We start from the raw sequence: 65,894 nt of genomic DNA, 5'->3' as shown, positions 1-65,894 counted from the left end.
TTATTCAACACTAAAAAGAAATGAGCTATCAAAGCATGAAAAGACATAGAGGAAACTTAAATGCATATTACTAAGTGAAGAAGCCAACCTGAAAAGGCTACGTACTGTATGAGTACAACTACATGACACTGTGGAAAAGGCAAAACTATGGAGATGGTAAAAAGATCAGTGGTTGCTAGGGGTTGGAGAAAGGAAGAATGAATAGATGGCGCACAGGATTTTTGGGGCAGTGAAACTATTATATAGGACACAGTAATGGCAGATACATGTCATTATACATTTGTCCAAGCCCATAGAATGTACAACACCAAGAATAAACCTTAACGTTAACTATCAATTTGGGGATAATAATGATGTGTCAACCAATGTAGGTTCATAGATTGTAACAAATGTACCATTCTGGAGCCAGATGGTGGAGGGAGGATGGGGGGGGCGGGTCAGAGGTTACAGTGGAACTTTCTGCTCCATTTTGCTATGAACCTAAAACTGTTTTAAAATAAAAGTCTATTAAAAAAGAAAAAGGAGGGGCGCCTGGGTGGCTCAGTTGGTTAAGCGACTGCCTTCGGCTCAGGTCATGATCCCGGAGTCCCGGGATCGAGTCCCGCATCGGGCTCCCTGCTCGGCAGGGAGTCTGCTTCTCCCTCTGACCCTCCCCCTCTCATGTGCGCGCTCTCTCTCTCTCTCTCAAATAAATAAATAAATAAAATCTTTAAAAAGAAAAGAAAAAGAAAAGGAGGGGCGCCTGGGTGGCTCAGTCATTAAGTGTCTGCCTTCGGTTCAGGTCATGGTCCCAGGGTCCTGGGATCGAGCCCCGCATCGGGCTCCCTGCTTGGCGGGAAGCCTGCTTCTTCCTCTCCCACTCCCCCTGCTTGTGTTCCCTCTCTCGCTGTGTCTATCTCTGTCAAATAAATAAAATCTTTTTTAAAGGGGGGGGGGAGGAGTAAAGAAATAAAAGTGAACAAATTCTAATACGTTTTAAACATTTCAATATACATTTTAACATTTTGGTATATAGTCTTCCGAGAATGAGAAAATATTTTTTAAAGCTTGTATTCCATAAACATTTCAAAACCACTGGCTTTCTTTTCCGGGGATGCGAGTGAATTAAATTTCTTTAGGAATAGGACATAAGAAAGGAAATCCATTCACCTACCTTGCCTTGCCAGGTATCTCTAGAGCTGTGGTTCTCAAACTGTAAAGTGTGTACAAATCATTAGGATTTAGTTGAAATGCATGTACTGATTCAGTGGGGTCTGGGTTAGGAACTGAGATTCTGCATTTCTAACTAGCTCCCACTTGGACCTGCAGACTACGCCTTCTGTAACAAGGTTCTAGAGTTAAACTCAATCACTTCTCTATTTTTGCAAGAGTCATTTGACCAGCTTCTTTTGCAGTGTTTTTGTATTCCCCGAACTGCAAACTACCTGTTTCCAACTGTCTTTTTGATCTCTCAATTCCTACAGTCTCCGGTTAAGGCAAACCTTAAACAAGCTGTGGTGTAGCAATAGGGAAACCGCGAAAAACTAGGAGCGGGAGGCGGAACCTAAAGTGAGAGGAAAGCAGGAACTGAAGAAGCGGAGGAGGGATTTCGCAAGTGGACGAAAGCCGGTTGGGGTTTCAGGGCGGACCGGAAAGAATCTAGAGAAGTCTCAGCACCATGGCGGGTCCTGTCAGCTTGCGAGAGCTTCTAATGGGAGCTTCATCCTGGACCGGCTCTGAAAGTCCGGAGGGATCCCCTACAGAGGGCGGAGGGAGCGTGGCTGGTGGACCGGAGCCTCCTTGGCGAGAGGATGAGATCTGCGTGGTGGGAATCTTCGGCAAGACGGCTCTGCGACTGAATTCCGAGAAGTTCTCACTTGTGAACACGGTTTGCGACCGACAGGTCTTTCCCCTCTTTCGCCACCAAGATCTTGGGGATACAGGGCCTGGAATCAGGACCGAGGCTGGAGCCATCGGGGAGGCTGGTGGAGCCGGAGACGCTGGGGCTGGGACGGGGGATTCGGTTCGGGGAGGTGTAGCTGCCGCTGACGGTAACCGAACTGAGCCGGGCTCCCAGGACTACAGCCTTCTGCAGGCCTATTACAATCAGGAGAGCAAAGTTCTTTATCTTCTTCTCACTTCCATCTGTGACAATTCGCAGCTTCTGCGGGCTTGTCATGCCCTTCAGAGCGGGGAAGCTGGAGGTGGCCTCTCTTTACCTCATGCTGAAGCTCACGAGTTCTGGAAGCATCAAGAGAAGCTGCAGTGTCTCAGTCTCCTTTACCTTTTCTCCGTCTGTCACATCCTGCTTCTGGTCCATCCCACTTGTTCCTTTGACATCACTTACGATCGAGTATTCAGAGCCCTGGATGGACTCAGACAGAAAGTACTGCCCCTCCTCAAAACAGCCATTAAGGATTGTCCAGTTGGCAAAGACTGGAAGCTAAACTGCCGACCTTGCCCACCTAGACTCCTTTTCCTCTTTCAACTCAATGGAGCCCTCAAGGTGGAACCCCCTCGGAGCCAAGACCCAGCTCATCCAGACAAGCCCAAGAAGCATTCTCCCAAAAGGAGACTGCAACATGCCCTGGAGGACCAGATCTATAGAATCTTTAGGAAGAGTCGTGTCTTGACTAATCAGAGTATCAATTGCCTCTTTACTGTGCCTGCCAACCAAGCTTTTGTGTACATAGTTCCAGGAAGCCAAGAGGAGGACCCAGTAGGCATGTTGCTGGACCAACTTAGGAGTCATTGTACTGTGAAGGACCCAGAATCTTTGCTGGTGCCTGCACCCCTTTCTGGGCCCAGGCGATACCAGGTGATGAGGCAGCATAGCCGGCAGCAGCTTTCTTTCCACATTGACAGCAGCAGTTCCAGTTCTTCAGGGCAGCTAGTGGATTTCACTCTTCGGGAATTTCTGTGGCAGCATGTGGAGCTAGTCCTCAGCAAGAAAGGTTTTGATGACAGTGTGGGCAGGAACCCACAGCCTTCCCATTTTGAACTTCCCACTTACCAGAAGTGGATCTCAGCAGCTTCAAAACTGTATGAAGTAGCTATTGATGGGAAAGAGGAGGACCTGGGGTCTCCCACGGGGGAGCTAACATCTAAGATTTTAAGCAGTATTAAAGTCTTGGAAGGGTTTTTGGATATTGACACCAAATTCTCAGAAAACCGGTGCCAAAAAGCTTTGCCCATGGCCCATAGTGCCTATCAGTCAAATTTGCCTCATAATTACACAATGACTGTCCATAAGAATCAGCTTGCTCAGGCTCTTCGAGTGTACAGTCAACATGCTAGGGGTCCAGCCTTTCACAAATATGCCATGCAGTTACACGAGGACTGCTACAAGTTTTGGAGCAATGGCCATCAGCTCTGTGAGGAGAGGAGTTTAACTGATCAACACTGTGTACATAAATTTCACTCATTACCTAAATCAGGTAGCTAATATTCTCTCAGCATTTTGAAATCAGAACTGAGCTGTGGTTTTTTTTTGTTTTTGTTTTTTTTAAGTAATCTCTTTGCCCAATATGGGGCTCAAACTCACGACCCTGAGATCAAGAGTTACATACTTTACTGAGCCAGCAAGTCACCCTTTTATTCTTGTTTTAAGAAAGGCTTTCATTATGTATTGATACTTTAAAAAGAGCCCTACAGAAATTTAGTTGCATCAAATTTAAGTTTTCTCTTCTGCTGTAAAAAGAAAATAACAGCTATGACTACTAATTATTTTCTTGTATTTAAAGGATGAGCCGTAGGGAATTAGTAAATGAGAACTGTGAATATAAATTTTCAAAAATTTCATGTTAACATTTTTATCTTGGAGTTTTTGTTGAACTAAAAAGAATACAATGAAATAGAAGGTCACCATGATGATGATAAAATTGTCTTAGAAAACCTAAGACTTTAGACTGAAGATATATGTCATTTTATGTATTTTCAGTTGCGTTTCCTGCTGTGTGCATTTAGTCAAGGTTTTGTGTTTTTGGTAGGTGTTTTTTTTTTTTTTTTTCTTTTTCTTCCTTCTCATTTCCAAAGTACTCTTTGGAGAAATTTGGGGGTTAGATGCTATAGAATGTAAAATAAATTTGATTCTGCATTGTGTGTATGAAATTAATAGTGAGTGTTACATTTTCCAGGAGAAAAACCAGAGGCTGATAGAAATCCTCCTGTGCTGTATCACAATAGCCGAGCTCGATCTACTGGTGCCTGTAACTGTGGAAGGAAACAAGCACCTCGAGATGATCCCTTTGATATCAAGGCAGCTAACTATGACTTTTATCAGGTAGACTCTGAATTTTTTCTTCCTCTTTTTCCTCCCCCCCTTTTTTTTGTTAATTGTCATTTAAGTAAAAATACATATTTTCAGAAGCAAAGTACATAGAAAAGTAAATGTGACTGGAGTGTGATCTAGAGACAAGGGAAAGTTCTTTATATGTATTTATTTGCTTACTCATTAATTGTTTATCTTGGTTTTTAGAACGAAGAGTGTGTTATTTTTATTTTATTTACTTATTTTTTTTTAAAGATTTTATTAGAGAGAGAGAGCGAGAGAGCACGAGTGAGGGGCAGGGAGAGGGAGAAGTAGGCTCCCCACTGATCAGGGATCCTGAAGTGGGGCTCAATCCCAGGACCCCAGGATCATGACCTGAGCCGAAGGCAGGTGCTTAACTAACTGAGCCATCCAGGCGCCCAGAGTGTGTTATTTTAAATGAAAAGTTAACAACGTTGTTAATTTTATTTTGTTTCTTCCTCTATAGCTTCTGGAAGAAAAATGTTGTGGAAAACTGGATCATATCAATTTCCCAGTATTTGAACCAAGTACTCCAGATCCTGCTCCTGCCAAAAATGAATCTTCTCCTGCCCCTCCAGATGCAGATGCTGATAAACTTAAAGAAAAAGAACCTCAGACTCAAGGAGAGAGCACAAGCCTGAGTTTAGCTTTGAGTTTAGGCCAATCCACAGATAGTTTAGGTACCTATCCAGCTGATCCACAAGCAGGAGGAGATAATCCAGAAGTTCATGGTCAAGGAGAAGTAAAAACTGAGAAGAGACCAAACTTGGTTGATAGACAGGCATCTACAGTTGAGTATCTCCCAGGCATGCTACATTCAAATTGCCCTAAAGGTCTCCTACCCAAATTCTCCAGCTGGTCATTAGTTAAACTAGGCCCTGCTAAGTCTTACAATTTTCATACAGGTTTAGACCAACAGGGCTTCATTCCAGGAACAAACTATCTTATGCCTTGGGACATTGTCATCAGGACTAGAGCTGAAGATGAAGGAGACTTAGACACAAATTCTTGGCCTGCTCCAAATAAAGCTATTCCTGGAAAGAGAAGTGCAGTTGTAATGGGAAGAGGAAGACGGAGAGATGACATAGCTCGAGCATTTGTGGGGTTTGAATATGAAGACTCTAGAGGTCGGAGGTTTATGTGCTCAGGACCTGACAAAGTAATGAAAGTAATGGGAAGTGGGCCAAAGGAGTCTGCTTTAAAAGCCTTGAATAGTGATATGCCATTATATATTCTGTCATCATCTCAGGGTAGAGGGCTAAAACCACATTATGCTCAACTTATGAGGCTTTTTGTTGTAGTTCCTGATGCTCCTTTGCAGATAATACTAATGCCCCAGGTAAGAAATAAGACCTTTTCCATCTTCAAACAAAAAATGCTGATGCTTGTTTTGATTGTTTTTTTAAAAGTACAGGATAATATTAATTATTTCATTAAACAGTTCTAAATTTTAAATACCTTTTTTACCTAATATTCTAGTTCTTGAAAAATAAATCATGAGTGTGTTAATCAGTTCACACTATCAATTCACATTGTATAGTTCAAAGGCAGAACTTGAAGTTAAAAATCTGTAGAAAAGTAGGATAATATTTGAGACTAAGTAATATAATATTGAATATGATTAGAGTTACGAGTGTACCCATTACCTCCTTAATCTTATATGGTCTTTGAACCTATTTTTGTTTAGGCATTTATCTCATTGAAAAATGTAAAAATAAGTACATTAAGTACATTACCTTTATTTTTTAGGTTCAACCAGGCCCACCACCGTGTCCAGTATTCTACCCAGAAAAACAAGAAATCACTCTCCCACCAGATGGCCTCTGGGTTTTGAGATTTCCTTATGCATATGTGACTGAGAGAGGACCTTGTTTCCCTCCTAAGGAAAACGTGCAGTTAATGAGTTACAAGGTGCTCCGTGGAGTTCTGAAAGCAGTAACACAATAAGTGTTTTACAACCAATTCGATCTTAAAGCTGGTGTTTGGTTTTGGTGTGTTTGGGGAGGGGGGTGGTTTTGGTTTTGGTGTTGGTACATATATGCTGTGTTTTCTTGAATTCAAAATGTGCTTTGGTTACAGGAGTTCAGTATTGGGACAGTAATTGTTCCACTATTTCATGATACTATTGATATTTATTGTAAATGGGCCTACAGCTTGCTAATAAACATTGGTTCTTCTAGAAAAGGACATCAAATACCTGGTTGATACCTCTATTTTCTTTTGCTCCTGTTTCACTGTCCATAATAAAATATGTTTCTATCATAACTGAATGTTACATAATCATGTTGAGCCAAAACTTTGTTTTGGTTCAAATGATGTTTTAGCTGGGATTTTCCTTAAGATGCCACTTCTGAAATTATCTTCAAAATAAGATGATCCAGTAGGTAATGGTATGAGGATTTAATTGCAAAAAAAGCCCTATTGTTTGGCTCACAATTCTGGTACCGGAGTTAGGCTGTTTTGTTCTTACTATTTTAGTCCTGAACTGATAAGATGTCATATTTTATTTTTTATTTTTTTATTTTTATTTTATTTCATTTTTTAAATGAATGCTATCTGAACTAAAACTTTTTTTTACCCTTTTTCTTAAGTAATCTCTACACCCAACATGGGACTCCAACTCTGGAAATTAACTTACATTCTTCTTGCATCTCATCCTTATTTTTAATCCTATTAATTTTTCATTCCTTGTATATCAGTTTTAACAATCACAATTGCTTTTGTACTAAGCATGGTTTTTGGTTGGTTTTATTAAGTAGTGCACGGCATTTGGAAAATACAGCTAGATTGCTCTGTAGGACATGTATTAATAGTTGGTTTTTTTTAAAGATTTATTTATTTTAGGCAGCGAGAGACTGGGAGGAGGGGCAGAGGGAGCCAGAGAGGGAGAGAAGCAGACTCCCCACTGAGAATGACACCAGACATGGGGCTTGATCTCATGACCCTGAGATCCTGGACTGAGCTGAAACCAAGAGTCCGATGCTTACTCGACTGAGCCACCCAGGCACCCTTGTTTTGTTTTTTTAATAGCCTTGAATAACAGGGTGTGTAAACTTGTAGGTTAAAGGAACTGTAACAAAATAGTTTGTAAGAACAAATAAGGTATCAAAAGAGCAAACTTGTCTTTTTTTTTGTTTCTTTTTTGATGTCATTACGTGAAAAAATTTTACATTCCTGCTTAAATTAGTGAGTGATTTTCCTTAATTATTTTTTTTTTAAGATTTTATTTATTTATTTGACAGAGAGAGACATAGCGAGAGAGGGAACACAAGCAGGGGGACCGGGAGAAGGAGAGGCAGGCTTCCCGCAGAGCAGGGAGACCGATGCGGGGCTCCATCCTAGGACCCTGGGATCATGACCTGAGCTGAAGGCAGATGCCCAACAACTGAGCCACCCAGGCGCCCCTCCTTAATTATTTTTGATTACAGAAGACACCCTAATTTGAATTTCTGTAGTTTTTAAATACAAAATTTTTATGCTATTTGTATTTACAGCCTGCTTAAAAGACAATTGCAGAACTTCTTCATGTTTTTATCCACAAATTGGTTTAGAGAATGTTGCATTAGAGAAATGTGGACTATACAATTTGTATTGCTTACTGCCTTTCACATTAGTGATATAAACCTTATTCAGCAAATTTCCAAAGTGATGATTTTATTAAAGAAATTATATTTCGGGGTGCCTGGGTGCCTCAGTCGTTAAGTGTCTGCCTTCGGCTCAGGTCATGATCCCCGGGGTCCTGGGATCGAGCCCCACATCGAGCTCCCTGCTCAGCAGGGAGCCTGCTTCTCCCTCTCCCCTTGCTTGTGTTCCCTCTCTCGCTGTGTCTCTCTGTCAAATAAATAAATAAAATCTTAAAAAAAAATTATATTTCTTCTGTAGCAGCATTTGAATTGTCCTTTGCTTAGCAGATGTTTCTTTTTTTATTGAGATATAAGCAGATGAATCAAAATGATTTTTTAAGATGCACATTTTACCAATATTTTAATATTTCTGAATCGGGATGCATTTTTACAATCAGTGTAACTTTTTAATGTACTACTGCTTATTTCCCCTGAAGAACTGTTAAGTTCATTTATATTAAATAGATAAGAACCCCCCCAGGAAACTTTTTAAAAATCTAGACACCTGGGCCCCGTAAGAGCAGGTGCCAATTCAGGAGGCCTGGAATATGATAAGGAATTTGCATCAAAATGATTTTTTTTAAAGAATCACTAGGTCAGAAGGGACTTCACAGGATATCCTTTGGCCTATTGGTTAGTCCGTTGTGTCTATGAAAAGTTGTATAGAATTTTAAGAAGTAAATTATATCTTATTCAAGGAGTGCTTATTATTTAAAGGACTAATATGATAAATCTTTCCTTCATGTAAATTATGTTATTTTGATTTTTTAAAATGGCTTCACATGTTGGTTTAAAGTTAGGTTCCCCGGGTGCCTGGGTGGCTCAGTCATTAAGCATCTGCTTTCGGCTCGGGTCGTGATCCCAGGGTCCTGGGATCGAGTCCCGCATTGGGCTCCCTGCTCTGTGGGAAGCCTGCTTCTTCCTCTCCCACTCCCCCTACTTGTGTTCCTGCTCTCGCTTTCTCTCACTCTGTCAAATAAATAAATAAAATCTTTAAAAAATAAAGTTAGGTTCCCTGTAGTACTTAAACAGGGAATCTGTATTTTAGTTGAAAAACAAACAAAAAACTTCCAAGGAACAGTAAAGCAAAGAAAATTAGAAAAATGGGACTAGGAAAGCCTGATTCACAAAAATAATAGCAACTCTTTACTGAATGCCACAGAATAATAATAGCTATTTCATGAATGTCAACTTGTTAGGTACTTTACTAAGCATTTGCATACATTGCCTCTAATCCTCAAAACGTTGCAAGATAAATGTATTTTACAGATCAAGAAATTAAAGTTTGAAGTGGTTAAATAATTTGTCCAGGGTCACATAGTAGGGAGTAGCAAAGTCAATTTAAATCAAGGACTCTGATTTCAAAGCTGTACTCTTCCTGTGTCCTGCTTTCTTAAAAATAAGATTGAAAACTGCATGTCATTTCCTCCAACTGAATATCTGACTACGGTCTTAAGACTTGTGAATGGGTGAGTTTTTGGGTGCCTAGGTGGCTCAGTCGGTTAAGTGTCTGCCTTCAGCTCAGGTCATGATCTTGGGGTCCTGGGATCGAGCAGGAAGCCTGCTTCTCCCTCTGCCTGCCACTCCCCCAGCTTGTGTGCTCTCTCTCTCTCTGACAAATCAATAAAATCTTTAAAAAAAAAGAAAAATTGGGCATGATACCCCCAAAATATCTTAGTTTCTTTTAAGACTATGAATCTTGATTCTCTCTAAACTGTATTGAATCTTTATATTAAACCATCTCTCATTCCAGATTTTCTCCTGTATGAAGTAGTACTAAAGTAGATTGGAGCCAAAAAAAAAAAAAAAAAAAAAGATTCTACTGCTTAAGAAACCTGGACAAGAGTACCTGGATGGCTCAGTCAGGTGAGCAACCAACTGACTCTTGGTTTCAGTTCAGGTCATGATCTCCTGGGTCAGATGGATTGAGCCCCATGTTGGGCTCTGCACTCGTCAGGGAGTCTGCTTAAGGATTCTCTCCCACTGCCCTCACCCACCCACCCCTCTCTCTCAAATAAATAAATAAATCTAAAAAAAAAGAAAAGAAAAAGAAACCTAAACAATTTACTCAATTCTTGAGTATTATTTTCTCTAAAATTGTAATGATTAAATAATAAATAATAAAATGGTAATGATAATTACTATTTATCACAAAGGATGTCTGTGAGGAGTAAAGGAGTATATATAAAGCTCCTAACAGAGGGGCATATAAATAAATTCTTGATAATGATATTTTATCTTGAATTCATTTTTTAAAGGTATCCCATAATTCCAAGTTTTGGAGATGGTGAATACATTTTGGTTAGTTCTAGTCCTACCTTTTATAATCAGGTAAAGAGTGTCTAGTACATGCAAAACCCTATGTAAGCACCATGACGTGTAGCAGTTTTGTAGACTTGATTTGTACCTTTCCTCTTGTATCTTTCTGTGGTCTTTTAACCCTGATCTAATTTTTGTTTGTTTATGCTTCAGATATGACACCTCTCAAATCCTTTGGCCATTTCTCACTCCTTTCTGTCTCCTACAATTTTGTGCCTTTCCTAAGATGTGGCAAATAGAACTGCACTCAGTTTTTGGAATGCTGCACAATTGTCAACAAAGGCCAGCTACTAGTTTATGTTTAATTTTCAGTATTCTGAATTATGTTTATTGGCCTAAATTGGCACAGCAGCTCACTGGGTTGGTGTTTTAAGGAAGTAGTTTACTGCATCTCCAAACACTGGATACCATCTAAAGCTTTAGTTTGTTGGTCTTGTAAAATGAGGATAATAACTCCCTTACCTACCTCAAAAGATAACCTTGGTTCAAACTCTTAAAGTTGTGTTAATTGAAGTCCTTTACAAACTGTTATAAATAGAAAGGATAGTTATTATTCTTTGTAACTGAGCTCAGATCCTATCATATTATAAATACAATATAACTATTTTTCCCAAATCTTTCCGTGCTAAAAATAATCCTGCCCATAAGTATAGCAAAAAAAATCATTTTCTTTTTTTTTCTTTTTTTTTAAGATTTATTTATTTATTTGAGAGAGAGTGCATACGTGGTGGGAGGGGCAGAGGGAAAGAATCTTCAAGCAGATTCCCCACTGAGTGCGGAGCCCGTTTTGGGGATCCATGTAGAGCTTGATCCCACAACCAAGACTTGGAAGCTCAACTAACTGAGCCACCCAGGTGCCCCTAAAAATCATTTTCTTTTCTTTCTTCCTTTCTTTTTTTCAAGTATTTATTTATTTATTTGAGAGAGAGCATGAGTAGGGGGGAGAGGCAGAGAGAGAGGGAGAAGCAGACTCCCCAGTGAGCAGGGAGCCCGATGTTGGGCTCCATCCCAGGACCCTGAGATCATGACCTGAGCCAAAGGTGATGCTTAACTGACTGAGCCACCCAGATGCCCCTAAAAATAATTTTCTATATGAATAGATATAAAACCAACTTCTAAAGAGTAAATTATATACTGTGGTTCCCTTTTATTCCACCCTTAGAGGACTGTCTTACAACAGTTGATTATTACTTCCTTTCTCCTACTAAGTTATATGTACTTGAATTTCCAGTAATTTTTATCTTTGATTTTATACTAGCTGTTTTCTCAATATAAATGCAAGAGTACCTAGCTTAGGGTCGCCTGGGTGGCTCAGTTGGTTAAGCGACTGCCTTTGGCTCAGGTCATGATCCTGGAGTCCCGGGATCGAGTCCCACGTCGGGCTCCCTGCTCAGCAAGGAACCTGCTTCTCCCTCTGACCCTCCCCCCTCTCATGTGCTCTCTAATAAATAAATAAATAAAAATCTTTAAAAAAGAAAAAAAAAAGAGTACCTAGCTTATAATCCCATTTAAAACGTTTTTGTTTTTGAACATACCTTTGTTGTTTTTGTAAAACTAATATGTAGTCACTATATCTGTTATTAAGAATTTGGGGGGGAGGCACCTGAGTGGTACAGTTTGTCAAGTGGCTCTTGGTTTCAGCTTAGGTCATGATTTCAGGGTCCTGCGATCAAGCCCCAAGTAGGGCTCTGCACTCAGTGTGGAGTCTGCTTGGGATTCACTTTCTGCCTCTCCCTCTGCCCTTCCCTCCACCTCATTCGCGTGCACTCTCATATAAATAAACCTTAAGAAAAAAAATTTTTTTTAAAGATAAGAGTAAGTTACCTGAGATTCCACTGCTTGGCCAGTATTTTGCCAACACTTTCAACATTTTAGTGAATATCCTCCTAGGCATCTCTATGCATATATGTACATGAAGATATGTATTCAATCTTACATAATTGCAATCATAAAATACAAGAATACAGTTGTTTTGTAATGTACTTTTTTTCACTCGACAACATGTGGTAGACATGTTTCCTGTCAATAAATTGAAGTCTTATTAATGGCTGTATCATTTTCCCATATGATTTACACAGTCTGTTTTTTATTATTTGATATTTGGGTTCTTTCCAATTTAGGGCTCCTACAAACAATGATGGAACACGATGATGCATACATATGTCTTTTTTTTTTTTTTTTTTAGATTTTTTAAAAGATTTTATTTATTTGGGAGAAAGAGCATGAGTGGGGGGAGGGGCCAAGGGAGAGGGACTGGCAGACTCTCCACTGAGCACAAAGCCTGACATGGGGCTTGATCCCATCACCCAGGTGCCCCACATGCATATGTCTTTTATTAATACTTGTGAACTTTTCTTTGCAGAATAAACTGTTAGATTTTGGATTTATGGGGCAAGAGCTATATACATTTTGCACTTTTTTTTTTTTTTATTCGCGAGAGAGAGAATGAGAGACAGAGAGCACGAGAGGGAGGAGGGTCAGAGGGAGAAGCAGACTCCCCGCTGAGCAGGGAGCCCGATGTGGGACTTGATCCCGGGACTCAGGATCATGACCTGAGCCAAAGGCAGTCGCTTAACCGACTGAGCCACCCAGGCGCCCATATATTTTGCACTTTGACACATATTGCTAAATTGCCCTACTGAAAGTTGAACCATGCTCTAGCCTAGTTTCAGATTCCCAATGTCATAGTTAGGAATCCTGATGGCAGTCCATCAATCCAATCAGCACAAATTTTCTTACTCTGAAAAATATCTCAATTTAATTTATGAATTTCTTCAGAACTCTTGGGTAAATATCTCTGATCCCAGTGATGTATATTCCTAGGCAATTGCATCTGCTATCTAGAGCACTGATGATTTGGGCAATGCAATTGTAGATGGGATTTAAATGACAACCTCAGGAATAATTTTGTTTGTTTTTTAAAGATTTTATTTATTTATTTGAGAGAGAAAGCAGGAGCAGGGGTAGGGGCAGAGGGAGAAGGAGAAGCAGGCTCCCCACTGAGCAGGGAGCCTGATGTGGGACTCGATCCCAGGACCCTGGGATCATGACATGAGCCAATCGCAGACACTTAACCGACTGAGCCACCCAGATGCCCCAACCTAAGGAATCATTAATTAACCTTTTATTTTTCAGAAGATCAATACTATCTTCTCTAACCAACCTCTTGAACTGAATTGAGATTGGTGACCTTTTTATAACATCAGCTACTAGCTATGTAGTCTTGGGCAAAGTACTTAACCTCTGCATCTTGGGCAAAGTACTTAACCTCTGCAGACATCAGTTTTTTCTTTACAGGGAAACAGGCCAGGCACCTGGGTGACTCAGTCAGTTAAGCGTCTGTCTTCAGCTCAGGTCATGATCCCAGGATCCTGGGATGGAGCCCCAGGTCAGGCTCTCTGCTCAGCAGGGAGCCTGCTTCTCCCTCTGCCACTCCCCCTTCTTGTGCTTGCTCTATGTTAAATAAATAAAATCTTTTTTTTTTTAAAGATTTTATTTATTTATTTGAGAGAGAGAATGAGATAGAACATGAGAGTGGGGAAGGTCAGGGGGAGAAGCAGACTCCCCGCTGAGCAGGGAGCCCGATGTGGGACTCGATCCTGGGACTCCAGGATCATGACCTGAGCCGAAGGCAGTCGCTCAACCAACTGAGCCACCCAGGCGCCCAATAAATAAAAGCTTTAAAAAAAAAAAAAAAAAAAAGCCTGGGTGGCTCAGTCATTGGGCGTCTGCCTTCAGCTCGGGTCATGATCCCAGGGTCCTGGGATCAAGCCCCACATCGGGCTCCCTGCCCAGGCAGGAAGCCTGCTTCTCTCTCTCCCACTCCCGGTGCTTGTGTTCCTGCTCTCACTGTCTCTCTCTGTGTCAAATAAATAAATAATATCTTAAAAATAAATAAATAAGTAAACAGGCCAGTGATTTCTGTTACACTTTCTTTTTTAACATTTTCCTCCCTATGATAATTGACTGTACTAAATTCCATTCTTGGTTTAAATAATGCCTTATTGGGGCGCCTGGGTGGCTCAGTTGGTTAAGCGACTGCCTTCGGCTCAGGTCATGATCCTGGAGTCCCGGGATCAAGTCCCGCATCAGGCTCCCTGCTCAGCAGGGAGTCTGCTTCTCCCTCTGACCCTCCTCCCTCTCCTGCTCTCTGTCTCTCATTCTCTCTCTCTCAAATAAATAAATAAAATCTTTAAAAAAAAATAATGCCTTATTAACTTTGGTGGCTCTTGAAAATTTGACTCCTTCATCCTGGACGACTTCTCTGGTCATATTGGTGTAATTAAAAAAAAAAAATTGGGGCGCCTGGGTGGCTCAGTTGGTTAAGCGACTGCCTTCGGCTCAGGTCATGATCCTGGAGTCCCTGGATCGAGTCCCACATCGGGCTCCCTGCTCGGCAGGGAGTCTGCTTCTCCCTCTCCCACTCCCCGTTTGTGTTCCCTCTCTCGCTGTGTCTTTCTCTGTCAAATAAATAAATAAAATCTTTAAAAAAATTAAAAAAATAAAATAAAATAAAAAAGTTACTATATTATCATTGCTTGCCTGTTCTTGCATTAGTTTTAATTTTCTTGGGCCTCCAATAACCTGCTTGGTTACTTATTTTGACAATTATGTATACTTTTCTCAAATTTGTTGGTGATATTTTAGAGAAAAATATTTTAACTTTTGACAATGCTTTACTTATATAGGATACTTTTAATGCTTTCATTTTACTTCATTAGATCCTCAGAATGCCCCTGTGAGGTTAGATACTATTATCCTCATTTTACAGATGTAGAAACAGAGGCTTAAAATAAGTAATACGCTCAAAGTCACTCAGCTTGTAAATCGTATAGCTGTATCTATGGGTTCTAAGTTCAGAGCTCTATCTTCTAAGCCACAGTTACCTCTATATTTGAAGGTTAAATATTCTTAGTTACATAGATTTTTTCCAGGTAATATTTATCATATACATGTGTTTATTCCCATCATAAATAGTAGTCACTGAATTTAGATAAAAGTTGCTATCAGGTGAGATTTTGGTAAAGGGAAGCAGAACCATGCCATCAGCTGATCTATAGGATATAATTTGACAGCCCTAACCAGATACTTTCCTTAATTCCTAACAAGGCAATATTTTTCAACTCATGAGTTTCCTTAAAATGTTTTCGTTTAAAAAGTGTGGTTATATTTGGGAATTTTTATACTTAGTTCTTTTTCTTCTATAAAGGCTTTAACATTTCTCTGGATATTTTGATATTAGATCAAGAAATAGACTTACTGTAGTGGTAAACTGATGCAAAAGTCTTTTTCAGCTACTTAAAAAAAATTTTTTTTTATTCATTTTTATTTTAGAGAGCACACAAGCAGGGGAAGGAGCAGAGTGGGGGAGAGAGAGAGGGGGGGAAGAATCCCAAGCCAACTTGTGCTGAGCTCCTAACCCAATTCGGGCCTCTAGCCCACAACCCTGAGATCACAACCTGAGCTGAAACCAACAGTCCAACGCTCAACCCACTGAGCTACCCCGGAGCCCCCTTTTCAGCTACTTTTTTTTTAAATTTAATGTAGGCCACCGTTTTCTAGAATCTTCATTGGAAAGAGGACTTCAACTATCTATTTTGACCTCAGACTTTCTACTTGATTAAGTTCTTCTTTCCAGCTTATCTCTTAACTCAGGAAAAGATCTGGCAGGCAAAGCATAACCTGATGGGAACGAAACTACCCACTTAAGCAATAGGGCCTGCCCTGAACCTGCAAGACCCCACCCATGATTGACTTTAAGACAGGGATCAACTTGACCTTCACTGCCCTCCTCCTGCATGTAGCCACCCACCTTTGTCCCACATTTTCCTTATGTAAACCTGGAAGTATGGATGAAAGGAAAATTAGTTGGGCCTTCTGGGATTGAGTTTCCTATCTAAGACTTTTAAGTAATAACCTATAACCTTGTCAACGTTTTCTTATTGTAAGTAGACTTGCAAGTCAACAAATATTTCTTGCCTGCCTTTCCTGTACAGGCGTGGGATCTCATTTCTCAGTGAAATGAGAAAGGAGTCTGCCCCTCAAATATTCGACTGATGAACTAACTAGTACCTCTTATGGTTATGTGTAACAATAGGGAAGACTGTATCTTGGCTAGACAAATGGATGGGTTTATAATTTGTTTTAGCAAGCTTTAACTCCTCCATTGCTAACAGTTCTTTGCACTTCCTAGAGCACCAGCTAAGATGTGCCCTGGAATCTCTCTCTCCTTTCTTGATGCGGATTTTCTAATTATGTCAGGTCTTCCTGAATTCAGGCTATCTTTGAAGAGCCTTTTCTGCCTGAGTGATGGCGAAGGCACTGGCAGGTTTCCAAGCTCTCGCCTCAGTGTGGAGCTTTCCTGAAGCGCAGCGGGTTCTACCACAAAGCTAGGTGACAAATGCTCACTACCGGACCTCTGCAGGGTCCTACCCAGCAGCCAGAGCGCGCCTGCGTACCGCAGCCCCTTTGTTGCTCAGACGCGTGGGATCTGGCTGCGCCTGCGTGGAGGGCTGGCGCCGACAAGTGCGCTGCACCGCTGGCACCGGCTGGGGGCGAGCAGACCTCGAGCAGCTGCCGCAGCCGCCGCAGCCGTTGCGACCGCAGCAGCGGAGTTCACAGGGCCCGGAGGTGGGAGACTTCCCATACGGTGGCTGAGATGTCGTCCACCGCGGCTTTTTACCTTCTCTCCACCTTGGGAGGGTACTTGGTGACCTCGTTCTTGTTGCTCAAATACCCGACCTTGCTGCACCCGAGAAAGAAGCAGCGATTCCTCAGTAAACACATCTCCCACCGCGGAGGTGAGAGGGGTCCCCAGATCCCGATGGCGGAGGTGGGGGAGGCTTTTTCCCCCACGAGAGCTGAGGGTCCTTTAGAGCTCTGCAAAAGGCTGGCGGGTGGAAATGGCGTGAGAGTTTGAGGAAGAATGGGGTGTGCGAAAGAGGGCTCCCTGGAGGTGAAGGCGATGCGAAGGGGACGTCTCCTGAGGGAAGATAATGGGTCTTGAGACAGAGCCATGGTGGGGATCTGTCGAGTGCAGCGGTGTCAGGTGTTCTCTGAAGGAGGAAGGACTAGGGTGAGAATTAAGGGTAGATGGAGCGTTTCTCGGCAAATGGAAGGATGATCGCAAGGTCCCTTCCTCGCAGCGAGACACAAGGCGGGGGGGGGGGGGGGGCGCGGAGCAGAGCCAGGGTACCCCCGGGGGAACGGGAACGGACTGCTCTGAGCGGAGCCAGTGGCTGAGCTTGTAGGGAGATCCAGGGCGACGAGGTTTGAGGAACTGCGTGAACCTGGAGCGTGCTGTAGCCTGGTTGTCTGCAGTCCCTGGGGGCTGGTTCCTACCCTCCCCCCCACCCCACCCCTGTCCCCCTCTCTGAGCACTGAGAATTAAGAAGAGAGGGAAACCTAGTCACTGACCTGGGGACACTTCCCAAGGTCACAGTTAGACTTGGGGTGGACTGGGACAGAAATTGGAGCGTCCTGGTTACCAAGGCAGCAAACCTTCCACCTGTTTTTTTTCCAGCCCCACCTTGCACCTCAGCAATGACACCTGGATTTCCTAAAGACAAAAAGATGATGTAGTTTATGACAGGACTGTATTGTTTAAAGAAAACAAAGAAGTTGTTTCTTGGAAAAGCATCTTACTAAAAGGAGCCTAGGTGGTCCACCCTGTAATTTCCCAAACAGCAGGCCAAATCTTTGCCTCTTCATTATCTCAGAATAATGAGTCTTTATTTCATTTCAAGCATGATGTATAAAATGCTGTGAAATTGGATTAAGTCAATCAATTTTAACTGTTCTTTACAGATGAATGTTAAACTAGGTTAAAACTGCTTGAATTTACAAACTAATACTTGAAATGGTAAATTCTAGTAGTTTACAGTTTAAAACTTGATTTAGTACCGTAACACCCTTTCTAACAAGAATTGGCCAGGGATACAGTTTTAAATATGACAGAAATACATTAGTATTCTTCTGTATAATCTGTACAATTTTATGTTAAACATAGTTCTAAAGAGTGACTTAAATAGATGCTAGGCTCCTTACTCATGCAAAGCATCAAAGGTTTAAGGGGTCACCAGCAAAATGCCATGTAAATGCTTATTTGGTTTAATTATACAGTTGGGTTTTTTGTTAAGTTTATTTACTTATTTAAGTAATCTCTGCACCCAACATGGGGCCCGAACTCACCACCCTGAGATCAATAGTTGCACACTCTTCTGACTGAGCCAGCCAGGCACCCTGTGTTTACTGATTTTAAAAAAAGAAAAATGTGCGTACTAAAAACCCAAAACAAAACAAAACTAGATCCTCTAAAAAGCTATCTAAACTGTCATTGTGGGTGATCTAAATTTTATTTTAGAAGAAATACATGTTAATTTTTGAATTTTTGTGACACTCTACAGGTGAAAAAACCAGTACTCCATAGAGGTTAAAAAATGTGTGCTAAATCAATGTAGCAGGTATCAAAACCAGGATAAGCTGGATCTCCAGTTCTCACTTACTGTCAGAAATACTTTAAAAATATTTTCCCCTAGATATAAAGTCATTTTCGGTTGTTTCAATTTCACTCCTTATATAAAAATTTCCATTCGCTATTTGCAAATATGGGATCAGTATTTGTATATTCAAACTGCAGCTGTCATGAAAATCTTGTTAAATATCTGCAGACTTGAATCTATTTACTTGTATGATGGTCCTAATGCACTGTAGTAAGTTCCTATGTTGTTAGTGCTTAATATGCTTTTGTTGAGTATGTGCACCAAATAATACAATTAAATCCAGAGTGACAGAGGAGATATTTACTAAAAAATACTTTGTAACTCAAGATACTAAGTTTCTGGAAAATAATAGTCAAGGAAGAAGTCACCTCCTTGATTATTTTTTATTTATTTTTCTTAAGATTTTATTTATTTATTTGACAGAGAGACAGTGAGAGAGGGAACACGAGCAGGGGGAGTGGGAGAGGGAGAAGCAGGCTTCCTGCAGAGCAGGGAGCCCAATGTGGGGCTCGATCCCAGGACCCTGGGATCACGACCTGAGCCGAAGGCAGATGCTTAACCACTAAGCCACTCAGGCGCCCCTATTTTTTACTTTTGTCTTGGACACTGCCAACAGCAATCACTAGTCTCTCTGTGCATATTACCAACATTTAGGCTAATTCTCTATTTCCCTAACTTCAAATACCTGATTATTTCATGTAAACCAGATGTATGACCATTCCAAGACTGAAACATTGATCAATATATCTTATAAAGTACATACACCAGCATTGCTATGACTATATTATGTCTGCATTATCACCTGGGTCAGATTCTGGACCACTAGTTAGCCTTGAGGAGAAGACCTAGTTTCCTTATTTATAAATGGGGACTGTTTGCTTCTCTTTGGGTTGTTAGAAGGATAAGGTATATAAATGCACTTTGAAAACTGAAAATTGTTTAGAAATATCTGCATGGATACAGGGATCTACATATGGATTTTGTAGTAGAACTTTGAATTAATTGAGAAGGAATAAGATCACCCTATACTTAATGTTTTCAAAATTTGAATGAACATATTGCCTTTTACTAAGATTGATTGTCCTTGAAAGAGGAACTTAATGTTTCAAAATTAAATGCTGGAGGTTTATTTTGTTCTTGCCTCTTTAGCGCATACGTTGTATTACATTATATTGTAATAGGATATGTAATACATCTGTCTCCCTTACTAGACTGAGTTTCTTAAGGGGAGGTTTCAGATTTTATTAATGCTTCTGTCTCTAGCTTCTAGTGCAGATCCTAACATAATTACAATAATAAATTATTGTCTGCTAATTACTGCGTGCTAGATCCCTCCCATGTGTTTCCTAAGTTTATTTGACCAAAGAACACCTTTTATAACTACAATGTATTGATGAAACACCAATAAGATCAAAGATACATCCTTTGGATCAAATGGAGAGCAAGCAATACTCTCAAAGGCCATTTTCTTAATTTCTCTATGAAAGCATGAATTTTATTAATATTCTTTTCAATTGCATAAGTAACTCATGTTCATTGTAGAAATTTGGAAAATATAGAAATGAAAAAAGAAAAAATAGTTCCTAAGACTTTACTATCCAGACATAATGTGTTAACATTTTGAAGTATATCCTTTAAAAATCTATATTCTGGTATTTGGAATCATAGCATATATAAAGATTTTATCTATCTATCTGTCTGTCTATCTATCGATTTATGACAGAGAGAGCATGAGCAGGGGGGAGAGTCAGAAGTAGGCGCCTTGGTGAGCAGAGAGCCCGATGCGGGGCTCCATCACAGGGCCCTGGGATCATGACCTGAGCCAAAGGCAGATGCTTAACTGAGCCACCCAGGCGTCTCCTGGAATCATAGTGTATATATACATTTATTTCAGATGCCAACTGAGTTGGCTAGAGGTACAGTTGCAGGGAAATATGGAAATAACATACTCTAATACTCCTTAATCTATCTGCATGAGCCAATTGAATTAAGCAACAGGCTTTAAAAAAAAAAAAAGTCTATGTATTAGGGTTCAGTGGCCAACTAATAAAAAAAATCACCAACCCATGAAATCCCCCCTTCCCTCTTAATCTTTCACCCTTGATCTTGAGACAGAGTATTGTCACAATCTGGGTATCCTGCCACAGAATGATTTGGAAAGTAATAAGTTTGAGGGTAAGTTTGCTGTCGGACACTGGCTGCTTCTGGGTCCTAAACTTTAATTGGATGTTCAAGGAAGAAACTGAAGCATCAGTTTGTCTCAAAAGTGTCAATGGAAGTGGCATTCTGCAGTTGCATCCTGAAACATGTTCCATGTCAGGGTATCAATTCTTTCTCTTGTTCCCTCAGTCCTATTTTCAAGGAACTCTTCTCACTTTTCAATGAGGACTTTTTTCTTTTCTTTGCCTTTCTTTCTTTCTTTCTTTTTCTTCCTTTCTTCTTCTTCTTCTTCTTCTTCTTTTTTTTTTTTTTAGTAATCCCTACACCCAACATGGGGCTCAAACTCACAACCATGAAATCAAGAGTCACATGCTCGGCGTGGCTCAGATGGTTAAGCATGTGCCTTTGGCTCAGGTCATGATCCTGGGGTCCTGGGATTGAGTCCCGCATGGGGAGACTGCTTCTCCCTCTCTTTCTGCCTGCCGCTCCCCCCCGCTTGTGCTCTGTCAAGTAAATAAATAAAATCTTTACTTAAAAAAAAAAGAGTCACATGCTCTTCTGACTGAGGCAGCCAGGTGCCCTTTCAACAAGGACTTTTTCCTTATTCATTTCCTCAACTGGTTCACTCATTCCTACCAATACCTTATTAGCAATGAAGTCATTTATCATTTATTTAATAGTACTTTCCTGCTTAAGAAAGCAAACTAAAATGTACTTAATTTCAGCAATGGTTAAAAGATATAATATGTCTTAAATTGTATACAAATTTAGAAAAATTAAATATAAAAAATATCATTATAGAAAAATTACTGAAATTATGACCAGATACATAACAAAAACCACTTATCATTGAAGAGAGTATACATGTGGTAGTTAGTAAATGCTGCCTGGGTATCAGTATACAGTTTGAACATCCTTCTGTGCTATTGATGTGTTTCATTTTTTCTCATACCTGTGAATACAGATTTCACCATTTTTTCCTTTTGAGATACAGAAATAAAGTGTGCAGTGTTCCAGGGAACTCATATTGAGAAATGCTCTTGGTATATACCATCTCTACTCCTTACAAGCTCTTTATGCTCTTATGCAAGTCATATATACTATTTCCAAGGCACACTATAAATGTTGAATGAACAAATGAATTTAGAAATAAAGAAGAGGGCACCTGGGTGGCTCAGTTGGTTAAGGTCCCAACTCTTGATTTCAGATCATGAGGTCATGATCTCAGGGTCGTGAGATTGAGCCTGGGCTCTGTGCTGGGCTTGGAGCCTGCTTAAGATTCTCTCTCCCTCTCCCATTGCCCTCCTCCCTGCTTGTGTGCTCTCTCAGAAAGGAAGGAAGGAAGGAAGGAAGGAAGGGAGGGAGGGAGGGAGGGAGGAAGGAAGGAGGGAAGGAAAAGAGGAAAGAAATGAAGAAGGAACTTACTTTATTGCTTGATTTATTGAAAAATTTCATTTTGAGTTGAGATAGGATCATATCTCAAACATTAGGATATGTTTTATTTGCACTAAGCTGTCTTTTCCAATCTTAGAAAATATTTAATTTTGAAGGTTTCTTCGTGTGCATGTGGCTGATGCACATGGTCATATTTGTCATTGGTTTTATAAACATCACACATTTATCATGTATACAAAGATGTTAATAATAGTGGTGGCTAGAGCACATCTATAAAACAACTCTACAATGTTTATTGGTATATAAAACATTTGGGAGACAAAAAGAAAACCAAGCAGATATTTCTTTCCTTCACAGCATCTAAATCTGATTAAAGGGGCGCCTGGGTGGCTCAGTTGGTTAAGCGACTGCCTTCGGCTCAGGTCATGATCCTGGGGTCCTGGGATCGAGCCCTGCATCAGGCTCCCTGCTCAGCCAGAAGCCTGCTTCTCCCTCTCCCATTCCCCCTACTTGTGTTCCCCCTCACGCTGTCTCTCTCTTTCTCTGTCAGTTAAATAAATAAATAAAATCTTAAAAAAAATAAATTAAAGATACAAAAGAGAATGTTTCCTTTACTTTTCCTGTCCTATCAGAAATTAACTGGGGTGCCTGGGTGGCTCAGTCGTTAAGCGTCTGCCTTCGGCTCAGGTCATGATCTCAGGGTCCTGGGATTGAGCCCCGCATCGGGCTCCCTACTTGGTGGGAAGCCTGCTTCTCCCTCTCCCACTCCCCCGCTTGTGTTCTGCTCTCACTAACTCTCTCTCTTTGTCAAATAAATAAATAAAATCTTAAAAAAAAAAATTAACTGATCACGGGGCACATGGTGGCAGAGTTGGTTAGGTGTCTGACTCTTGGTTTTGGCTCAGGTCGTGATCTCAGGATCATGAGACTGAGCCCCCTGTCAGGCTCTATGCTCAGCGTGGAGTCTGCTTGAAATTCTCTCTCCCTCTCCCTCTGCCCCTCCCCCTGCTCTCTCTCTGAAAGGAAGGAAGGGAGAAAAAGAAAGAGAGAGAGAGAGAGAGAGAAAGAAAGAAAGAAAGAAAGAAAGAAAGAAAGAAAGAAAGAAAGAAAGAAAGAAAGAAAGAAAGAAAGAAAAGAGAAAGAAAAGAGAAAGAAAGGAAGAAGAAGGAAGGAAGAAAAGGAAAGAAAGAAGAAAGAGAAAGATTAACTGGTTACAAAGTAATTATGAAGCACTAAATAAGAAAGAAAAAGTTAATGCAGAATGAAAACTTGGGAAGTACATAGTGAAACTATAAATAAAGAAATTGGGACTTTTCAGAGAAGGTTTTCTCAAGTGAAAAGTGTGAACTGGAAGAGGGAGGCAGTATGATGTAAGCAGAGGAATTATAAACATTAGGACAGCATGTAAAATCTGTGACACTCATTCTCTTTCCCATTTCATAATTTAATAACTAATTAAAAATTAAACATTTGTTTATATGTTGGATGGTGATTTGCAAAGCCAGGCATTGTTTAAACTGATTATTGAAAGAGAAGGAAAATTAGTGGCAAGCATGCTTCTATAAATGATATAACTGGAAAGAAAAGGAATTCAAATAATTTCATGAGACGAGCTACCACCAAATAATTCCTTGGAGAGGAATGGCATACTTTTTAATTAGTTCCCTTAGTTACTCTGCAGGCTTTCACCATATGAATCTAACAGGTAATTTGTGGGTGTAGAATTCTACATTGTAGAAATTCTACATTGTAGAATTTATCTTCAAGCTTTATAAACAAGAAGAATATGGGAATAAGGGCCAATATGAATAACTTATCTGTAAAACTGAAATAAAGGCATTCTACGAATGGCAGCATAGAAGCTGCCACATAGTGGTAAAAAAGATGGGATCTCAAATCATATAGCTTATGCTTGAATCGTATTTCCCCTCATTGGCTATGTGACTGTACCCAACTTCTTTCTGGTTGTGGGGGTTTTAATGAAATGATAGATAAAGTGCTAAGTACAATGTGTAGCTTCTATTAATTATTAATATCTTGATTGTCTTTTCATTGTTTAATACTGTCTACTAACTTCATAATTTTATAAAATCAAAGATCTTAAGTAACAGTGTTTTCATGCTTAAGCTGTTAGGTTTAAATGAATAACATAGTAGCACTCTTTATCCTTTTTAGTCATATTCTAGAGTGTTAAGCAGACTCCAAGCTAGTACAGAGCCCGACATGGGGCTCGATCTCACCACCCTGAGATCACGACCTGAGCCGAAATTTAAGAGTCAGAGGCTTAACTGACTGAGTCACCAAGGTGCCCCAACACCAACTAGATTTTTAAAAGTCATTTAACCGGGCTCCTGGGTGGCTTAGTTGGTTAAGTGTCGCCTTTGGCTTGGGTCATGATCCCGAAGTCCTGGGACTGAGCCCCAATTTGGGCTCCCTGCTCCACTGGGAGCCTGCTTCTCCCTCTGCCTGCTGCCCCCTCTGCTTGTGCTCTCTCTCTTGCTCTCTGTCAAGTAAATAAATAAACAGAAAAAGTCATTTAACCTAAACAGCACTTACTTTTTTTTTTTTAAAGAGCACTTATTTGACAAAAGCTATAATCTTAGATTTACTTCATATGTTTTCTATTGTGCATCAACTGTAAAACCTAAAATCAAAGTAGCTTTTTTCACATGGGTATTCCATTCTCTCTACTAAACTATGGGACTCTAGAACATTCAGTTAATATATTCATTTCTTCATACTTTGTGTTTCTATTGATTATTAATTAGGTTGCCATAAAAGTAAAATCTAACAATATAAAAGAAGAAAATTTTAATACTCTCACAAATATGTCCAGATGGTATTGTATGTGAAACATTTTAATGCTAATACTTGAACAGTACCATAAACTTGAAGTGTTTCTTTTTGCTAAAAAGAAATTGGCTGTTTTTCTTAAGTATTTGGAAAAGTATTTCATAAGTGTTTTTCCTGTACATCCCATTAATTATTTAGTAATACTGAAATCTTTTAGTTTTAAAATATTTTAAAACTTATGGCTAGCATGCTATGTTAATTGATTTTACCTAGTATACATAATATTAGAGGATGAGATACTTTTTATCTGTGTCCTTTTTGTCATTGCAATGTTATTCATTCATCAGTCAGTGGACATTCACCAAGCACCAGTTACTATAATAGTGGCAATAGTAATAATAATAGCAATAATCCTTTACTTTTACTGAATAGTCACTATTTCATTAAATCTAATGCCATTAGTTATAAAATGCACATTTCCTTTTCTTTTCGAGGTGGGGGAGGGGCCGAGGGAGAGAGAGAGAGAGAATCTTTTTTTTTTTTTTTTTAAATATTTATTTATTTTTAATGAGAGAGAGAGAGCACATGAGAGGGGGGAGGGTCAGAGGGAGAAGCAGACTCCCTGCCGAGCAGGAAGCCCGATGCGGGACTCGATCCCGGGACTCCAGGATCATGACCTGAGCCGAAGGCAGTCGCTTAACCAACTGAGCCACCCAGGCGTCCCGAGAGAGAGAATCTTAAGCAGACCCCAACCCCAGTGCAGAGCCCAACGCATGGCTCAATCTTGGGCTTCTGAGATCATGACCTGGGCCAAAAGCAAGAGTCAGACACCACTGACTAAGCCACCGAGGCGCACCTAAAATGCACATATTTAATATGCTGCTGAGAGAGAAAATGTTGCTAAACAAACTATTACACACCATCCATCCATTGTAAAATGCACCCTAACTTTAAAAAGGGGAAAACTAATTTTTTGAATTGATGACATAGGGCACCTGACGTGTGAATTCATTTAACTACACCAATCCTATGAGATAGGTGCCATCTTTATCCTCATTCTTTTTTTTTTCTTTTTTAAGATTTTATTTTTGGGGGGAGCACCTGGCTGACTCAGTCAGTAGGGCATGTGACTCTTAATCTTAGGGTCATGAATTTGAGCCCTACTTTGGGGGTAGACTTTACTTAATAAAAAAAAAATTTTTAATTCTAATTTTAATTTTAATTTTAAATGTAATCTCTAACCCCAATGTGGGGCACAAACTCACAACCCTGAGATCAAGAGTCTCATGCTCCACTGACTGAGATAGCCAGGCATCCCTCATTTCTTACAGATAAGGAAGCTCGGCCCCAGAGAGGTTTTGTAACTTTCCCAAGGTCATGCAAATATCAAATAGATTTGAGAGCAAAGATCCTAACTCCACCTTCAACTACTACACTATATATATATTTTAAAGATTTTATTTACACTATATTGCCTTCAGCCAAAGTGATTAAAACAATCACTTATTTTCAGTAATTCATAGGAAAAGGAGTCAGTTTAATAATTTATGATATGATAAATTCTTATTAGAGAGATGCATAAGAGAGTATGGGGATGTAGAGGAGATGGTTTAACTGTTTCTGAGGAGGTGTGATATGTACCAAGTCCTCTTCTGTCTTTCCTATGACAAGCAGATATTGTAGGTTAAAAAAACATGTTCAGGTTCTAACCTTTCTGTGTTGCTGTGGCTTTGTTTTAATCTTTGATTCTTCCTGGTGCAGCCAAAAAGCAATTCAAAATACCATTACACTCTTTAAAAAACTTGTAATGTCTACACAGTATATAAACATCAAGATTCACTAGATGTTTCTTATTAAAGTGAATTTCTGAAAAAATTTAAAAGTTCAAATTAGGGGCACCTGGGAGGCTCAGTCAGTTAAGCATCAGCCTTCAGCTCAGGTCATAATCCCAGGGTCCTGGGATCAAGCCCAGAGCCCTGCTAAGCGGGGAGCCTGCTTCTCCCTCTCCCTCTGCCCCTCCCCACTGCTCATGGGTGTGTGTGTGTGGGGGGGGGGTGTGAATAAATTAATACAATAAATTAATAAAATCTTTTTAAAAATTTAAAAAAATTTTTAAAAAGTTGAAATTAGCTAAGTAAATGAAATTTAAATTTAATGTTTTCACAGGGGCTGGAGAAAATTTGGAGAATACAATGGCAGCCTTTCAGCAGTAAGTATATAAAAAGGTATTCTTTTATAGTTTATCTTTGAAGTGATGATTCACAAAGTGAAGATAGTATACATGTTGCATCCACTTGTTACAGTTGTTTCTAATTTATTAAAATAGCTTTTTTTTTTTTTTTTTTTTAAGCTAGTCTGAAGTGTTACAGAGTGTCTGGCTTCTGGATAACTGAAAAACTAGATCAGAGTTGTGGGTAATCAAAAGATACTATAGTTCTAAAGCTGAAAGAAGGCTTTTGTAACAAGGAACACACTGTGTAATGCTAATTAGTCTTGGAGAGAAAGAGAAAAGGAGAAAATGAAACAACTGTTAACATTGGTTGCTGTTTATGAATAAGATTATGTGTCTGCTCTGTAATTCCTCTACAGACCTGAACCTGTGATCTGGTCTTTCTTGTTTGAAGCCTTATGAGTGTTGGTCTTATTTTTTCGAATAAGGTAAATTAGATTATCCCCAATGTTTCAGTTATTCATATCTCCTACTGATCTCTTTTAGAGCACCTCACAGAGAAGCAGCAGGAGAGACAGGAATGAAAGCTGATTGATACCTTGTTCTCTGTCTTAGAATAAATGATCATTAGTCTGTGGTAATGGTGAAAACACTGTTTTCTTTTCCCTGAAAAATAAAGCAGAGGATATGAAAAGTTAAACTCCATGGAAGACATTACCTTTCCATATTTAGTAAGAAAAATGTTTTCTGACACATTTGTTGAACCATTTTTATGCATACAGTTGGGACTGAGATATCAGAATTTGGCTTAAGTTTTTGTTCTGTTTCTTATCATTTAAAATGACTTAGAATTTAGGGGAGACTGGCTGGCTCAGTTGGTAGAGCATGTGACCCTTGATCTTGGGGTTGTCAGATTGAGCCCCACATTGGGCATAGAGATTACTTAAAAATAAATAAAATAAAAATAACAAAGACACCTGAGAGTTTATTTTTCCTGTTATCAGGTCCAAATGTACTGCTTCTCCATATTCTAGTTTCATCTAAATCCTGTCCTCCTGTGTTTGTCATTGCTTATTCTTTGTGTTCTCTATTACAATGCCTTTGACTATAATCCCCAAATTCTCTAAAACCCTAAAAATGCAAAAACTTTCCTCCTGTCTATGGAAAAAACTTTCCAGATTCTGAAACAAAATAATTTAAATTACTTTAAGTCAAAATAAAATAAAATAAATAAATTACTTTAAGTTATCTTCTCTACTGAGATCATATATGTAGGTATCTTTAGATATCTATATAATATATAAATCTAGATATATATAATTATATATAACATATATAATGCATATATATATATATATAATTTTGTTTGTGCAGTTTACACTGAGACACATACACACATACACATACCTCCCCCCCATATACTCTGTTTTATCAAATATTTGTTCCCTGGGATGTAGTGATATATATTACCTGGGGAGAAAATGCTTATAACTTTGAGTGATTTTAGCATTCTTTATATATATATATATTTTAAAGATTTTATTTATTTATTTGACAGAGAGAGACACAGTGAGAGAGGGAACACAAGCAGGGGGAGTGGGAGAGGGAGATGTAGGCTCCCTGCGATGCGGGGCTCTATCCCAGGACCCCCGGGATCATAACCTGAGCGGAAGGCAGACCCTTAACAACTGAGCCACCCAGGCGCCCCTGCATTCTTTATATTTAAGGTATATTATTTAGTAAGTTTTTCCCCATATTTTTTGTTAAATTTTTACCAACCACCCTTATTTATGAAATTAAAATACTCAATTATATAATAAACTTTCTAAGAATGGTACATTTGTATAATAAATTATTTCTAAGGATGGGGTATAAATATTTTTATCTTTGAAGATTTTGATCATCTGAAAAGTTTTTTGGTATTTAGAGAATGTCTTACTTAGATGGTTTTTACTTGCTAGATAGAACATTACATTTCCCATCTTCAGCAGGTTTTTTTTTTTTTTTTAAGATTTATTTATTTGAGAGACAGGTCACAAGTGTGTGTGAATGGGGGGAGGGGCAGAGGGAGTGACACTCAGGCAGATTCCTCACTGAGCATGAAGGCCCAGTTGGGGCTCCATCTTGTGACCCTGAGACCTGAGCCAAAATCAAGAGTCTGACACTTAACAAGCTGAGCCACCCAGGCACCCCCTGATTTTAACCAAAAATTCGTTGTTGGTGGTTTTTGTGTTTTATCTTATGCATCAATGCTCTTGCTATCGACAAATACTTTTGTTTTCATTTACAAATATTCTATTAGTAGAATATTTTAACTGCTGGGATACTTAGGAGGTTTTTTGTTTTTGTTTTTGTTTTTTTAATACCTGCTTCATGAGCAAAAAGAAAAAAATCATGTAAACATACTATTTTCAAGGTGCAGTATATTAAGAATGTGGAGTTATAATACATAATTGACAAAAGACAGATACTGTGCTTAAGTATGGTATATCTTTGATAGGGAGAAATAGTAAAAATAAAATGAGCAGCTAAAACTTAGATCTTATTTATGTGCATGTGTAGATAAACACTTCACAAAGCATACATATTATAACATGGAAGGGAAAACAAGAAGATATTACAGAAAGTATAAATAATTGGTGGGGAAGCCTGGTTAAGATTAATCAGAAAATTGAAAAGATACCAGGACTAGAAGACCATTTGGTACAGAGGAAGAAGCAATTTTTATTTTTTTATTATTTTTAAAGATTTTATTTATTTGAGAGAGAGAGCAAACACGTGCTGGGGGGAGAAGCAGAGGGAAAGGGATAAGCAGACTCACCTGCTGAGCAGGGAGCCTGACTCAGGGCTCGATCCTGGGATCATGACCTGAGCCAAAGGCAGACGCTTAACTGAATAAGCCACCCAGGCACCCCAAGAAACTATTTTTAAAATGTGAAATGTTTGGGGCACCTGGCTGTCTCAGTCCAGAGAACATGCAACTCTTGATCTTGGGGTTGTGAGTTCAAGTCCCACGTTGGGTATAGAGATTACTTTAAAAAAAAAAGGGAGAAAAAAAACATGAAATGTTTGAGATTAAGATGTGAGGGTAGGGATGCCTGGGTGGCTCAGTCAGTTAAGCGTCTGCCTTCGGCTCAGGTCATGATCCCAGGGTCCTGGGATCAAGTCCCACATCAGGCTCCCTGCTCAGCGGGGAGCGTGCTTCTCCCTCTCCCTCTGCCTGCCTTGTGTTCTCTCTCTGTGTGTCAAATAAATAAATAAAATCTTAAAAAAAAAAAAAAAAGATGTGAGGGTATGTAGACAAGATACATCTGGGAAATTGAAAGGACTTTAAGAGTGTATGGAAAATTAATTCATTACAGTGGGTCTAAAGAAGTAATTAGGACTGGGGCACCTGGGTGGCTCGGTCAGTTATGCCTCTGCCTTTAGCTCAGGTCATGATCTTGGTGTCCTGGGATTGAGCCCCACATTGGGCTTCCTGCTCAGCGGGCAGTCGGCTTCTGCCTCTCCCTCTGCCCCTTCCCCTGCTAATACTGTCTCTCTCTCAAATTAATAAATAAGATCTTTAAAAAAATTTAGAAGGGCGCCTGGGTGGCTCAGTTGGTTAGGCGACTGCCTTCAGCTCGGGTCATGATCCCAGGGTCCTGGGATCGAGTCCCGCATCGGGCTCCCTGCTCTGTGGGGAGCCTGCTTCTCCCTCTCCCACTCCCCCTGCTTCTGTTCCCTCTCTTGCTGTGTCTCTCTCTGTCAAATAAATAAATAAAATCTTTAAAAAAAAAAAAAATTTAGAAAAAAAAAGAAGTAATTAGGACTGAAGAGAAATAATCATATCTCACAATTAATTTATTCCTTCCTGGGGCGCCCGGGTGGCTCAGTCAGTTAAGGTTCTGCCTTTGGCTTAGGTCATGATCCCGGGGTCCTGAGATCGAGCCCCACATTGGGCTCCCTGCTCCACGGGAAGCCTGCTTCTACCTCTCCCACTGCCCCCCTGCTTGTGTTCCCTCTCTTGCCTTGTCTCTCTCTGTCAAATAAATAAATAAATAAAATCTTAAAAAAAAAATTCCTTCCTGCCTTCCCTCCCTCCATCCTTCCTTCCTTCCCTCCCTCCCTCCTTCCTTCTTCCTTTTCTTTCTCCCTCTCTTCCTTTCTCCCTCCCTCTCTCTCCTTTTCTTTCTTTCTTTATCTTTTTCTTTTTCTTTCTTTCTTTCTCTCTTTCCCTCTTTCTTTTTCTTTTTGTATGTCACAATTTATAAAAAGTCCTGTAATGTGGTTTATAAAATGCTTTCACAAACACCTTAGGTTATGAATATGGCTCTTTTGTGATTCCTTTGAGAACAAGAATCTTTCCTTATTGATCTCTCAACCCTTAACACCTAGTTCTGATGCTAATAGACTCTCACTAGTTACTTACTAAAGGAGATAATGGAATGGGGCACTCAGGAACAAAGCAGAACATTAACAGAAGACAAATGAAGGAGAGAGAACCCCATCCATAATAAGCACAAAACCAGAAACTAAGGAATTGTAACACACACACACACACACACAGTCACTAAGACCTTGAGTATGTAAAATCTAGCTCTTAAGAGCTCATAAAACTAGGTTTTTAAACCAGGCTGCCTTTGTAAATACCCACAGGACAATTTGATCCCTGTGGTATTAACATGAATGGTGAAAGAAAGAAACAAATTGTTTTAGCAGTAGCTGGAAGTACAAGTTGGCAGACAGTCAAAGTAATTAATCAGTGACCTGGTTCTCATGATACATTTTTCAGACTATCTAATTAATACAATAGTAATTTCTCATATGTAAAATGGGAATAGTAACAAACCTCAGTGGTGTGAGGAATAAATGAGATTCAAATAAATTCCTTAATTTGGGTCTGTTACTGTTTTTGGATTTACGATTTTTATTTTTTCCAAATTTTTATTTAAATTCTGGTTACTTAACATATAGTGTATAGGGACTGTTTAAAATCGTTATGTATTGTTTCTGTGGAATTTCAAGTAATTTCACATCTTTTAGAGCTAGAGTTTTCTTTTTCTGGTAATGTTGAAGCCTTGGCTTCCCTTTTTCTATGTAATCAGCTTGTCAGAAAGTCACCTATATTGGAGCACATAGGTGGCTCAGTTGGTTAAACATGGGACTCTTGATTTCTGCTCAGGTCATGATCTCATCAGGGTCATGAGATGGAGCCCCACTTGGGAGCTCAGCAGGAAGTCTGCTTGAGATTCTCTCCCTCTCTCTCTCCCTCTGATTGCTCACACTCTCTCTCTCTCCAAGATAAATAAATCCTAAAAAAAAAAAAAAAAAAGAAATTCAGCTATAAAATATCTGGTGCTTCAGTTGAAGTAGATACTTATTATTTACGGGAGATTTTGAAGGCCAAAGTGATAAATTTTTTTTTTCCTTTTTCTGGCTATGTTCTAGCTATTTGTGTATCAAATTTGGGATCATTTACAAATTGTCCTGGATGCACTCACTCACTATTGCTCTAAGTTTTTATTAGCTTATTGATAAGAGATAAGCCTACAATAAATAGAAACTATTTTGTATATAATTCCTAAACGTGTCTAAAAACAGCCCACATTTCAGCTGAAGGCAAACTTCAAACTTAGATTTCTTAGGTAAAATGTTTAAATTTTTTATTTTTATTTTTAATTTTTTTAATTGACTTTTAAAATTTTATTGTGCTTGCCTCGGCAGCACATATACTAAAATATTATTTATTTGTTTATTTATTTACTTATTTATTATTTTAAGTAGTCTCCATGCTTGGCATGGAGCCCAATGCAGAATTTTTTTATTTTATATATTTTTTGTTGTTTTAAAAATTTTATTTATTTATTTGAGATAGAGCAAGAGAGAGGGAGCATAAGCAGGGCAGAGGGGCAGAGGGAGAAGGGGAAGCAGGCTCCTTGCTCATGACCTGAGCTGAAGGCAGACACTTAACCAACTGAGCCACCCAGGCACCCTGCAAAATTGTTTTTAAATACAGGAAAATATAGATAACCCCTGCCCTTACTCCCCTTCACATACTCATACAAAAAAAATAACAAAAGTAAGATATGCACATGACCAAAAATCAGTAGTACCAATTTTTTTTTTTTTTTTAGCTATATGAAGGATTTTAGGATTTTATTTCAAAACTTTGCTGGCTGCATGTATTGCTTACAGTTTCTACATTTTTTTTTAATTGAACACAGTATAACAATAATTATTTAAGGAAATTAAAAAATACAGAAAAGTAATTCTACCAAAAACTGTTTTATTTGCTTATTTCTTTTTTTTTCCTTTTTTTTTAAATTCATGAGAGACAGAGCGAGAGAGAAAGGCAGAGGGAGAAGCAGGCTCCCAAGGAGCAGGGAGCCCGATGCGGGACTCGATCCCAGGACCCTGAGATCATGACCTGAGCCGAAGGCAGACGCTTAACCATCTGAGCCACCAAGGCGCCCTGCTTATTTCTTTTTTTAAAGATTTTATTTATTTATTTGACAGAGAGAGACACAGCGAGAGAGGGAACACAAGCAGGGGGAGTGGGAGAGGGAGAAGCAGGCTTCCCGCAGAGCAGGGAGCCCAATGTGGGGCTCGATCCCAGGACCCTGGGATCATGACCTGAGCCGAAGGCAGACGCTTAACGACTGAGCCACCCAGGCGCCCCTATTTGCTTATTTCTTTTTGCATTTTATTTTTACACACACAACTGACCAATAAATATTCTCTTTTATCCTTTAGAAGAGGACACAAAGTTAGTTATTACATCTTAGTAAGAATTACATTAAGGAGCCAAGTTAGTTTGTTTTAAAAACATTAAGAAACTTTTACTCAATTGCTAAAACTTTATTCCTTAATTGATATATTTATATACAAATTTATATTTGTATTTTTATATTACGTGTTTCAAGTTTAAGTATAAAAGAGAAGATACATTCACCCCACATAGGAGATCACAGGCAAAATAAGAATCACGAGTGCTTATATATTTAAAAGGATGTTCAGTTTTTCTTAGATTAAATTCCTGCTGTAATTCTTTCTGTTGGTGATGAACAAATTGGTGTTCAAAATGTTGTCTTTTAGATATATTAATAATGGAAGTATCCTTATTTTGCACTTTAGAAGTTTATATTCTAAATATTTTTTTAATTTTATTTATTTTTGAGAGAGAGAGAATGACAGAGAGAGAGAGAATGAAAGGGGTGAGGGTCAGAGGGAGAAGCAGACTCCCTGCTAAGCAGGGAGCCCGATGCGGGGCTCCATCCCAGGACCCTGGGATCATGACCTGAGCCAAAGGCAGACAGACACTTAACGACTGAGCCACCCAGGCGCCCTGAAATGTTAATAGATTTCTAATAGATAAGTAAAACATGGTTTCATTCCACTCATTTAGAAACGTGTTAGATACCTACAATATACCCAACATCATGAACATTAGAAAGTATGGAGCAGACATAGGCCTTTCCTCTTTAGGAATTTAATCTAGTTGTAGAGACCTAACCTCATATAAAACGACTAGTAAACAATTTAAGTGCATGGGAATATATTGCACAAAAGTAATTTATCTACTTTTGTATCTTCTCACCCTACTCTGCTCACCACAGCTTACTCTTTCCATTCTTGAATTTTAAAAAGAAAAAAAATGTTTCTTTCTAAAACTTTCTCCCTGCTCCACCCATGTTTACTTTTTCTTCATCTTGAAATGTCACCCGTGGTGATTAGTGCATAAAGTGCTACGTGGGCATTTTACATAGAGTTTTTTAAACAAATACTATGGAGTACCAGCTGTGCAAGGTCCTGTGCCTAGGCACTAGGAATACAACAGTAAACTAGACATAGTCCACAAATCCTTTACTTAAAGATCTCCTGTCTCATTGGGCAGGGGGGAGATAAATGGATATATTCAAAACAGCATGGTAAATACTATGACAGAGTAAACACAGGTGCTACAGGAAGTCCTGGCAATTTAGCAGTATGTAACCTGGTGACCCAGTCTAATCTGGGAAGATTGGGGAAGATATCCTGAAGTGGTGGTTTCTAAACTTAGACCTGAAGGATGAGTAAGAGCAGATAAGGGGAGGAAGAAAAACTTAAAAACAAACAAACAAACAAACAAACAAACCTGTTACTGTGTGTATATAATATACATTCCATAAAATGCATAATCTAAGTGTATGGCCCAGTAAATTTTAACATAATGTATATACCTTTGTAACCATCACTCAGATAAAGATACAGAACATTTCTAGCACTCTTGAAGGTATCCTTGTGACCTTTCCCAGTCCACATTACTTGCCCCTAGATAGCCATTATTCTAATTTCTATTATGATAAATTGATTTTGCTTGTTCCCGATAACATAAATGTAATCATACAGTATTTACACTTTTGTCTCTGGCTTTTCTTTCTTCAGTTTATACCTGTACAATTCATCCATGATGTGTGAAATAATGTTACCTGTTTTTTAAAGATTTATTTATTTGAGAGAGAGAAAATGAGAGAAAGAGAGAGAGGGAGGGAGGGAGAGAGGCAGAGCGAGAGGGAGAAGCAGACTCCCTGCTGAGCAGGGAGCCTGAAGCAAGGCTTGATCCCAGGACGCTGGGATCATGACCTGAGCCTGAGGCAGATGCTTAACCGACTGAGCCACCCAGGTGCCCCTGTTATCTGCTCTTTAATAGCCAAATACATTCATCCCTCTCAGATATATACTTAAGCAGAAGTGAAATTGCAGGATCATAGGGTAGGTCTACATTTATACCTTCCAGAGTGATTGTACCAACTGACCCTCACACCAGCAATATAGAGTTCCAATCCTCCACTATCTTGCTAATTTGTTGTCAGTCCTTTTAATTGTAGCCATTGTGGTGGATATATAGTGCTATTTTATTGTGGTTTTGATTTACATTTCCCTGTTGAACTTTGTCATACACTTACTGGCCATTTGGAAATCCTCATCTGTGAAGTCCTGTTCAAATTTACATCTATTATTTTATTGTATATTCGTTGTTTTTTGTTTTTGCAAAAGACATTTCAGGCAAGAGTATTGAAAGTGTGGGGGTGTTTGGAGTGTAAGGTGTAAGGGGAGGAGTTGATATTATCATCACTATTTTGCAAGTAAGGAAACTGAAGCATAGAGAAGCTAAATAACTTGCTCAAGTAAGTGGCAGAGCCAGTGTCTATGCTCTTTATCCCCCAACTTTATTGAGGTATAATTGACACATTATATTTCAAGTATACAATGTGATGATTTGATATGTGTATACGTTGTGAAAGGATTCTCACCGTCAAGTTAAGTAACACATCCATTGCCTCACATATTTACCCTTTTTTGGGGGCAGTGTTTGTACTCCTAACCACTGTGATATTCCCTTTTGTAAAAGTCATAGGATCTTGAATGTGAAAGGAACCTTAGCGATTGTCTGGTCTAATCCTTTCAATTTTTGTTCTTTTTTTTTTAATTTAAAAATTTTTATTTTATCATGGTAAAATATATATGACATAAAACTTACCATTTTAACTGTTTTTAAGTGTACAGTTCAGTGTCATTAAATACATTCACGTTGTTATGCAACCATCACCACTATTCATCTCCAGAACTTTTTCATCTTTCTATACCAAAACTCTGGACCCATTCAATAATAATTCACTAACCCCCTTCCCCCCAGGCCCTGGTGACCACTATTCTTCTTTCTATTAACTTGACTATTTTAGGTAGCTTTATATAAGTGGAATCATTAAGTATTTGTATTTTTGTTTTTGGCTTCCTTAACCTAGCATAATGTCTTAAAGATTCACTCATGTTGTGGCATATATCAAAATTCCCTTCTTTTTTTTAAGATTTAAAAAATATATATATATATTTATTTATTTATTATTTATTTATTAAGATTTTATTTATTTGAGAGAGAGAGCACAAGCAGGGGAAGTGGCAGGCAGAGGGAGAGGGAGAAGCAGACTCCCCATGAGCAAAGAGCCTCATGCAGGGCTCAACCCAGGACCCTGGGATCATGACCCAAGCCGAAGGCAGATGCTTAACCAACTAAGCCACCCAGGCATTCCAAGATTTTATTTTTAAGTAATCTTTCCACCCAACATGGGCCTTGAACTTACAACCCCGAGATCAAGAGTCACATATTCTACCAACTAAGCCAGCCAGGCTTCTCCAGAATTCCCTTCCTTTTTAAGGCTGAATAATACTTCTTTGTAACCACATTTTGTTTTCATTGGTTGATAGATAGACAAGTTGCTTCTACTTTTGGCCATTATGAATAATTTTTCTATGAACATGGTTGTGTAAATATTTAAGTCCCTTCTTTCAAATCTTTTCTGTGTGTACCTAGAAGTGGAATTGCTGGATCATATGGTAAATCTATGTTTAATTTTCTTGAGGAACTGCCATTTTATATTCCCGCCAACAATATGCAAGGGTTCCAGTATCTCCACATCCTGGCCAATACTTTTTTCTTTTTCTCTTTTCTTCCTTCCTTTTTTTTTTATAATAGCCACCCAAATGGGTGTGAAATAGTCTTATTGTGGGTTTTTTTTAAGTTTATTTATTTATTTATTTTAAGTAATCCCTACACCACCAAATGTGGGGCTCAAACTTACATCCCCAAGATCAAGAGTTGCACACTTCCAGCTGAGCCAGCCAGCCACCCCTCTGATTGTGGTTTTGACTGGATTGCCCTAATGATTAGTGATCTCTCCATGTACTTATTGGCATTTCTTCTTTGGAGAAACATCTGTTCAAGTCCTTTCCTCATTTTTGAATCAGGTTATTGTGTTGTTGAGTTTTAGGAGTTCTTTTTTTTTTTTTTTTTTTTAATTTTTTTTAATTTTTTTTTTTAAAGATTTTATTTATTTATTTGACAGAGAGACACAGCGAGAGAGGGAACACAAGCAAGGGGAGTGGGAGAGGGAGAAGCAGGCTCCCCGCAGAGCAGGGAGCCCGATGCGGGACTCGATCCCAGGACCCTGGGATCATGACCTGAGCCAAAGGCAGTCGCTTAACCAACTGAGCCACCCAGGCGCCCTAGGAGTTCTTTATATACTGTGGATATTAATCCTTTATCACATAGATGATTTGCATGTATTTTCTCCCATTCTGTAGGCTACATTTGTTTTCACTTTTTAAAAAATTTTAAATTTAATTAACATATAATGTACTATTAGCTTCAAAGATAGAGTTCAGTGATTCCTCACATAATACCCAGTGTCCATTACATCACGTGCTATCCTTAATGTCCATCACCCAGTTACCCTATCCCCCCATTCCACTCCCCTCCAGCAACCCTCAGTTTGTTTCCTATGATTAAGAGTCTCTTACGGTTTGTGTGGGCTACCTTTTTACTTTGTTGATAGCACAAAGTTTTTAATTTCGATGAAGCACAATTTGTCTTTTTTTCTTTTGTTGCCTGTGCTTTGTTGTTATAGCCAAGAAATCATTGCCAAATCCAGTGTGGTGACGCTTTTCCCATATGTTGTCTTCTAAGAGTTTTTTCATTTTAGGTGTTATGGTTAGGTCTTTGATCAAATTTTGAGTTTATTTTTTGATATGGTGTTAGGTAAGGATCCAACTTCATTCTTCTACATGTGGATATCCAGTTTTTGCAGCACCATTTGTTGAAAAAACTGCCCTTTCCCCATTGAATGGTTGAAAATCATTTGACAATATATGAGGGTTTATTTCTGGACTCTATATTCTATTTCATGGATTTATATGTCTGTCTTTATGCCAGCACCATATTGCTTTGATTACTGTAGCTTTGTAGTAAGTATTGAAATCAGGAAGTATGAGTCTTCCAACTTTGTTCGTTCTTTTTTTTAAGATTTTATTTATTTATTTATTTATTTATTTATTTATTTATTTATTTATTTATTTATTTGGGGCGCCTCGGTGGCTCAGTCGTTAAGCATCTGCCTTCGGCTCAGGTCATGATCCCAGGGTCCTGGATCGAGCCCCACATCGGGCTCCCTGCTCCGCGGGGAGTCTGCTTCTCTTTCTCCCACTCCCCCTGCTTGTGTTCCCTCTCTCACTGTGTCTCTCTTTGTCAAATAAATAAATAAAAATCTAAAAAAAAAAAGATTTTATTTATTTATTTATTTGACAGAGAGAGAGAGAGAGAGCACAAGCAGGGGGAGCAGCAGGCAGAGAGAGAAGCAGTCTCCCTACTGGAGCAAGATGCAGGCTCAATCCCAGGACCCTGGGATCATGACCTGAGCTGAAGGCAGACGCTCAACCAACTGACCCACCCAGTCACCACTGTTCTTCTTTTTCAGGATTGTTTTTACTCTTTGGGTTTTCTTGAGATTTCATATGCAATTTAAAGTTTTTTCTTTTAGTTACATGGGGCTCAAACTTACAAATTGCCAAATTCAAGAGTCACATGCTCTTCCGACTGAGCCAGCCAAGTGCCCCTCAGGCATTTTAGGATGGAATTTTCTATTTTTGCACAATCATTGGGATTTTGATAAGAATTGCATTGAATGTGTAGATCCATAGATCTTAATAATATTAAGTGTTCTAATCCATGAACATGGGATGTCTTTCCATTTATGTATATCTCCTTTAATTTCTTTCAGCAATGTTTTACAGTTTTCATTGTACAAGTCTCTTACTTCCTTAGTTAAGTTAATTTCTAAGTTTTTGTTTGTTTGTTTGTTTGTTTAGGGGGGGAGGGGGAGAGGGAGAGGAAAAGAGAGAATCTTTTTTTTTTTTTTTAAAGATTTTATTTATTTGAGAGAGAGAGACTGAGAGAGAGAGCACATGAGAGGGGGGAGGGTCGGGAGGGTCAGAAGGAGAAGCAGACTCCCTGCCAAGCAGGGAGCCCGATGCGGGACTCAATCCAGGGACTCCAGGATCATGACCTGAGCCGAAGGCAGTCGCTTAACCAACTGAGCCACCCAGGCGCCCCGAAAAGAGAGAATCTTAAGCAGGCTCCATGCCCAGCACAGAGCCTGATGTGGGGCTCGATCTCATGACCCTAAGATCATGTCCTGAGCCAAAATCAAGAGTTGGACACTTAACTGACTGAGCTATGCAAGCACCCATTTTTTTTTTCTTTTTGATGCTATTATAAATGGATTGTTTTATGATTTCCTTTTCACATCATTCACTTTAATGTATAGAAATGTAACTGATTTTTGTGTGTTGATTTTTTAAAAATATTTTATTTGAGAGAGAGAGCACAAGGGGGGGATGGGGTGAGGGGCAGAGAGAGAGGGAGAAGCAGACACCCCATGAGCAGGGAGCCCGACACAGGGCTCGATCCCAGGACCTCAAGATCATGACATGAGCCAAAGGCAGACACCCAACTAACTGAGCCACCCAACTAACTGAGCCACCCAGGTGCCCCTGTGTGTTGATTTTTATATTCTGCAACTTTAGTGAGTTATTAGTTCTGGCAGTTTTATTTGTGTGTAGAATCTCTAAGATTTCTACATATAAGATCATGTCATCTGTGAACAGAGATAATTTTACTTCTTCCTTTCCAATTTGGATGCCCAACCCCCTTTTTTCCTTACTTTATTTCTCTGGCTGGAATTTCTTTTTATTTTTTTTATTTTTTTCTGGCTGGAATTTTCTAATCCTATGTTGAATTAAACTGACAAGGGCTGGCACCATTTTCTTGTTCTTTAATCCTATCAATTTATAGATGTGAAAATGTAGGCCTAGAGAAAGGCATTTACTTGCCCATAGTTATACAGCAAGTTCATAGCAAAGTAGGAACTGGCATCCAGACCTTTTTAACTTCTGATCTGGTATTCTTTCCATTATGTTAGGTTGACAGCAATATGGATAGCTGGTTATGGAAAGGGGCAACATGATTCTCTTATTCTGTGTTTACTTTAGAATATGACACCAATAAATCATAATAGATGACAGTGTAGAGAAATTTTAGTGTTATGAGATGTTTTGCTATTTGTTTTGTAACTCCTAATTTTTACATCTGATGCATATAATGTAAATGAAGTTTACTTAACTTTCAGAATGTCATTATTCTTCTTTGCATTTCTTCAGTGCAGTTACAATTGGAACTGATATGCTGGAATTGGACTGCCATATCACAAAAGATGAGCAAGTTGTAGTGTCCCATGATGAGAATTTAAAGAGATCAACTGGGGTCAATGTAAACATCTCTGATCTCAAGTACTGTGTAAGTAAAAATGCATGATAAACTAATATCTAGTAGACATTAGGGCCTGTAGGATTTTTAAAAACAATGAATGCCAGATAAATAGTAAAAAATAAATGATAGTGATTAGATAATGAATGCCAAAGGAAATTATAAAAACTATTCTAACTTCCAGTGAGGATTTATACTCACTACAGAAATCTGTGGATACATCTTTGGAGACTTATTTTTATTTTATTTATTTATTTATTTATTTATTTATTTATTTATTTATTTATTTATTTATTTTAAAGATTTTATTTATTTTTATTTGAGAGAGAGAGAATGAGAGAGAGAGAGAGCATGAGAGGGGGGAGGGTCAGAGGGAGAAGCAGGCTCCTCGCCAAGCAGGGAGCCCGATGTGGGACTCGATCCCGGGACTCCAGGATCATGACCTGAGCCGAAGGCAGTCGCTTAACCGACTGAGCCACCCAGGCGCCCTGGAGACTTATTTTTATAAGTATTTTAACAAGATTACCAAAGTCCTCAAATGTAAAACTATTGGACATCAAATTGCTTGAAGTATTCTACAATTTATTTGATTCAGATTAAATAGATGAATTAGTTTTAGTCTTCAAGTATGGGAAATCCGATTTTAGTAGTTTACTTGCCATTATAGTAAAAACTGATAAATGGATGGAAAATAATGCTTTATTTTACCACCTAAAGAAAACTTACATTAACAGGATGCTATCTGTATGTGTACCCTGTATGTTTTTTGCCTGGTTGTGATTCTACTGTATATAACATATATTGTGTTGTTGTTTTTTTTTAAAGATTTTATTTATTTTTTGACAGAGAGAGAGACAGCGAGAGAGGGAACACAAGCAGGGGGAGTGGGAGAGGGAGAAGCAGGCTTCCCACTGAGCAGGGAGCCTGATGTGGGGCTCGATCCCAGGACCCTGGGATCATGACCTGAGCCAAAGGCAGACGCTTAACAACTGAGCCACCCAGGCACCCCTATAGATTGTGTTTTTGGACACTTTAACATTATGGCATGATACACATTTTTCCATGCTTTTTTTAAAAAAGATTTATTTATTTTAGAGAGCGAGAGTGAGAGATAGTGAAAGCAGGGGGAGAGGGAGAGAGTGAATCCTCAAGCAGACTCCCTGTAGAGCCTGATGTGCGGCTTGATCCCAGGACCCTGAGATCATGACCTGAGCCGAAACCAGGAATCAGACGCTTAACCAGCTGTGCCACCCAGGCGCCCCTGCTTTTTCTTTTTTTTTTTTAAATAGACTTTAGTTTTTAGAGCAGTTACTGGTTCACAGCAAAATTGAGCAGAAAGTACAGAATAGCTTCTGACTCTACATGTACAGCCCCCCCCCCACCAAAACATCCTGTACCAGAGTGGTACATTTGGTACAGTCTGTGAACCTACAGTGACACATTATCATCGCAAAATCCATAGTTAACATTAGGGTTTATTCTTTTTTTTTTTTTTTTAAGATTTATTTATGTATTTATTTAACAGAGATAGAGAGAGAGCACAAGTAGGCAGAGCGGCAGACAGAGGTAGAGGGAGAAGCAGGCTCTCCGCCGAGCAGGGAGCCCGATGTGGGGCTCGATCCCAGGACCCTGGGATCATGATCTGAGCCAAAGGCAGCCGCTTAACCGACTGAGCCACCCAGGTGCCCCTAGGGTTTATTCTTAATGGTGTACATTCTATAGGTTTTTAACATAGGATGACATGTCAGTTTTAACGTATAATGATGTATCAACTATTACAGTGTCATACATAATAGTTTCATTGCCCTAAAATGCTCAGTGTTCTGCCTGTTCATCCTTCCTGCCCCTCCACACCCTGGCAACCACTGATCTTTTTATTGTCTCCATAGTTTTACCTTTTCCAGAATGTTATATATTTGGAATTGTGTCGTATTTAGCCCTTTCAGATCCCCTTATTTTTCATAAACATTTCAAGTGACTGCAGTTATTCCATTGAGTGGATATAGTTATTTTTAACCATTCCTCCTCTGTTGTTGGGCATTTGAATTAGTTCTAAGTTTTCACCATTAGAGATAACACTGCACTGAACATCTTCATACATAAAGATAAAGCTTTCTCTATATTTATATGCTTATATAGAGTTTTTAAAAGATATATATTTATGAAGGCATCTATATAAATATATTTATATTTATTGAAAATATCAATATAAAAATAAAAGTTATCTCTATTGTTAGTATATGTGCTGCCAAAGCAAGCACAAATTATCTCTGTTTTTAAAATTATTTCCCTAAATAAACTCCCAGCAGGGAAATTATTGGGTAGAGATTAAGAATATTTTAGTGGCTTAATACATATTGAAAGTCATTATTGCCAACTTACTTTCTAAAAGTGTTTAAGAGTTTCAAAATCTGGGGCGCCTGACTGGCTCAGTTGGTAGAGCATGCAACTCTTGATCTCAGGGTTGTGAGTTCAAGCCACACATTGGTCTCAGAGATTACTTAAAAATAAAGTAAAAATTTCTTAGAAAGTGCAAAAATGTGGTGTTAGAGGAATTCCCATTTTGCTGTACCCTTACCATTATTGGGTATTATAATAACAAAAATTTCCTAAATTTAAATTTTAATTAGCACTTATTTGATTATTTGTGAGTTTAAAGATTTTACTGTATGTTAGTCATTTTTTAAAATTGTCTATCTTCGGGGCGCCTGGTGGCTCAGTCCTTAAGCGTCTGCCCTCAGCTCAGGTCATGATCCCAGGGTCCTGGGATCGAGCCCCGCATTGGGCTCCCTGCTTGGCCGGAAGCCTGCTTCTCCCTCTCCCACTCTCCCTGCTTGTGTTCCCTCTCTCGCTGTCTCTCTCTCTGTCAAATAAATAAATAAAATCTTTAAAAAAATAAAAAAATAAAATAAAATAGTCTATCTTCACACTTGTCTACTGAGATATTTATATATTTATTATTTGAAAAGGTCCATATTAAATAGTACAGATTTCTTTTCTTCTAAATTGTGAAAGTAAGTAGTTATATGTTTAATTTGCTGTTTGGGATGTTTGGCTAAAGCGTGCCTTATGTAAACATAGGTAATGTTTTTATTTTATTTTTTTGAAGAAGCAAATCTTTGTCTTACTGTAAGACACTAAAATACTTAAAATTTTTGAGAGTTAACTGTTTTTCAATCATATCTTTTAAAGGAACTCCCACCTTACCTTGGCAAACTGGACGTCACATTTCAAAGAGGTAATATTTCCCATTTGCAGCTTACATATTGACATTAAAGTGTATTTATTTACACTGAGAATTAGATATACATGTGTGTTTTCTTCTGATAATAAGTTCTGGCTAAAGGTACTGCCCTCAATACTTATTGTCTCAGACCTACAAATCTGAAATACTGACCCTGAGATGAAGGCTAAAGATTTAATTGGCTCATTCTATTTAAGCTTATGTACAGTTAATTTAAGCCTGAATACTAATTACAAGAAACCCAGATATTATTAGGGCTACTTTGCATTTCTGAAGCTTCAAATTCTAGAAGATTACTATAACTTGTAGTAATAATCCACCATAGGTAAAAAAAAAAAAACAAAGGAAAAGACATTGGAAAGACCTCCTTTTGGATCCTTACTGATTCTATACCATTTGATTTTATGTCATTTCAGTGCTCCCTATCTTAAATTATTAGAGAGAATTCTATTACGCAGATTAACCACCCATTTCCTGGTCACCATCACTTTTTAATCATCAGCATAGCAGTTTTCTCTCTTGTGAGGGAATATTTCTCACAAAGGAGCATGTTCCTTGGCTGTTTGTTGGATTTGTTAGAATGGAACATATTAGAATGGAACATACACAGCTAGAGATACAGGTTGCTGAGCAGGTACAGGGTCCCACACTATCACAATTCAGCCTCATGTTTTGAATGATTCAAATGTAACTCAGTAAAACTACAAGATGCTACATGTTGTGGTCCTTGGTGTGGTATAGTTTGCATATAGTTAAAACCCTGGTTAAATGTCAAGGATCTAAAGAATTGTAACTGCTCTGTGAACTAGATTAAAAATTGGTCAGTATAATTTCTCCTTGATTGGAAAATTTAAGAAAGCCAAATAAGAATCAGAAAATTGTTTAAATTAGCTATTCTAAAGGATGTTTAGATCTGAAAATTGTTTGATTTTACTTTCCAGGTGAGTATCATTAAGCTGTGTTGGTTTGCAGAAACATTTTTTTCATTCTTGTGATTAACAGGATTATACTTGCCAAGCTACTACATTTGTGTCAATTATGGATTTGTGAAGGTTAAAAACATTTCATAAGTGAAGTTTTTTGTTTGTTTGTTTTGGGGGGGTTTTGTTTTGTTTTGTTTAATTTTTTCCCTTGTAGAGCAAAGCCAAAGCTTCACAAAGATTAAAAGGTCCTTTGAGGAAAAGAATGTTTTAATTTTTTTTTCAGGTTTTGTACTTTCTTTTTTTAAGTTTTTATTTATATACCTTTTTTCATAAAGTCATAAAACTTTTTTTTTTTAAAGATTTTATTTATTTGAGAGAGAGAATGAGAGAAAGAGAGCACATGAGAGTGGGGAGGGTCAGAGGGAGAAGCAGACTCCCCGCTGAGAAGGGAGCCTGATGCGGGACTTGATCCTGGGACTCCAGGATCATGACCTGAGCCGAAGGCGATCACTTTAACCAACTGAGCCACCCAGGCACCCAAAGTCATAAAACTTTTGAATATGCAGTGACCTTTGAGACCATATAATTCTGTCTCTTCCTGTTTTAGATAAGGAAATTGAGGCTTAAAGATGTAAATTAACTTAAGGTCATACAACAAATAAATCACAGATCTAGGACTTGAAACTAGGTCTCTTTCTAACCAGCGCAGTGTTCAGCTGCACCATGCTACCTCTCCATCTGAAGAGTCTCTCTCTCTCTCTTTTTTGATTAAGTAGGCTCCTTGCCCAACATGGGGCTTGAACTCATGATCCTGAGATCAAGAGTCACATGCTTTACTGAATGAGCCAACCAGGCGCCCCTAGATTCTCTTCAAATGCCTTATTAATAGCACTGCCATGTCTCACTTTTTAGACACCTATAAAAAGAATTAATTTTTGTTCATATTGCATTCAGTTTATCACAATTAAGACTCTGCATCAAATGTGAAGTTTACTACATTTGAAATAGGCTAATATATAATACTGTAAAAACTTGATTCAGATTAGGCGATAGTTCCTTTTTTTTTTTTTTTGGTTCTATTTCCCTACTCAGAACTGTTGCTTACTTTTCTTTAAATACTGGAGAGAGAGAGACTACTAGCTCTCAGAGGAATACAGATTTTAGGCCTCTGGCTTTCTTTGTGGTTCACAATTTTACTGAAGAAGTAATTTTTTTTTTTTAAAGATTTTATTTATTTATTTGAGACAGAGAGAATGAGAGAGAGAGAGAGCACATGAGGGGGGGGAGGGTCAGAGGGAGAAGCAGGCTCCCTGCTGAGCAGGGAGCCTGATGCGGGACTCGATCCAGGGACTCCAGGATCATGACCTGAGCCGAAGGCAGTCGCTTAACCAACTGAGCCACCCAGGCGCCCTGAAGAAGTAATTTTTTTTTTAAGGTGCTTTAATGTGCCACAGACTGCATTAAAAAATAAAGAATATAAAAATGTGTTACCCAAAGGGTTTGTTATTATCTATCCTGCTTACTTGAAAATAGCCTTTTTTTTTCATGAAAAATACATAATTTGGGTAATCTAGAGTTGGTCAGAACGGTCAATTTTCAAGTTCTAGCACGTTTATAGAGGCCACTTCACTCATTCCATCGCCCAGCACATCTTATGGTATATTCCTTGCCTATCACTCTTGTTTTCCTCTCTCTCTTTTTATAGTATTTCCCAGTGGTTATCTTCTGCCCAGAACAATAGTGGGGACAAATTTCTTTCCCCAACTCATTTTCTACATTCTATGCTGGCTAAGGCATGTAATGTAAATATCTTCACATCACTTTAGCATGTGCTTTTTTTTCCCTTTGTTATTAACGTAACTTTAATTTCTTTGTTTCTCCCACTATTAGATGTAATATTATTCTTATTGTATAACATTCCAAAGTTAGTGTTATCTGTTTGACTTTTTTCTACGTTGATCCTTTTTTTTCTTCAAAGTTTGTTTATTTATTTATTTATTTGAGAGAGAGTGAGAACTAGAGAGATCACAGAGGGAGAGGGAGAAGCAGACTCTCTGCTGAGAAGCCCGATGCTGGAGTCGATCCCAGGACCCCGAGATCATGACCTGAGCCAAAGGTAGCCGCTTAACTGACTGACCCACCCAGGCGCCCCCTAAGTTAATCCTTGCAAACATCTTACCTGGGTGTGAATAGCTATTGCCCATGGCAATTCTTTTGACTGCAAAATTAATTTTTCCATACTTAACAAGCTAACAAAATTTTTACTTAACTAAAAAAATAGCAGCACTGTTTAAATGGAGTGTAGTGATAGAGGTGTTCTGTATTTGCAATGTCAGTTACAATAGCCAATAACCACATGTGACTGTTGAGCACTTAAAATGTGGCTAGTCCATCTCAGGGACTGAATTTTTAGTTTTATTTAATTTTAATTTAAATAACCCTGTGTGGCTAGTGGCTACCATCTTTTTTTTTTTTTTTTTAAGATTTTATTTATTTATTTGACAGAGAGAGAGACAGTGAGAGAGGGAACACAAGCAGGGGGAGTGGGAGAGGGAGAAGCAGGCTTCCTGCCAGCAGGGAGCCCGATGCAGGGCTCGATCCCAGGACCCTGGGATCATGACCTGAGCTGAAGGCAGACGCTAACGACTGAGCCACCCAGGCGCCCCTAGTGGCTACCATCTTAAACAGTGCAGGACTAGAACATCATGTTCAGACTTTTTAGATTGTTAACAGAAACGAGTTTACACTAGCTTAAGGGAAAAAAGAAACAACAGATTTAGTTTATCATTAACTGTCTATAATAATGGTGGATCTGATGTTAAACATTATTGAATCCAAGGGCACAAAGGGGACTCTTTTTGAGTCATTCTGTGGTTCTGCTTCTCTTGGGTGTTACCTTCTTCCAGTGTAAATGGAGTTTGTCCTTGTGGCAGGGAACATGATCACTGACAACTCATTTATATCCTGCCCACACATTGACCCAAGGGTAAAAAAGCAATCTTCCTTTGAGCTTCAAGGGAAAGTTCTAGAGAAAGACACTGATTGGCCCAGCATGGGTCATGTGTCCATCCTTGAGATAGTCACTGTGGACAAAAAAATTGGCTATTATAATAGACCAGACCTAGGTCATATGCATGCCCATGAGAATAAAGGGGGAGTGGGTCCTGTTTTTGAGAGCCCAATCAGAATAGTGTGGCTTAAGGGAGATGCAGTTTTCCAAGGGAAGAAAGGGTGCTGGGGAGGTAAAAACAAGCTAAATTTTTATATGTTAACATAATTTTTACAGTTCAATTAGGTAGTGTACAGTAAGTCTAAACTCAATTATAGTGCTAGAAATCCATGTCAGGATAGTTCAAAAGAAATTTTTTTTAAGAATTTGGTTCTTAAAAAAAAAAAAAATTTGGTCCTCCTAACTTAAAAGCCTGGAGGTTCTATGCCTTCAGACATGACTAATTTCAGTTGCTTAACTAATAATCAGTCTCTATCTCTGTTTCTTGGTCTGGTTTCATTTATGTTAGCTTTGTTTTCAGGCAGACCTTCTACACATAAAGATGGACTCTGCCAACATCAAAAATATATGATGCATTCAGCTGAGGATTTCAGGAGACCTCTCCTCATGTTTACAGTGTTATGCTTAAGGTCCATGTGCTCTCTTTGTGGCCAGGGAGACAAAGCCAAATGATTGAGAGTCTGGTCAAAATGATCCAGAGCCCCATCATTACAAGGAGTAGTAAAAAGGCAATAGGAATGGAATACATAACAGACAAAACAGTAACACATTTTTTCCTTTTTTTTTTCTCATTTATATGCTGCCTTTTCTTTTTCTTTTTCCTTTTTTTTTTTTTTTAAGGTTTTATTTATTTATTTGACAGAGACACAGCGAGAGAGGGGACACAAGCAGCGGGGAGGGGTGCCTGGGTGGCTCAGTCGTTAAGCGTCTGCCTTCGGCTCAGGTCATGATCCCAGGGTTCTGGGATCAAGCCCCGCATCTGGCTCCCTGCCCGGCGGGAAGCCTGCTTCTCCCTCTCCCACTTACCCTGCTTGTGTTCTCTCTCTGGCTGTCTCTCTCTCTCTGTCAAATAAATAAATAAAATCTTTAAAAAAAAACAAAACAAGCACAGGGTAGTGGGAGAGGGAGAAGCAGGCTTCCCGCAGAGCAGGGAGCCCGATGCGGGACTCGATCCCAGGGGATCAGGAACTGAGCCGAAGGCAGACGCTTAACGACTGAGCCGCCCAGGCGCCCCTATATGCTGCCTTTTCATATGAGCCTTAATTATAAATAATTTTTTGACATGGATTTAATTTACTTTGTTGATACACTTTGTACAATGAAGATGAAATAAAGGATCTGTTACCGTTTTGTTATTCATATAGTAGTGGGATTAAAGTTTCAGATGGAAGGGAAAATTTTATACTTATATAGCATACATAGTATATTATGTAAATGATTCAAGGCAAAAGAGATTAGGGAAAGAATAAAGAAAATAATGCTCAGGAAAGGTAAAAAATGACTAAAAATCCTCTTCTAATTTTTTTGTGACTCAGTTTTCTTTGAGTAGCTGCACTAATACAATTCTTTAACACATTCCTGAATTAGCATTTATTTCCCTTGCCTGAACATATATATATTCTCAATATCTGAAAATTTCGGTGGTGATATCATAGTAAAACTTTCCAAACAACCTCCGTATCCACTGGTAGAGTATAGGGGATTTTTTTTTTTCCTTCTACCCTCTAGGTTCTCAGCAAGGATTTATAACAAAAGAGAGATTAACAAGAGAAAAACAAACAAATTTATTAATATATGTATCATGGTAGAAACTCAGGGTTGAGTAACTTAAAGCCTGGCTAGAACTTGAGTTTATATAGCATCTTAACAAAAAAATCCAATACATTTTCAGAGAATTGACAAGACAAATAAAAAGGATTTTGAGTTTCTAGGGTAGATATATTCATGGGAAGGTAAATATATGGGTGAATAATGGAAGATAAAGGCTAGTCAATAGTTTGTTATGCAGAGTTCTGTGGTGCTGAGAAGGGTCTAAAGTTGTTGGTGATTTATGTTTGTACAAATTTAAGTCTTGTTCCTAGGCAAATGGGAAAGGACAGAGTGCTTTTTTTGTATCTGCTTCATTTCAGTTGCCTTCAGTTAAAAATAATCCTTATGCCAAAGTGGCATATTTTGGAATGGTAAACTCTTACCTTTCTGGGAGAATGTTTAAATTAAAATAATTAAATTGTTGCATAGTTACTCAATGGAGCATTTTAAAACCATTTAAAATAATAAATAGAGTAAGATTGGCGGATTATAATAATACCAATGTCATGGTTATGATATTGTACTGTAGTTTTACAAGAGGTTATTGGGGAATCTGGGTAAAAGGTGCATAAATCTCTGTATATTTTTCTTATAACTCCAAATGAATATATAGTTATCTCAAAAGGTTTAATGAAAATATTTTAAATCATAATTCAAAATTCTAAGTGTATTAACATGTAATATTTATTTTTTACTTATGTAAAAAGATCAGGTTAAGATCTGTAGGTACACTATATTATAACTATTAAATTATGCATAGGAAAAAAAGACTAGAGAAAGTATACTAAATGGTTACAACGGTTATATCTAAATTGTTGGATTTTAAATGATTGTCCTTTTCTTTACTTTTCATCATTTTGTAAATGTCCTCTATGAATACATACTATTGTGAAAACAATACTTTATCTTTTTTCTCCCAATCCTCAAAAAAGTGAAAGTTATCTTTTAAAAATACCTTTAAAAATCTTGCTTTCTCAGCATGCCAATGTGAAGGAAAAGATAACCGAATTCCATTACTAAAGGAAGTTTTTGAGGCTTTTCCTAACACTCCCATTAACATCGATATCAAGGTCAACAACAATGTGCTGATAAAGAAGGTACGTGAGCCAATCCCTCTTCTGGGTATGTTGTATCGGATTTCACAAACTGAATAAGGCTACAGTAGGTGACTTCACAGATTGATAATATTCAAGGAAATGTGACACTCTAGGGATCAGTATTGTTTTAAATAATGCCCTGGTAGAAGAGATCACTTTACTATAGAAAGGCCTATTTCCAGAGCAAGCTGTCCTGTCCCAGTCATGGATAAAAGTGAGCTCCTGTGAACCAGTTGTTTGATATAATTAACTTCTTCAAATTTACTTGCTTCCTTTGTAGTTAGTTTATATATCAAATGACTAAATAGTTGCCTTCTATTAGATAAATCATAGAATGGTAAAATGTAAGTAATTGCTTATATTTTATAAAATAATCTGAATTCACATATTGGTTCTTCCCAAAGTTTATATTATTCACTGGCAGAAAGTCAATTGTAATCCATTTTTTTAAAGATTATTTATTTATTTATTGGGGGGGGATGAGTACGGGAGGGGCAGAGGGAGAGGCAGGCTCCCTGCTGAGCAAGGAGCCCAATTCGGGACTCAATTCCAGGACCCTGGGATCATGACCTGAGCTGAAGGCAGACGCTTAACTGACTGAGCCACCCAGGTGCTCCAATTGTAATCCATTTTTTAAGTGAAGTAATGTAAGCGGATTTACCAGTAGGCACATGCATGAACTTTTGCATTTTCACATGTAGGTTTCAGAGCTGGTAAAGCAGTACAGACGAGAACACATAACGGTGTGGGGTAACGCCAGTTATGAAATTGTAGAAAAGTGCTACAGAGAGGTAAGCTTCAAACATGATACGGAATGATCTTTCTTGCTGTTGTTGTGTATCTATAAATGTTATCACACTAATAATTTTTAGAAGTATCTTATTTCAAAGCCTTGATACAAAGACAGATAGTACTGGGTGGAAGCACCTAACCAGAAGTTTACTAATAGAGGTAATGGATTTATTAGAAATAATGTATGTGGGCTGGCTCACAGAATTCTTATTTTCACATGCTAATAATATTAATTGTTTGCCAACATTTTATTATGTACATTATGAAACAAGATATGATTCCTGTCTTACAATGTCGGTTTTTTGTTAGGTTATTGAAACTTTTGTGTAATTTTAAATTGAGGAAAGGATTTTAGTCCTTCAACTCTGTAGCTCAAGCTTCTCTGTTCCCTACCTCCCAAACAGAATTAATCAAATTAAGCCAAGATCATAGTTATCAGGTGGTATATAAAAGTAGGGCCATCTACCCACCAAAATTTTTCTGTTTGAAGAAAATGTATCTATAAAAAGTTAATTGGATATATTTAGACATGGTATGCTAAGCCTCTATAAGCAAGTTTAGCTATATACTATAGCTATTATAAGTATAGTTTATATACTTATATACTATAGCAAGTATAGCTAGGAGAATATGAAATTCAAAATGTTAAAAAAAAAAAAAACCTTAAGCATTAAAGACTCTCTCTCAGAATACAAGTGATAGTGCAGAAGAAATACTGTGACACAAATAGCAATTCAAAATACAAAGATTTCTTTTGGGAAGGCCTTTCTTCCTAGCAAAGAAGGCAAAAACATAGATCCAGAATTGGCACCATTATAATTAAAAGTACCGTTGAAGCCTTCATTAAGGCAAGTAAGTTTTATTTATGTGCCACAGGCTCTCTGAGATTCCAAGGTAGCTTGTGTACACAAGGAGAAAACAGTGATCATTGGGATAAATGGCTTCAGATGCTAAGAATTTAGTGCTAAGACTTTCCCATAACTAATCATTGTCTAAGGGTATTTTCACGTGTCATTAAAAGTGACTGTACGGGAGGCCTCATGGCCTGCTGGTTGTTTTACATTATTCAAATGTTTTTTAAAAAATAAAAAATAGTGATGACAGCAAATGCTGGAGAAGATGAGGAGAAGCTGGATCTCTCCAGATTGCTGGTGGAAAAGTAAAATAGTACAGCCACTTTCTTCATTTGTTGGGTAGATTTCTTACCAAACTAAACATACACTTACCATATTAACCAGTAGTCTCACTCTTGGGCATTTATCTCAGAAAAATGAAAACTTATGCACATAAAAACCTGTATGTGAATGTTTATAGCAGCTTTATTTATTATAGAAAATACTGGAAACCAACCAGAATGCCCTTCAGTGGGTAGATCTCTGAACAAACTGACATAACCACATGATGTAATACTATTCAGCCATGAAAGGAAATGAACTCCTGATACCTGTAACAACCTGACTGGCCTAATCCTCAAAGACATTTTGCTTAGTGAAAAAAATTAACCTCAATAGATTACATACTGGAATCTCTATATTGTACACCTGAAACTAATATAACGATGTTAACTAACTGGAATTAAAAAAAAAATTAAAGAAACAAAAACCAAAAACAAAACAAAAAGATTACATACTGTATGATTCCATTTATGTAACGTTCTCAAAACTATACACATGAAGAACAGATAAGTGGCTTCCAGGAGACAGAGACTGGGGGTCGGGTAGAGAGTGGGGGCAATAACAACAAAAAGCTGGGGGGAGGGAGTTCTTGGCTGTGATGGAACTGTTCTGTATCTTGATTGTGGTGGTGGTTACACGAATTGAAACACTGCTAAAACTGCACTAAACCTGGGCACCTGGGTGACTCAGTTGGTTAGGCATTTGCCATTGGCTCAGGTCATGATCTCAGGGTCCTGGGATTGATCCCCGTATTGGGCTCTCTGCTCAGCAGGGAGTCTGCTTCTCCCTCTCCCTCTGTGCTCCCTCTCTCACTCTCTTTCAAATAAGTAAATAAAATCTTAAAAAACAAAACCGCGCTAAACCAAACACATGCACAAATGAAAGCAGATTTTAAAAGTGGTGAAAACTGAGTAAGATCTATAGTCTAATTAGCAGTGATATGCCAGGCCAATAGGGTGTTAAAAAGAAAGGAAAGGAGAGGAGAGGGGAGAGGAGGGGAGGGGAGGAGAGGGAAGAGGAGGGGAGGGGAGGGGAGGGGAGGGGAGGGGAGGGGAGGAGAGGGGAGAGGAGGGGAGGGGAGGGGAGGGGAGGGGAGGGGAGGGGAGGAGAGGGGAGAGGAGGGGAGGGGAGGAGAGGGGAGAGGAGGGGAGGAGAGGGGAGGGAGAGGGGAGGGGAGGGGAGGAGAGGGGAGGGGAGGAGAGGGGAGGGGAGGGGAGGGGAGGGGAGGGAGGAGGAGAGGGGAGAGGAGGGGAGGGGAGGAGAGGGGAGAGGAGGGGAGGGGAGGAGAGGGGAGAGGGGAGGAGAAAAGAGAGGAGAGGGGAGGAGAGAGGAGAGGGGAAAGGGGAAAGGAAAGGAAAGGAGAAAGGAAAGGAAAGGAAGAAGGAAGGAATAAAGAAAAGAAAAGAAAAGAAGGACAGAAAGAGAAAAGAAAACAACAAAAAACGCCCGTGATCTACCAGTGTCAAGTCCTGGTTTTGATACTGAACTACAGTTACATCAAATGTTACCGTTTGGGAAAGGTTAAGGGTACATGGGACTGTGTTTTTACAACTTTTTGTGAATCTGTTGTTTCAAAATAAGAAGTCCACTTCTGGGGCACCTGGGTGGCTCAGTTGTTAAGTGTCTGCCTTCGGCTCAGGTCATGATCCCGGGATCCTGGGATCGAGCCCCACATCGGGCTCCCTGCTTGGCAGGAAGCCTGCTTCTCCCTCTCCCACTCTCCCTGCTTGTGTTCCCTCCCTGGCTGTGTCTCTTTGTCAAATAAATAAATAAAATCTTAAAAAAAAAAAAAGAAGAAGTCCACTTCTGACTCAGAATCACAGAACTTTTCCCTTGATTCACATATTTTTCTCAAAGCCTCTGGCTTTCTGTCATTTTAGAATTTAAAAACTCCAAAACCTCCAGCAGTAATTTTCAAACATCATAGTAAAAATGTCTCAGTCATATTTTTCATATTATGAACATGCCATATAATTAAGTCATTGATTTATAAGAATTTTACATTAGCCCTTTAGTTCCCAAATGCTAGAAACTAAAAATATAAAAATAACTTGGCTTGGGCGCCTGGGTGGCTCAGTTGGTTAAGCGACTGCCTTCGGCTCAGGTCATGATCCTGGAGTCCCTGGATCGAGTCCCGCATCAGGCTCCCTGCTCGGCGGGAAGCCTGCTTCTGCCTCTGACCCTCCCCCCTCTCATGTGCTCTCTCTCTCTCATTCTGTCTCAAATAAATAAATAAAATCTTTAAAAAAAATAATAATAACTTGGCTAATTGAATTTAAATTAAAAAAACAAAAAATATAAAAAGAAAAATGGGGCACACAGTGGGGAGGGGAAAACATGTGGCGCTTAGTCTCACGCAATGATTTTTAATTCATTCTTAATGCAGTGGTTCTTAAGCCTGGCTGTATGTTGGAATCACCTGGAAAGTCTCAAAACAAAACACAACTAATGCCTGGGTCCCATTCCATAAATTCTATTTATGTCATTCAAGTATAATTGAAACACGATGTGGTATTAGTGACTCCACAAGTCTATACGTTAGGCTGTGCTCACCAAAAGTGTAGTTACCAGCTGTTAACCACACAACACTATTACAATACCATTGACTGTGTTCCCTATGCTATACCTTTTACCCCCATGACCTATTCATTCCCTGACTGGAAGCCTATATCTCTCACTCCCCTTCACCCATTCCTCCACTCCCCTCCCCTCTAGCAACCATCAGTTTGTTCTCTGTATTTATGGGTCTGTTTCTGCTTTTTGTTTGTTTATTCATTTTGTTTTTTAGATTCCACATATAAGGGAAATCATATGGTATTTGTCTTTCTCTGTCTGACTCATTAGCATAATACCCTCTCAGTCCATCCATGTTGTAAATGGCAAGATTTTCAGATGTTCTAATTTAGAAGATACCCAGTGGCACCAGCTGTTACATCAGTGGTGGGCCAGCATACCAAACCCCACCCTCTCCCACCCTGGGCAGCCTGGCATGGCTTTCCAGAAGTACCAGTTATTGTTTTTAGTTCTCTGGGTCCAAAGTTGTGTAAGTTTTGAGGGTCGGCCCGAACCCTGTTTTTCCCATAAGCTCTGTTACTCTTAGGGCATGAATTTGCAGAAATCAAGTTTTTCAGGGACTTGTACATTGTGTTACAGCTGAAACACCTGCATATAAATAAGCCTAAAATGTTACAAAGTGTCATGTGAACATAGGGGCAAAAGAAATCCTCAAAATTATTTACTCTATTTTTTTTTTAAAGAAAGAAGTGGGTAATTTAGAGGGAATATTTAAAATAAATTACTTTTCTACATAACTTCTTCAATATATTACTTTTGTATAGAAAAAAATCAGCTTTAGGGCGCCTGGGTGGCTCAAGCTGTTGAGCGTCTGCCTTCAGCTCAGGTCATGATCCCAGGGTCCTGGGACCGAGTCCTGCATCGGGCTCCCTGCTCAGCAGGGAGTCTGCTTCTCCCTCTATCCCTCCTTCCTGCTCGTGATCTCTCCCTCTCTCTCATGCTCTTTCTCTCAAATAAATAAAATCTTTAAAAGGAAAAAAAGGAAAAAATCAACTGTACCATAATTTCTGTTTGTTTTAAAGACAAATATAGGAGGGGTTAGGGAGATGGGGATATGAGGGGCCATTTGCTGAGCATAGAATTTCGGTTTTACAAGATGAAAAGAGTTCATATATATATATATACGAAGCTTGCATTCTAAGCGTTTTGGGATCTTGAACACATTTTGCAATAGAAATCTAAAATGGTGGCTAGATTCTTCGACTAGCTTACAAAATCCTATTTATATTTGATGCATAACGTAGTTGAAAGATGACATTTGCAACAGTGTTTATATTTTATCTATACATATCAATATCATATCCTGCTTAACTAATACATAACTATATCTATAGATTGGAACACCTATATATCTATATGGATATATGTGAATATATATCGATCTTTACTTATATATTTTTTAAATAGGAGTAAGGTTACTGAATATTTCTTCATTTCTTTGTCTTATTCCATTAGGTTCAGTATTTTTAATCTCTAGTGATAAGCACTATCACCAACAGACAGAAGTGGTGTTGCAAGCAGAGAATAGGGAATAGAGATACTTAAGTTAAGTATCATCAATTAACAGCATAGGGCTTGACAATAAATCCTGACCCATTTGGCAAGGACTAGCCATTTTTAAATGTTGGGTTTGGAGATGGATATTGATAATTCAGGGAGTACTTTTAACGAATGTCCAGATACAGTCTTGGAAATTTTGAGGATGTGAAATAATCCTCTTCATCTGAGCAATTGTAAAGTAACATAATATTGCTTGTGTCTTTTAGAATTCAGATATTCCTATACTCTTCAGTCTACAACGTGTTCTGCTCATTCTTGGCCTTTTCTTCACTGGCCTCTTGCCCTTTGTGCCCATTCGAGAACAGTTTTTTGAAATCCCAATGCCTTCTATCATACTGAAGTAAGTGGTTACTCTGTTTTCATCAGTTATCATTATAGGGGGACTAAGATCAAGGCTCATTAATATCAATATAAATGATAAAGAATAGATTGCTATAGGGACGCCTGGCTGGCTCAGTCGGTAGAGCATGTGATTCTGGATCTCGGGGTTGTAAGTTTGAGCCCCACATTGGGGGTTTAAAAATAAAATTAAAAAAAAATAGATTGCTGTAGTTATTTACATGTTGGATTAACTGACCTGTATTAATAATACTTTTTGATATCATTAAGACACATTTTTCTAAAATGAGTAATATAGGATAAGTATTTCATCTGGACCCATTTCAGGTAACAATGACTTTCTGTGCCTGTGTACTCACAATTCAGGTACAAAGAATTGAGCTTAACTGTTGAAGCTTAATAATTCTTTTATTCTAACATGTAATAGCAATTGCCCTCCAACTTCCCTAATTTATTTATACCTCAGTTGCAATATGCAGCTGAAATTCAATTAAACTCCAAATTCTCGGGGCACCTGGCTGGCTCGGTCAGAAGAGCATGTGACTCGATCTCAGGGTTGTGAGTTCAAGCCCCATGTTGGGCCTAGAAATTACTTAAAAAAAAAATTAAATTAAATGTGATCTCACCTGCATGGAAACTTTTTTCATCCCCAAACAGAACTTTAAAAGATCAAGCTGAACATTAGTGCAGCAGTCATTAGGAAATATTGGTAAGGAAAACAATTTGGTCGGTACCGTTGTATTCAGCATTTGTTTCATGCTTGTTTTCCAATTTGAGTTTCTTCATGATGAGCATGTTTATTTTATCTATTCCCAATTACATTTATGGGCAGTTTTTGTAGTTATTTCTCAGACAGAATGGAAATCACTTCTTGCCTACAAAGAAACCATTTTCATTTGCTGGATTAAAATGATTCCTGACCATTTACTCCTGAAATACTTAAGCTTCCTCTGGCTTGGCATGGACTCTTGTCCTTTCTGGATTATCTCCATGTGTTCTCTTAGAAGCAGGTATTACTGAGATACAGACAGATGAACAAACTTCATAGAATTAATCTTTTCTCTAAAAACTAATTGTGGGGCGCCTGGGTGGCTCAGATGGTTAAGCGTCTGCCTTCGGCTCAGGTCATGATCCCAGGGTCCTGGGATCAAGTCCCGCATCGGGCTCTCTGCTCCTTGGGAGCCTGCTTCTCCTTCTGCCTCTCTCTCTCTCTGTCTCTCATGAATAAATAAATAAAATCTTTAAAAAATAAAAATAAAAAAATAAAAACTAATTGTGGATTAAGACAAGGTAGAATATTGTGTGTGTTTTAATTTTTTTTTTTTTATGGATGACAGTGGGTACTTCCTAAGACAAAGTAATCATTTGTTTAATGAGGTAATTAGTGTTTGAGATACTAAGTCCCTGAGATTCCAGAAGTTGCAAGCAGTACTTCCCACCTGGGCTACAGCGAGGGGAAAGAGGATTTTATTTAGAGAACTTCTAATAAAAACTGAATTCAGAGAGAAAGGAAAAAAAAGGAATTTAAGTGTGGAGACTCAGAATTATTCCAAGAGTATAGACAGGACGAATTAGAAAGGAAACAAGAAGTGAAGCTCCAGGGGCAATGGAAATCACTGCGTGCTGTTAAACTTAGAAGCTGAGAAGTTTTGATAGTAGAGAGAGGCTTACCAGAGATTTGCTATGTGTACAACCCAAAGTTAATGACACAGGTAGTTGTGCTGCTCCAGGCATCTGAGGAAACTGAAGAAACTCAGCATACGTCCAAAGGTCAAGTATAGAAAAGATAATTAAAAAGAACAGGGCCTAGGTTCCATATTTGCAAATCCAACAACGTGCTACATCATCACATTAATAAAAGAAAGGATAAGAACCATATGATCATCTCAATAGATGCAAAAAAGCATAGGGAAAAGACAAAGTACAACATCCATACATAATAAAAACCCTCAACATAATAAAGGCCATCGAGAAAAACCCACAGCTAATATCATCCTCAATGGGGAAAAACTGAGAGCTTTTCCTCTATAGTCAGGAATAAGACAGGGATGTCCACTCTCACCAGTTTTATTCAACACGGTACTGGAAGTCCTAGCCACAGCAATCAGACAACAAAAGGAAATAAAAAGCATCCAGATAGGCAAGGAAGAAGTAAAAGTTTCACTATTTGCAGATGACATGATAATATATATAGAAAACCCAAAAGACTCCACCAAAAAACTGCTAGAACTGATACATGAATTCAGCAGTCACAGGATACAAAATCAACGTACAGAAATCTGTTGCATTTCTATAAACCAGTAAGGAAGCAGAAAGAGAAATTAAGGAATCACTCTCATTTACAATTGTACCAAAAACCATAAGATACCTAGGAATAAATCTAACCAAAGAGGTGAAAGACCTGTACTCTGAAAAGAAATTGAAGATGACACAAAGAAATGGAAAGACATTCCATGCTCAGGGATTGGAAGAACAGATATTGATAAAATGTCTATACTCCTCAAAGCAATCTACACATTTAATGCAATCCCTATCAAAATACCAACAGCATTTTTCACAGAGCTAGAATGAACAATCCTAAAGTTTATATGGAACCACAAAAGACCCCAAATAGCCAAAGCAACCTTGAAAAAGAAAAACACAGCTGGAGGCCTCACAATTCTGGACTTCAAGTTATATTACAAAGCTGTAGTAATCAAAACAGTATGATACCAGCACAAAAATAGACACACAGATGAATGGAACAGAATAGAAAATCCAGAAATGAACCCATAATTATATGGTCAATTAATCTTTGACAAAGCAGGAAAAAAATAGCCAATGGGAAAAAGAATGTCTCTTCAACAAATGGCGTTGGGAAAACTGGACAGCAACATGCAAAAGGATGAAACTGGACCACTTTCTTACACCATACACAAAGAATAATTTCAAAATGTGAGAACTGAAGCCATAAAAATGCTAGAAAAGAACATAAGCAGTAACTTCTTTGACATCAGTCATAGCAACTTCTTTCTAGGTATGTCTCCTGAAGCAAGGGAAACAAAATCAAAAACTATTGAGACTACATCAAAATAAAATTCTGCATAGCAAAGGAAACAATCAGCAAAACTAAAAGGAACCCACGGAATGAGAGAAGATATTTGCAAATGACAGATCTGTTAAAGAGTTAGTATCCAAATATATAAAGAACTTATAAAACTCAGTACCCCAAAAATGAATAATCTAATTAAGAATGGGCAGAAGACATGAATAGACATCTTTCCAAAGAAGATATACAGATGGCCAGCACACACATAAAAAGATGCTCAACATCACTCCTCATCAGGGAAATGCAAATCAAAAGTATGATGAGATACTCATGCCTCTCAGAATGGCTAAAATAAAAAGCTCAAGAAACAACAGGTGTTGGCGAGGATGTGGAGAAATGGGTAATCCTCATGCACTGTTGATGGGAATGCAAACTGGTGCAGCCACTGCGGAAAACTGTAATGAGGTTCCTCAAAAAGGTAAAAATAGAACCATCCTACAATCCAGCAATCATACTACTAGGTATTTACCCAAAGCATACAAAAATACTAATTCAAAGGGATATAGGCACCTGGATGTTTATAGCAGATTATTTACAATAGCCAAGTTATGGAAAACAGCCCAAGTGTTCATAAATAGATGAATGGATAAAGAAGATATGGTATGTGTGTGTGTGTGTGTGTGTATGGTATGTTTATATATATATATATAAACACAATGGAATATTACTGAGCCATAAAAACAAATGAAATCTTGGCGTTTTGCAATGACATAGATGGAGCTAGAGAGTATAATGCTAAACAAAATAAGTCAAAGAAAGACAAATGCCAAAAGACAAATTCACTCATGTGGAATTCAAGAAACAAAACAAATGAGTGAAAGGAAAAGGGAGAGAGAGAGGGGCAAACCAAGAAACAGACTCTTAACTACTGAGAACAAACTGATGGTTACCAGAGGGGAGGTGGGTGGGGGATGGGTTAAACAGGTGATGGGGATTAAGGAGTGCACCTGTTGTGATAATCACCGGGTGATGTATGGAGTTGTTGAATCACTATATCGTACACCTGGAACTAATATTACACTGTATGTTAACTAACTGGAATTTAAATAAAAACTGGAAAAACAAAGAACAGGGCCCAGGTCTTCAAATATTGAAAGGGGAAGAAAAAACATGCTTTTAGGGGTTTTTTAGTCACATTTTTGCCCCATGTATCTTTTAATTTGTAGTAAAGTTTGGTTGTATGTTTAAGTTCACTATATACTAGTGCTCACTTCAGCAGCACATATAGTAAATCTACTATATACTAAGTTACAGCAGACAAGGTGAGAGAAAGAAGCTTCACCAAAAAAGAGAAGAGACATGAGCCCCAGGCACCCAGGGTCTAGAAAGATAACTTTCATTATTTTTTTTACCTTTTAGTAGTAGTAGCAAAGTCATCTCAAAATCAATAGAAACAGAGAACCCGGGCACTGGGTGGCTCAGTCGTTAAGTGTCTGCCTTCGGTTCAGGTCACGATCCCAGGGTCCTGGGATCGAGCCCCGCATCGGGCTCCCTGCTCAGCGGGAAGCCTGCTTCTCCCTCTCCCACTCCCCCTGTTTGTGTTCCTGCTCTCGTTATCTCGCTCTCTGTCAAACAAATAAATAAAATCTTTAAAAAACAAACCAAAATAAAACAAAAAACCAGAGAACCCAAATGGGTTTTATTTTACTTTTGGGGTTTTTTTACAAGTATTTTTTGAGCACATACGAAGTGCAAGGCAACTTTGTTTTTGGACTCATTTTATCACAATGATATACCTTCTTGTGTTTCTAATTTCTGATTCAAATTTTTATTTTGCCTCAGGCTAAAAGAACCACACACTATGTCCAGAAGTCAAAAGTTTCTCATCTGGCTTTCTGATATGTAAGAATTTTAGTTTCTTGATATACGAGTTATTGTTTTAGCTGAATCTATTAAATACTATGTTTATAATTTAGAGCAAGCTTTCTATATGTGATTTGTAACAAGGATGATAAGCACCTACTCTGTGGGTGGATGTATATGAATCATTTAGAACTACTTTAATTACTAGTCACAAAACCTTAAGAGGAATCTTGAGAGATAATCTCATCCAGCTTCAGGAGAAAACTGAGTGCCCTCCTAACCAAAGGTAAATGATTAACTTAGGGTTATCTAGCTAAGTAGAAGAGGTGGTGGTATGTATAACCATTCCCTTCTACCTGTTTGCTGTTTTCAACTAACCGCAGTCAGAGACATGGCAGAAAGAAGTGTGTATAGCAATACAAGTATATGTAAAAGTGTATATTGATTAGTGGCACATTTCTCTGAAAAATCTGCACGAAGACTTAATAGCAGACAGGAAGCCCCACCTTTAGGGTGGGCATCTCCTTTAAAGAAAAAACTTTCATTTCTCAGACATGTTGAGTTTAATTTTAGGTAAATAACACAATGTTGCTGTGCTATATTTTGCTTTAAAATGGAACCCGGAATGCTTAAATAATAGTCCCAAATCACAACCTTTTAAGTTACTTAACCTCCTCTTTCAGAGAGTTGGAAAACTAGTTTTATCTTTTCTCTGTGCCACAGGGTTTATTCTTTTTTGCTCTATTCCTGATTTAATTTCTAGTTTTCAAGGATGCATTTTTAATTGGTGTTAAATGCATATGATTTTTAGTTTCTCTTATTTCATCACTTTAATAGACATAAACAGAATAGAAATAATATGTATAACTTTCCAGTATAGTTTGTTCCCATCATGCTCAAGTGATTTATATTCTAAGAGTTCACTTTTAAGTCAATTATTTAGCACTTAAAAAAAAGCTGCAGTTTTCCTATTTATAGTGTAATCAATGGACATTAGGTTTCTAAGATAGCACATGAAAGGCTAATACATTATGTAAATGAACTATGATATTCTAGAACTTGGCCCAAGTTCACTGCCTTATTTTAAGTTGGAATGTTAGTCAGACTTCCCAGTTCTTTCTCACTTGTTATGGTGTCGACAGGGAAATCGAGGAGGCCTCTTGTCTACTGAGTGGCTTAAATAAGATTGGGTCCCTTGAGGATGTAGTTACAGAAGAAATAGGAGGTTCTGGTGGTCCACCAGCAAGCGGCCAGCCAGCAGTGAAAGGAGATCCAGTGGTTAGAACATAAATGCATCCACCACAGTTATTACTTGAGGCCATTGCTTTATTGTTGCTACAGCATTGGGATTAAATTCAGTTAGGAATTACAAACTCTAAATGGACTAAATTAGGACTAAGGACTAAGAGTCCTTCATTAGAGTTAAGAAAGATCTAAATCTGTCCTCTTTTATTTTCCAGCTTACTAATGAGAAAAGCCTTGTTTGACCACCTAACTGCCAGAGGCATTCAGGTAAGTTTCTGCAATGATGCCTTTTTTTTTTTTTTAAGATTTTATTTATTTATTTGAAAGACAGAAAGAGACAGCGAGAGAGGGAACACAAGCAGGGGGAGTGGGAGAGGGAGAAGCAGGCTTCCTGCAGAGCAGGGAGCCCGATGTGGAGCTCCATCCCAGGACCCTGGGACCATGACCCGAGCCGAAGGCAGACGCCCAACGACTGAGCCACCCAGGCGCCCGGAATGATGCATTTTGGAAACAGTATAGCTCACCAGTTTAACAGTAGTGTAAAGGGCAGGAACTTAATTTGGTTCCAACTCTGATGCTGCTGCTTTACTGGTTCACATATGAAGACCTTAAACTTAACAAGAAAGCATTGGCATTTTAGTAACTGGAGTCCACTTATATATAGGTGACAGTAGCTGAAGCCAGACAGTGTATATTTAATGGGTAAAGTAAAAAAATTTCATGGGTAAAGTAAAAAAAAATTTAAAGGGTTCAATGATTTCTTAAAATTACAGGTTTAAAAGGTTGTTTCTAAGTATGCTGAGATTGTAGTGTATAAAGGCTATTATAAAATTTTAACCTTTCATCTCATACTTCTCATGCTTCTAATTTTCAGGTCTATATTTGGGTATTGAATGAAGAACAAGAATACAAACGAGCTTTTGATTTGGGAGCAACTGGGGTGATGACAGACTATCCAACAAAGCTTAAGGATTTTTTACATAATTTTTCAGCATAGAAAAGGAGGTACTCAGAAGCACTCAAAGATGAAAAGACCTAAAGAAAAACAAAACAAAACAAGTTTGCCATCATTTCCCTAAGCCATTTCCAGAATGGTAAAGGTTTAATCATTTAAGTTTTTATTACCTCATTTTTAAGCTTGTCTGAGAATGTAGAAACTATATATTGTATATTTATTTTAAAGAACATTGCATATTTTACATTTGTAAATTGTTTAGAAAGATAACTGGTTATGAGATGTAAGTAGATTATTGATCAGGAGTTCTGTATATGGGCGCCTGGGTGGCTCAGTTGGTTAAAGCGACTGCCTTCGGCTCAGGTCATGATCCTGGAGTCCCGGGATCGAGTCCCGCATCGGGCTCCCTGCTCGGCGGGGAGCCTGCTTCTCCCTCTGACCCTCCCCCCTCTCGTGTACTCTCTCTCATTCTCGCTCTCTCAAATAAATAGATAAATCTTTAAAAAAAAAAAAAAGAGTTCTGTATATGATGCAGTATTCTATTATAAGTAATTGTAAAATCAAAGACTATTGGATAAATTTGATATTAGCCTTCACTGGAATAAGATCAACTAATTAGTAAACCAAAATTATTGAAGGCCACTACAGCTATGCTGAGTTGTCTCGTTATTTCTAGGTACATCTTAGTTTAAAAGGAAAGAAAATACAGTGGGAGGGGAGCTTAGAAATCAGTGATATAGTTATCTGACAAGCTGTACATTATTAACAGAAGGGAGGCTCAAAAAAAAGAACTGAAACTAATACTTGATTAGAAATAAAAACTGTAGACAATTAGATTTCTTGGTTGCTGTTGTTAATGGGGACATTCTGTTTGGAATCTTTAGGTGTAATAGTGTTACCATGTCCTTTCTTTTTGGTACACATTAAAAT

General features: G+C 38.5%; 2 protein-coding genes across 3 annotated transcripts; both read left to right on the top strand.

Annotated features, from left to right (window-relative positions):
* The first annotated feature begins 1,590 nt into the window (after nt 1–1,590).
* SMG8 (SMG8 nonsense mediated mRNA decay factor) lies at nt 1,591–11,498 on the top strand. Its single transcript, XM_045889268.3, has 4 exons — nt 1,591–3,416; nt 4,116–4,261; nt 4,737–5,609; nt 6,020–11,498. Exons 1-4 carry the CDS (start codon nt 1,658–1,660, stop codon nt 6,215–6,217), a joined length of 2,976 nt encoding a protein of 991 aa, XP_045745224.1. The 5' UTR covers nt 1,591–1,657; the 3' UTR covers nt 6,218–11,498.
* Nucleotides 11,499–16,545: 5,047 nt separating this feature from the next.
* GDPD1 (glycerophosphodiester phosphodiesterase domain containing 1) lies at nt 16,546–65,052 on the top strand. 2 transcript variants are annotated; one of them, XM_045888109.3, is made up of 10 exons: nt 16,700–17,012; nt 27,228–27,270; nt 41,245–41,380; nt 44,543–44,588; nt 51,315–51,433; nt 52,135–52,224; nt 57,741–57,874; nt 62,744–62,803; nt 64,225–64,276; nt 64,884–65,052. In XM_045888109.3, the coding sequence occupies exons 1-10, from the start codon at nt 16,871–16,873 to the stop codon at nt 65,004–65,006; spliced, it is 945 nt and encodes a 314-aa protein (XP_045744065.1). In that variant the 5' UTR covers nt 16,700–16,870; the 3' UTR covers nt 65,007–65,052. The 2 variants fall into 2 exon arrangements, with proteins under 2 accessions (XP_064438225.1, XP_045744065.1); XM_064582155.1 differs by lacking the exon at nt 62,744–62,803 and having other exon boundaries at nt 16,546–17,012.
* Nucleotides 65,053–65,894: the final 842 nt, after the last annotated feature.

The sequence above is a fragment of the Mirounga angustirostris genome, unplaced genomic scaffold (assembly GCF_029215605.1).
Source record: "Mirounga angustirostris isolate CCGP_5_RB_7025 unplaced genomic scaffold, mMirAng1.0.hap1 SCAF_17, whole genome shotgun sequence".
Taxonomy (NCBI): domain Eukaryota; kingdom Metazoa; phylum Chordata; class Mammalia; order Carnivora; family Phocidae; genus Mirounga; species Mirounga angustirostris.
This window is presented reverse-complemented; position numbering and strand designations above follow the sequence as displayed.

Excerpts from the sequence above, each read along its gene's own strand:
- SMG8 (XM_045889268.3), top strand. The coding sequence starts at position 1,658 with ATGGCGGGTCCTGTCAGCTTGCGAGAGCTTCTAATGGGAGCTTCATCC. Across the intron at positions 4,262-4,736 it reads CTAACTATGACTTTTATCAG|CTTCTGGAAGAAAAATGTTG; the intron begins GTAGACTCTGAA and ends CTTCCTCTATAG. Across the intron at positions 5,610-6,019 it reads AGATAATACTAATGCCCCAG|GTTCAACCAGGCCCACCACC; the intron begins GTAAGAAATAAG and ends TTTATTTTTTAG.
- GDPD1 (XM_064582155.1), top strand. The coding sequence starts at position 16,613 with ATGCTCACTACCGGACCTCTGCAGGGTCCTACCCAGCAGCCAGAGCGC. Across the intron at positions 17,013-27,227 it reads ACACATCTCCCACCGCGGAG|GGGCTGGAGAAAATTTGGAG; the intron begins GTGAGAGGGGTC and ends ATGTTTTCACAG. Across the intron at positions 51,434-52,134 it reads ACAATGTGCTGATAAAGAAG|GTTTCAGAGCTGGTAAAGCA; the intron begins GTACGTGAGCCA and ends TTTCACATGTAG.